This window comes from Vicia villosa, unplaced genomic scaffold (assembly GCF_029867415.1).
Source record: "Vicia villosa cultivar HV-30 ecotype Madison, WI unplaced genomic scaffold, Vvil1.0 ctg.001700F_1_1, whole genome shotgun sequence".
Lineage (NCBI taxonomy): Eukaryota > Viridiplantae > Streptophyta > Magnoliopsida > Fabales > Fabaceae > Vicia > Vicia villosa.
The window spans coordinates 109,708-181,796 of NW_026705702.1; the positions used below are offsets into that span (position 1 = coordinate 109,708).

The 72,089-nt window shown below is 36.1% G+C and overlaps 3 protein-coding genes and 1 non-coding gene across 7 annotated transcripts; 3 read left to right on the forward strand and 1 right to left on the reverse strand.

The window, feature by feature from the left end:
- The first annotated feature begins 663 nt into the window (after nt 1-663).
- Nucleotides 664-9,096, forward strand: LOC131636345 (uncharacterized). Its single transcript, XM_058906963.1, has 19 exons — nt 664-788; nt 955-1,018; nt 1,438-1,460; nt 1,590-1,774; nt 2,415-2,534; nt 2,639-2,690; nt 3,360-3,439; nt 3,675-3,776; nt 4,230-4,284; nt 4,679-4,772; nt 6,028-6,220; nt 6,646-6,805; nt 6,906-6,943; nt 7,053-7,122; nt 7,204-7,269; nt 7,364-7,389; nt 7,538-8,399; nt 8,519-8,574; nt 8,670-9,096. The coding sequence occupies exons 2-19, from the start codon at nt 977-979 to the stop codon at nt 8,876-8,878; spliced, it is 2,433 nt and encodes an 810-aa protein (XP_058762946.1). The 5' UTR covers nt 664-788; nt 955-976; the 3' UTR covers nt 8,879-9,096.
- A 10,125-nt stretch (nt 9,097-19,221) lies between these two features.
- On the forward strand, nt 19,222-25,630 carry LOC131636354 (B3 domain-containing transcription repressor VAL1-like). Of its 3 annotated transcripts, none has more exons than XM_058906973.1 (15): nt 19,222-19,425; nt 19,589-19,601; nt 19,714-19,839; nt 20,343-20,381; nt 20,569-20,650; nt 20,742-20,843; nt 20,930-21,591; nt 22,246-22,342; nt 22,506-22,680; nt 22,887-22,963; nt 23,065-23,472; nt 23,613-23,662; nt 24,332-24,445; nt 24,557-24,624; nt 24,737-25,630. In XM_058906973.1, exons 3-15 carry the CDS (start codon nt 19,736-19,738, stop codon nt 25,471-25,473), a joined length of 2,715 nt encoding a protein of 904 aa, XP_058762956.1. In that variant the 5' UTR covers nt 19,222-19,425; nt 19,589-19,601; nt 19,714-19,735; the 3' UTR covers nt 25,474-25,630. The 3 variants fall into 3 exon arrangements, with proteins under 3 accessions (XP_058762956.1, XP_058762955.1, XP_058762954.1); XM_058906971.1 differs by having other exon boundaries at nt 19,223-19,425; nt 19,512-19,601; XM_058906972.1 differs by lacking the exon at nt 19,589-19,601.
- Nucleotides 25,631-36,276: 10,646 nt separating this feature from the next.
- LOC131636343 (senescence-associated carboxylesterase 101-like) lies at nt 36,277-40,126 on the forward strand. Of its 2 annotated transcripts, none has more exons than XM_058906960.1 (4): nt 36,277-36,447; nt 36,529-36,886; nt 38,451-38,993; nt 39,059-40,126. In XM_058906960.1, the coding sequence occupies exons 1-4, from the start codon at nt 36,431-36,433 to the stop codon at nt 39,884-39,886; spliced, it is 1,746 nt and encodes a 581-aa protein (XP_058762943.1). In that variant the 5' UTR covers nt 36,277-36,430; the 3' UTR covers nt 39,887-40,126. The 2 variants fall into 2 exon arrangements, with proteins under 2 accessions (XP_058762943.1, XP_058762944.1); XM_058906961.1 differs by lacking the exon at nt 36,277-36,447 and having other exon boundaries at nt 36,529-36,664; nt 36,802-36,886.
- Nucleotides 40,127-54,589: 14,463 nt separating this feature from the next.
- On the reverse strand, nt 54,590-54,696 carry LOC131636355 (small nucleolar RNA R71). Its single transcript, XR_009294065.1, has one exon. It is a non-coding gene; the product is annotated as a small nucleolar RNA R71 (small nucleolar RNA).
- Nucleotides 54,697-72,089: the final 17,393 nt, after the last annotated feature.

Sequence of the window (72,089 nt, forward strand, 5' to 3'; positions counted from 1 at the left end):
AAAAATTTTGTGTCTCAAATAAAAAAGGAATTTTGCTGATAGTGGCCCGTTAGTAAAGTAAAAATTTTGATATTTGAAAATAATTTTTTTAATAATTATGAATATTTTTTAATAATCATAAAATAATTATATTTTCGGTTGAGTAAACTTTGACGTGTTTCTCTTATTTTATTAAAAAAAGATTCAATTTATTAATTTATTTATGTTTAAAAAAATAAAAAGAAAAAAAATTGAGGGAGAAAAAATTAAAATGAAAGTGAAAATATTGGAAAGAGAGAGAAATGCAAAAGTGAAACATGTGAAGTGAAGAGAGACAAAGAAAAATCCAATGGTCAATAATACACATGGCGGTTGGACATTTGTTTGAAAAGTTAGAATATTAGCTTGATTATGAAAAGACAAAGCAACCCTTTTGGCTTTGTAAATTTTGAATGAGTGAAGGATATTTTGGGTATAATAGTGGCATCTTTCATTAATAGCTAGACTAGATAGTAGAAGACTAGATAGTAGATAGAAGTAGATTTGAATTTAATTTAATTTAAATTTGAATTTAATTTTAAATGATTCTTTAGTATTTTATTTATTATACAGTATATAAGAATATTTTCAAAAAAAAAAAATACAGTATATAGGAAGGTTGAGCCTCTTCCCGCGGTGCCACCAGCTAAAACAATTCAGTTTTAACCACAGCAACGGCTTCTTCAGCATATCAATTTCAATTTTCAACGCGCATCTTCTATTCACTAAGCCCCGAAACAGAACGTTCAATTCTCAATTCACCATTTCAGGTTTCTTCTTCATCTTCCTTTTCTCCATTTCCTCCATGATTGCAGATTCTCTCATGCGTTCGCTTGATGATGATTTCATCGGTTCCTCCAACCACACTTTTTTCAATTGAATTTCGAAATGCGTTTGTTTGGAGATTTAATTTTCGTCGATTCGTTGCGCGTTTAGGTTTTGAATCGCATTCCACACGATGTTGCAATGGATGGGAGGATCAAGGCGGAAAGTTAACGCTGTGAGTTTATTTTTCCTTTTCGGAGAAATTTGAATTATCTTTGGTGCTTACTTAATTACTTTAACATGATTTCATCCTAATGTTATATACTGCAAAATTAGAAAAGAAGAAAAAACATAATCTGAATATTGTTTGAATGATTAACAGTGTTCTATGCCAATTATTTGCATTGAAATGATGATAAGTAAGACTTGGATTTATCCAGAAGATTATATAATTATTTTATTTTCTTAGCACAAATTGTGAACGTGATTTTCATGGTTTGCTATTAGTAGAAGAGATATTTGGTTTGTAATGTCTTTTTGAATTGCAACATGTTGTAACCGAGGACTTGACACGATGCTTGTTTTTCCTTTGCTATCCAATCATATTATCTATCGGGTGCATATCGTCACTTGAACTGAGATGGGAAATTTCAGTCAAGGATGTCTACGCAGAAGAGGTAAAATACATAGATGTTAATTGTACTTATATTAGTAGAGCCTTGTTGGTTGAGACTTGAAAGACTTATTCTTCTGAGATTTTTTGGTTGTTTGCTCATGCATTTTATACAAATACTTATTTCTACCAGGCAGAAGCAATATTTTGAGCAAAGGAGGCGTCAACAACAAAATGTTCAGATGAAGGGGTTAGATAACCATGCTGAAAGTTCAGTTATGGATGGAGAAATCCACAAAGAGCATCAGTCTCTGGACATTCGTAATTTGCTAAATTTATCAAAAAATGCCCAGGAATGCAATTATGTCGATCATAATGGTAAGTGGCTAATATTCTTTCTGCATAGCAGTTGTGTTGCTTCTTTATAGTGTTGCAAAGTGAGACTTGTTTGTTGGTTTAAACATACTATTATTTTTATGTGACATATATTGATCAGTTAACCAGTTTCCCAAATCCCAATATTGTTCTGTTTGGACCATACATGAAACATGGACGACATCAGCTAGTGGAGGGTTATTAGAAGTTGACAGCTGCGTTAAATATCACCCAAACCTATTAAGGATTGGCCTTGTTTGCTTACAAAAGAGAGATGGTTTTGTATCATGAGATTTTTGCGAAAATAAAACATGTCTGCATTGTATTATCCACTCACTTTCTTTCTCCTGATTTTCATGTTTTACTAACTAACTAAGATGGGAATGATTTCATTATATTGAAAAATGGATGCCAATATGGGTTGATAAGTCATTACATTAGGCTCAGTAAATTGAGACTCTGATCCGATAGATTTCTGTAGAGATAGCCATGTGATATGGCGGGGAAAAAGATTTATTAGGATTCCTATCCAAATTATGTTTCTAAGTGCTTTCTTGTTTCTACTGTTTTGATGACTTCGTGCTTCTTTTTTGTTTATGTTCAGTTTACTAAAATTATCAATTTCCCCAAAATTGTATAATAGTGAAAGGGAGGGACGAAGGAGACGTCTTTTCTGCGATGCCAGGAAGTGTCTCAAGAAATCAGCTAAGAATATCCGCCAAAGAGGAGACTACTGTAAATGCTTGCAGATTTGAAGAAGAAAGTATGAGCTCTAGTACATTTGCTTCTGCTGTGTAAACTGCCAAGTTTTAATGTTTCCATTTAAATGCAATTTGGAACTGAGATATGTAGCATATGGTGAATTAGTTACAGAAGCAGGAGCACGTTTATGCGGCCAGATTAAAACTTCACCAAAAAAGTAAGTGAATACTTTTATATGTTACTGTTATTGAGCCTTAAAATTTATATGACCAAAGAGAATGATTGCATTGTTTTCTTGTTTCTTCTAACTAATTGTTCTACTTAGTTAGGCATCTGTGGCAAATAAACAGATAAAAGGTGTTCTCACTTCTCAATTAATCTAGAAGCATATGTCAAATATATGTTTATTCACTTGTTGTTTGAATGGCTTTAGATGACTGCACTATGCCTTTTTCTTTCCTTATATGGGTGTGTGGTATTTGGATTGGTGAAGTTGGGATTTTTAAGACTTCATTAGTTGCTTTGGTGTCTTTGGCTCGGGAAATTTTAGAACTACCAAACTAATTTAAATATAAACCAAGTGATAGAATTTGAGGAGTGTCACTCTTTATAAACTCATCTTAGAGCTTTTCTCTAGTCAATGTGGGAATTGGATTTTTGCCCAATAGATCCTAACTTTCAATTGGTTTGTTTTGGTTCTTGCACCCCATTATTTCCTCTGCAGATCTCTCCTTTTCTTCTCTTCTTTTCTTTGGGGGTGGCAGAATGAGACAGAAATACCAGGGGATTGGTCTAAATGGATTGGCTTGGTTATTTTTAAGCTATCCTTCAACCACCATGAATTTGATCTTGCGATTCACCGTATTGATATTTTATCGCATGACAGGGTTTTATCAAGTGCTCCTGATCAACAGAGTACTGCTTTTGATGGACCACCAAGCCATCGGAAGACAGCAACTGATCCATGTAAGTAGCATACTATTGATATTCCACAAGGGTATGCTGATACTTCCACAAGTGTATGCTGCCGGTACTATGGTGTTTCTTGTCACAGTAAAGTTTAGATCATCTCAAAGATTTTTTGGTTGAGGCCATAATACTAGAAATTCTTTAACATCTAACTTTTCTTTTTATTTTTTATCACCCTATCCATCATCCTCCAAACCTTTTCCTCTCACCTATTATTTTTCGTTGTTCAAAGACCCAGAGTTATCTGTCATTGATTTGCTTTGTGATGATGAGCTTAATCCCACTGTGGAAAAGTCTCCAACCTGTGAAGATCATGTTTCTTTTTCACTTCAAGGTAAGTCATGCTTTTGACTCATTTTACTCCCTCATGTTTCATATTGCATTATTCATAGGATCACTGAGCTTATTTTATTCCCTCATGTTATATACTCATCAGCAGAATGTATGAAATATATGGATAGATAAAGCTAAACTGCTAGTGATGGTGATTAAATTTGTGATGTTCAAATTTAGCAACAAAACCAAAAGTCGTATCCGTTTCTTGTTCAGAAATTGGATATCATATTATCTTTGAAACAGTCAATTTTGGTCTTTGTCGCTCAAATTAAGTATGTTTTTCACAATTTAATATTTTCAACATATATCTTCTCTTACATGTATTATTTCTTAGATGACTGCATGATGTGCTTTAACATTCAGATAAAGTGAACTTTATTTATGTCACTGTTTATCCAATTGTTACTTACTGACATTTTTTTTTCATACAACATCAACAAAATCCTTTTAGGTTTGGGTAAAGTTGGAACAGAGACACCAGTTCATTCACCGCAACAAATGACTAGGTAACTAAATTGATAATCTTTAAGATAGATCACTTGTTAATTCCTGCTTTCTGTAAGTCTATTCTGCAAATAATAGATATTTTTAACATTCCTAGTGGGTGATTAAGGAAACTACTTGTGAAATTGCTATGAGGTATTAACTTTAGCTAGTGTTACTTTAAACAGTGCCATATACTACTTGTGAATGACTTGGACTATCATTCCTCTAGTTTCATAAAAACAGCCTCCACTTTTAAGATGTTGGTCTTGAATATAAAATTGAAATTCTCTGAGGTTGAAACAAAAGTAAACAACACAACAGAAGCGGGTTTGTAACGTTGTTGTAAAGTTCACAGGCTGCTAGCCAAGATAAACAGAATCTTTTTTAACATGTTTTGGAATTGGTGGTTGGCAGAAATCCATATAGAAACTCTCCATTTCTGAAGGATGGAAGGAAGAAAAAGTTAAAGAATCGTAGCCACGTGTTGGATGACATTGAACTTGAAGTGGTAAAGAAAATGCTTTTTGTATTATACATATGTTTTACTTTGCTTAATAATTTTATCTGCAGGTTCTGAAGCTATATGTTAGTTTTCATGCCATACCTAAACTACTATAAATATTCCATTTATGATTTTGTGCCTGAAGAATTTACATCTTTTCTTTTATTAAAATTTAAAATTCTTTCATGATTTTTACATCAGAATAATTTATCTGCTCATCCATAGTATAAAACTATAGTGTAGGTTGATCTCAAAGTTAGTCCACAATCATCAATTATAAAATGAAATGTATTCACAATATTGTAAAACACCTAGGGAGAATCTGATTTAGAAGTATTAGATTTGTATCTATAGGCAGGGCGGGTTGGACTTTCGGTATGTTTAGATAGAGGGTTTTGAATGGTACGAGAGGGAACTTATTTCTTTTAATTAAGAATTACATAGTATGATAGATATAGTAATGATCTATTTTTTTTCTTCTTTTATTTTAAGAAGTTCTTAAATTAAAGAATATATTCATTGCTTTATTTTTATCTTTTACCTTAAGAAATTCTTAAATTAAAGAATATTTGCAAAATTGAAATATTTATCTTGCTTTCATAGCCACCCCCGTAAATTGAGTTTAATGTTTTGTAAGGAAAAGTATCTGTCTCACTTAAGCTTAAGCAGGATGCTGACTTAGTAGTATTGGTAATGGTAATATCATTGAAGATATTAGGCCAAATTACACTTAACACCATGAAGCTTCTCACCTTTTCAATGAGCCCCATTTATTGTATATCACTTAACTCCCTTAATTGAAGTTGAAAAGCAAAAACATCTACTTTTAACTTTGACGTGGGTAAGGTTTAGCAAACATTTTCTCAACTTCCCACTAAAGTTATTATTTGTATTACATATGACTAAAGTTGAAAAATATTGTTTATGGACTCCGTAATGGTGGGAGTTATACACCAGGAAGTTGCCCAAAGTTAATTTTTTTCAGCTTAAACCAGAGTTGAAAAGGTTTAAGTAGCAAAATATAGTTGTGGAGGTTTTTTTTTTTTTTGAAAAGGAGTGATATCTGATTTCATGGAACAAATTGAAATTCCGTGTATGCCGACCTCTACTTAACCTTGTATCTGATTCTTTTATCCTTTGCCACTTTTAGTCCTCTGACTACGTCAAAGTCAGACCTCTTGTGCTCTCTAGTGGTTGAATTGCATCATTATATTCCACCTTTTTAATATTGAAACTATGCAATGTGGCTCATTACTTATAGGATGCAATGATGCAAGATATCGGGGTTTCACCTATCAGTTCAAGTTTCCCATCAAAAAAATTAAATCAAGGTTCAAAAGTTATTGAAGACCACGGGCATTTTTATGACCATGTTGACAAAAATCACCCTTCCATTAGTAAAGAGTTCTTCCACAAGACTGAAAATAATGAAAACAATGAAGACACGTGGAATGGTAATCTAAAGCTTCCTATTTTTTCGTTTCACTATCTTACATCTTAAGACGTAGCAGTAACCTTTATGCATTTGTTGCTTTGCTTATCTAACGTCATCTAACTTATTGGGAATACAGCAACTATATAGTTCTACAACTCCTATCCAGTACAACTGAAATGTTTATAATGCCTCTCCCCAGAAAATAAGGGAAAAAATAAAAGTAGCATTCTTATCTAACTTGTATCAGTTTAATTTCCTGGATTAATGATTCGGTTAAAACCTGCACAATTTGTCTACAATGTATAGCTTTTAAGTACACTTAATTTGTTTAAAGGCTAGGTTTAGCCTAGTTCCATGGTCACAGATTCACTCTTTCCAATTCAAGGCATACCAATTTTTATGGATATTTGAAAGATATTTAACCCCTTAGTGTTATATATATAGCATGTTCTATCTTCCTTGACGAGAAGTTTGACGAAGCGATAAGATATGATACCTCATATGAGAATACTTTTCAAATGAATCGTAAATCTCCTGAACCATTGAAAAGAGTGGCTTTCAAAAGGGAATGTTATGGTTTTGAAGACCTCCTACCGGAGAAATGGTATTTATATATTGTATTTGAGCACTCTGCATATCTTCGCTTGTTCTTACAATGATATTTTTGTCTTAAAGATGGTTGTTTGTTGTTTATGGCTCTGTAGGCCTTCAGCAACAGCAAGGAAAGATTTCAACATGGATGGTACAGCTTGCTTGCTTAAGCTATCATTTTAAATTTGTGTCATTGTTTTCAAAAGTATTCTTTAAACATCAATGGTGTTTATTGCTATGCTCCTTTTCTTTATCTTCAGAGCCATTGGCCTCATTTTCCACAGACCAATTTGATGATGATTTTAACTTCTGTGGTGCTAGTAGGACAAGGTATGAACATTATTCTTAGATGCACACTCTATTGTGGGATGAGCATTTGCTTATGTTTTTATGTGGTACTAAATGTTTTAGATCATATGGGAACAATGCGCAAAATTTATTTCCAGAAGATGTAAGAGACAGTTCGAGCTTGTTGAGGTAAAATCAGAATAATCCTGGGTTTCAAGGTGATTTCATCTGCTTCTTTGTACTGTTACTTGTGTCTGACTGTTATTTTTGAATGATATATCAGCGGAGAGTCAAGCTCAGCCACTGCTGGTATTATATTATCTTCTCTCTCTTTCAGACGCTTGTGCACACACAAACACCAATGCACATTCTTAAGAGTCATATATATGATAAACAGTTCTGTCATAAGACATTGATACCACTACCAGTCTTAGTTGGAATGTCTATTTTTTGTCAGTGAGGGGTGAGTACGTCGTGCATTCGCCGTCAAGACTAGTAACAGGAGAGAACAGAAGAAAACAAAGAAAGCTTTTTGCAAGCCCTAGTCATAAGTGCAGTAGTCACGAAGAGAAGAACAGAAGTCTTCCAAATCCATCAAAGCAAAAACCTTCTCATCACTCAAACTTTATCCTCCAGGAAGAGATTGGTGCACAAAACAGCTGGCAGTTTGAGAAAAGATATGCTTCTGTTGATAGAAGTTCTGTTACCACTTCATTCTATCAAGATTTAGAGACAAACTTTTCAGTCTTTGGCTGCAATACTCGAGCTGAAGATCCTTTCACCGTCTCTACAACCCCTGAATACAGGGCTAGTCCTTCCTTTGGTGGATTTAAAAATGCTGCAAGCATGGCCGATTCTCCTCCTTGCAGTTTCACCTTGGAAAAGTCTGCATTTGACAGTCCAACTCCATTCCCGAGTTTTCATTCCTGGCCAACCGGACCAAGTTTATCTTCAGATTTTCAGTTCAAAGAAATGCCTCAAGACAATGGTGGTTTTCATTGTGAGACTTCATCTACTGATATGTCAGGACAGGGAAGTGCGACCAAAGGAGAAAGACAAATGAAATTGAAAAAAGACAGACACGATTTTTTTGATCAAGAAGATATTTTTATGGGGGAGAATGAAATATCCTGTGAAAAGAAAATGGAAGAAGATGCTCCAACTTCCAATAATGATGCACGAAAAAGTGAATGCACGGATAACACTAATCCTAAGACAACAGAGTGTCATGAAACAGTTTATTCTCCTGTTCATGTGGAGGAGATGTCCTCGTCACTGAAGATACCTGACAAACACGAAAGTCCAGAAGATAACAGAAAGTACGAATATTCTTAAGTCCTATATTTTTTTTCTCATTCTTAGATGCTATGCTGGTGTCAACACTCTTATAATACATATTACATGAGATATATGCTTACGAAATTGAAATTTTCACCAGGAGCAGCTGTGATGCTGAAACAAAAACTCCTCTTAAATGTAAAATTACAAATGAAGGTATGCAGTTCATTGGTCTACAAATCTAATTTCTTGTATATTTTGCTCTTTGATTATTTTCAAAATGTGTCTCCTATTCTTCTTTCTTTATACAGAAAAGAAAGTTAGTCCGCCTGAAGGAAGAAACAAGGTAAACGGAAATCATTTTAATGATCAAATTTGCTTGTCGTCGGGTCAGGTGATGCTTGAAAGCTACGTCTTTCATCTGCGTGTTCAGAAGGTATTGAACGGAGCTTCTACAACATCCAGAAGGAATAACACCTTCCTTGGACCTGGTAGGAATATAATTTCTCATCAGATTTAGGGAAAAAAAAGAACATTCAACATTTTTTACTGCAATGCATTGTTAAACATTTTTCTGACTTTCTCTGGTATGTTTTGGTATAATACTCTGTACAAGTATGCATGTTGATTAAGGTAAAACTTGCATTGAAAAATAGAGTTTCATGGATACATAGTCCGGTGAGAATTCTTCATAATATTGTTATTTGCATATGTATTATTCCCTATTACGTTTATAAATAATTGCAAAATATTGATTTTTTTTATTTATTGAACATGAGTGTAAAAACATACATGCGGGCGCATTTTCTCAAAGAGATTAATTTTAGGGTGTGTTTGTTTGATAAATTAAATTTACAATTTTGGGAATATTATTCTTAGGAATGTTATTGTTGGAAAAATATCCATCCATTTGTTTGACAAGTTATTAAGGTTTTTATGAATATTTTAAAATTTTATTTTATTTATAGTTTTAAATTTTTAAAAATAAATACAAAAATGTTAAAAGTAATCTTTCAAATTATTTTTTATTCCCATAGAAATGTAGAATTTCCACCCATTAACATGGGAATAAATCTTTCAAATTCCATGAGTAAATTTTATTCCAAGAAATAAAAAATACCTAAAAATAATTTTTTAAACCTTCAAACAAACATGGGCATATGAGATTCTCAACCTCACATTCGCGAGAATCCTATTTGAATTCATCAAACAAACACCCCTTTAACGCAAGAATCTTATTTGAATCCATCAAACAAACACCCCTTTAACGCAGTGACTAAAACTTTTTATATTTTCAATTAATAATACAACATTCTTAATTTATTTGTTTTTTTTTAAATATGGACCTCTGAGAATCCGTGACACTTTAAGGGTATGTTTGGATGTAAGAAGAAATTAAGAAGAGAGAAAGACATGAGAAAGAGTGTGAAAAGAGAGAAAGAGATAAGAAGTGAAGAAGATTTGCCCTATTGTTTGGAACAAAAGGAGGAGAGAAATAAAAGAGATAGAGTTGTGTTAAATTTACAAAGACTAAAATGTCCTTATAAAAATATATAATATGTAGTTTAATATTATATTAATTTAATTTCATATATCAATTATTTTAATTTTTATTCTAATTTTAATTTATAAATTAAATTCATTATTTCAATATAAAAATATAATACTTTAATTAATTTTTTAATTTTTTTAATATACTCATTCAGTTAAATTGTTCATTGCTTAACATTGAATTATTATAGTAACTTAATTTGTTTAATTATTAGTTTTATATGAATAAATTATAATATTATTTATTAAACTTTAGAACTAATTTCATTAAAATTCTTTAGATGATACTGATATGTTTAATGGTCAAACAAGTAGTATAAAATAACTTTATGCTAAAAAATAAATTAAAATGGTCTTTGCATAAAGCTTTTGGCAGAGATATATCGGAGAAAGTCCCAAAATCATAATAGACTTGTTCATTTCTTCGCATCATAGGAGAGAAAGAAATTTAACGTAGCACCCACAAGAAATTAATCTCTCTTCTCCATTTCTCTTCTCACCAAGCAACTTTGATGGGACACTTCTCTTCATCCTCTCCCCTTTCAACTTCTCTCGTCCCTTTTTCTCTTCAAACAAACAAAGTCGTCCCTTTTTCTCTTCAAACAAATAGAGCCTAAGGGAGAATTCCTTGAAATTCTCCCAAAAAAAACATTAAGGAAGGATTCCTTGAAAATTCTCTCCAAAAAAACATGCAGAATGTTATAAAGACAACAAAAATATTGTTATCGCTCACAAAATAATCAATATTGCAATTAATAACCCAAAACTACATCAAATAAGAGCACCTAACTGAAACCCCAATACCCAAGTGTTGCGATAGGGATGCCATTTTTTAGCATTACATGTACAAACCTCATTCACCATTAGAAACCATCTTCAATTGCATTAGAAAAATTACATTCTCTCTTTGTTTTTTATTACAAGACTTCTTATAAGTTTTATGAGCATTGAAAAATAAATATATAAATTAAGTTCGATGAATGGCGGTGGAAATCCATAATATTTTCCACTTTCTCCACCGTAGTTGATATGGAAGTTCAAGATCTTTTCCTAGAAATCAGAAATGAAACCACATAAGTCCGTGTCAATCTGAAACAAACTATTCCTCTTCAACCTCCTCCTTTCGCAACGAATCCAAAACCTTAAATCTCAAAAATCCTTCGCTCATGTTTTAAAAGGAGTTTGTGACATTCCGCTTTCGCAACTCCCTAATCTGGTAATCAAGGGGGACAAACCCTTTATCACAATTCCAGAAGATGAATACGAAGCTGGTATTGTTGAATGTAAAAACAATCTCCATGGCAGAGTTCTTTGGCCAAAGGGATCTTCTCCGCTAACGGTAGTTGCACTTAAAGAAAAACTAGCTCTTCTCTGGACTGAAGTGAAGAACTGGGGAGTGTTATCTTTGGGAAAAGGCTACTACGGGTTCACTTTTGCCGGCACAGAAGATATGCGAAGAGTCCGGGCCTTTGGTGCCATCAGTTTACATCCGGGTTCCTTAAAGCTTTTCGCTTGGACAAAAGATTTCAATCCCTCTCTTCAAAGTAATACTTCGGCGCAAGTATGGGTAAGATTTTTTGGGCTATCTCAAGAATATTGGAGACTTGAATACTTTTTGATATAGCCAATTGTGTTGGTACGCCAATCTGCATTGGTGCAGCGTCATCCAAATCGAGAATTGATCGTACTTTCGGGCAGTTTGTTCGTGTTCTAATAGATATGGATCTAACTAAACCTCTGGATCATAATGTGGTGGTTAAAAGAGCATGTTTTTCTTTCTTTGCAGATATCGAATACGAAAATATTCCATAGCTTTGTGATCATTGCAGGAAGTTGGGGCATGCTATACATGAATGCAAAATTCTGCAGAAACATAGCACACCTCCTATCCCTAAGACCAAAACCACTTATGTATAGAAAGAAATCACCAAGTCTAATGAGATTGTGGCAGACACCAGCAATATTGTGGAAAGGGACATGCAACTGACGAATGGTATTTCGGTGACTCCCGCTGCTCCCATCATGGTTACTAACCCTTTAAATTTAATATCTCAACCTCCTGAAGATTTGGGATCACAACCTTCTATTTTTGTGGGACCAACTCAAGATGTAGTAAATAGTGGTAAGGATGTTCAATTGGATAATTTCCTGCATAACTCTTGGGCGGATCTAGCTGGTTTGAAGGAGGAACTTACGAATAAGGAATGGGCTTTTTCTAATGCAGTTTCCATCCTAAAAAAGAAACAAGCATCCAGAAGCAAACCGAAACACGCCATAAGATCTCAAGCAGGACCATCTCCGACGTTCTCATGAAGTGCCTCTATTGGAATGTGATAGGTATTTCTAACTCTCCCACAAAATTAACTCTAAAATGGCTTATTTTTGTAAATAAACCGGATTTTGTTTTCATTTCTGAACCGTGGATGGAGGTGACAAATTTTCCTTTTAGATGACTTCATAGATTAGGTCTTAAGCTTTTTGCTGTGAATGATAGGGATGGCTTAGATCCTAATCTCTGGTGTTGCTGCCTCATTGATCTTGATCCTCAAGTTGTTGCTATAGATAGCCAACAAATATGCTTCCTCCTTAGGGACCATGATAAGTCTTTTGGTATCTCATCCGTTTATGCTTATACTAACCTTGTGTTTCGTAGGTCCCTTTGGCAAAACCTTTCTCAGCTTCAAAATCAATTCAACCTCCCTTGGGCTTTCATTGGAGATTTCAATTGTATTATGAGAGCCCATGAACATTATGTCGCCTGGCCTCCTGCAAGACCTACCATAGAAGACTTCAACAATTGGATGAACCAAAACTCTCTTGTGCACGTTACTACTTCTAGCACTTTCTTCACCTGGAAAAATGGCAGAAAAGGAAATTTTCATAACGAAAGACGCTTAAATAAAACCATTTGCAATCAAAGTTGGCTGGATCTTTGGTCTAATACCTCCTATAGAACTTTACCTAGAAATAGATCAGATCATTATCCCATTCTTTTTTATTTCCTCATCTGTGATGCTAAAGATACATCGATTTTTAAATTCTTGCAGGCGTGGGCCTCCCACCCTAGTTGTGAAGATATGATTTTTGAGACTTGGAAAACAAGAGTGATTGGATTCCCCAGGTTCATCCTACAAATAAAGCTTCAAATTCTGAAATCTAGGCTCAAAGTTTGGAATAAATCCACTTTCGGGAATGTCCATGATAATGTAAGAATAACGGAAGATAGCCTCAGATCTATTCAAGACAAGATTGTTGAGGAGGGTCCCTCAGAATCTCTTGATATTCTGGAAAGAAACGCCCAATTACATCTAGACCTTACTCCTCAAAGGGAAGAATATTTTTGGAAGGAAAAAGCTCGCATCAAATGGAATGCCGAAGGGGATAGAAATACACGTTTTTCCCACTAAATCGGTAAGATCAAACAAACTACCAAGAGAAAATCATGTATGAGGGTGAATAGAAATATTATTACTGAAAGGGTACAGATTGCGGATAATGTGATTTCTTATTACACGAGTCTCTTTAAAACGTTTTCTGTTTTGCAAGATGAAAGTTTGATTGAAGAGGTTATTCCTCCTTTGATGACTGATGAGTATAACATGGCCCTTACCAGACTGCCTACTATAGAGGACATTTACAATGCAGTTATGAGTTTGGATAAGGAGAGTGCTTCGGGCCTGGACGGTTTTAGCTATTTCTTCTTTTAAAATACTGGAAAATTATAAACGATGATGTGTTTGGTGCAGTTTTACAGTTATTTAAGGAAGGTTGGATTATGCCTAACTATAACATTAATACCTTGGTGCTGATTCCTAAAGTTCCTAATGCAAATTCCATCGAGCAGTTCAGGCCAATTTCCCTTGCCAAATTCAAACACAAAATCATTACCAAGATAATTGCTAACAGATTACCCTTGATCTTTTATCATCTCTCCGGAACAAAGAGCTTTCATCAAAAGTAGGAGCATTAAGGACTGTATTTGCGTCACTTCCAAAGCGATCAATATTCTCCCAAAAAAATGCAAGAACGACAACCTTGCCATCAAAGTCGATATTTCCAAGGCATTCGACACGCTCAGTTGGAATTTCTTGCTTAAATTCCTCAAAGCCTTCGATTTTGATGAAAAATTCTGCAGCTAGATAAATTCCATTCTACATTCTGATGTCATTTCGGTTTCGGTCAATGGAACGCAAATTGTTTTTTTCACTTGCAAGAGTGGGGTGAGTCAAGGAGATCCATTATCTCCTCTACTGTTTTGTTTGGCAGAAGATGTGTTAAGTAGAGGAGTGATTAAACTAGTAGAGAACAATCATGTGAAACTAATTAAGGCTTCTCAGAACTCTTGTGTGCCTTCGCATGCTCTTTATGCCGACAACATAATGGTTTTTTGTAAAGGACACAAGGGTTCTATTGAGGCTCCCACTTCTCTTTTTCGAAAGTACGCTTGTGTGTCGGGTCAACATGTGAATCAGTCGAAATCAATTAGTTATGCAGGGTCGATTTCCAGCCACAGGCACAATCATATTGCTTCTTGTCTTGGATTCAGCAAGGGTCAAGTCCCCTTCACATATTTGGGCGCTCCTATTTTCCGGGGAAGGCTCAAACCTCTGCACTTTCTATCAAGTGAACTAGTATAAACATACCTTGTTCTTTCCTTCTTGTAAATCTATCTTTATTACCAAGAATCAACTTCATTTTAAAGGGAAAAGTTTTGGCGTTAAAACCCTATTCAAACCCCCTATTTCTAGTGTTTTTCACACCTTAAATACCATCTTGTTTCTTTAGAATAACCTACAAGTAAGCATTTGTCAGATTTGGGCTCAAGCTTGGTTGAAATTTGTCGTTTCCCATACACTTCACAACCCCAAATCTTCATGTAAGACATATGTGTTTTCTTACCACTCCATAACTCATATGGTTTCTTCTCAACCTTTTTGGATGGAACACATTAAGTGTGTAAGCTTTGGTCAAAAGAGCATGTCCCCAAAATGAGTTTGGAAGATTGACGTGACTCATCAAGGACCGGACCATGTCTAACAAGGTTCGATTTCTTTTATCAGATACACCATTCAATTGTGGTGTTTCTGGAGGAGTAAGTTGGGATAGAATCCCACACTCTTTTAGATGGTCATCAAACTCTAGGCTTAAATATTCAACGCCTCGATCTAATCGAAGAACTTTAATATTCTTACCTAGTTGGTTTTGTACTTCATTCTTAAATTCCTTGAAATTTTCAAAAGACTCAGATTTGTGTTTCGTTAAATACACATATCCATATCTACTGAAATCATCAATAAATGTGATGAAGTATTGAAAACCTCCTCTGGCTAGTATGTTCAGTGGTCCACATACATCAGTATGTATGAGGGCCAAAAGATCATTAGACCTTTCACCTTCTACTGTTAATGGGGATTTTCTCATCTTTCGAATTAAACAAGATCTGCATGTCTCGTATGATTCACAATCAAAAGAGTCCAGTAGTCCATCTTTATGGAGTGTGGAAATACGCTCCTCATTTTTGTGGCCTAAGCGTCAATGCCAAAGGTAACTTGCATTTAACTCATTAGTTTTTATCCTTTTAGTATTAATGTTATAAATTGGCATTTCAAGATCAAGGACATACAACCCATTGTTTATTTGTGCAATAGCATAGAATACATCATTCAAATAAATAGAGCAAAAACTATTCTTTATTATTAATGAAAAACTAAACTTTTCCAAACAAGAAACAGAAAATAATATTCTTGATAATTGCAGGTACATAATAACAGTTATCTAACTGAATCATTAAACCACTAGGTAAATTTAATACTTAAGTTCCAATGGCTAAAGCAACAACCTTTGCTCCATTGCCAACTCGTAGATTAACTTCACCTTTGACCAACTTTCTACTCCTCTTTAGCCCCGACACATTGGTACAAATGTGAGAACCGCATCCACTATCTAATACCCATGATGCATAAGTAGATAAATTTATTTCTATAACAAAAATACCTGAAGTTGAAGTCTCTACTCCATTCTTCTTATCTTCCATGTACTTTGGGCAGTTTCTCTTCCAGTGTCTGGTCTTACCACAATGGAAGCAAGTTCCCTCCTTTGTTATACCTCAATTAGGCTTCAAAGAAGCACCAGTGGGTTTGGGTTTGGTAACTTTCCTTTCCCTTTTCCACCCTGCTTGATGGGCCCTTTGTCCATCTTCTTTCCATCATTGACCATCACAATGAACTTCCCTTTTGACTTCAGATTCTGCTTAGTGGTTCTTAACATGCTTAGCAGTTCTGGAAGACTTTTGTCCATATTATTCATGTTGAAATTAAATACAAATTGACTGAAGCTATCCGGCAATAATGTAAAGATCAAACCAGTCGTCTGTTCCTTTTCGAGGGTAAACCCCAATCTTTCAAGGTTCTCCACATACCAAATCATCTTGAGTACATGTGGATTTACAGGGATTCCCTCAGCTAACTTGACTTGAAAAAAGGCTTTTGAAACTTCAAACCTCTCATGCCTCGCTTGCTCTTGATAGAGCATCTTTAGGTGTTGGATCATATCAAACGTTGCCATGTTCTCATGTTTCTTCTACAACTCTAAGTTCATGGTAGCCAGCATGAGTCAAGCAGTTTCATTGGCATCATCAACATGCTTCTTATAAGCATCTCTTTCAGCCTTAGGAAGAAAACTAGGAGGTTCCTCTTTAGGAATTGGTGTCTCCAAGACATACAACTTTTGATCATGTTTGAGGACAATCCTTAGGTTTCGGTCCCAATCCAGAAAATTTATTCCAGACAATTTTTAGTTGTCCAGGATCAATTGCAAAATGCTGTTAGAGGTATTGGTTGTCATGGTATTAGCCTCTAGAAATTACACCAATAGCTCAATACCTCTCTTGAGTTGGTGGCAATAGTTATTGTGATAACCCTTAACCTCATGGTATCTGCAGTACCTATTGGGTTTGGGCCCCATGACCTCAATCTTTGGAGTTGGAGGAGGCATGATGTCGTGACTATGGGGAACTTCACACCATATTTCTCTCGACGAATGTTGAGAGGTGTAAAGTTATTTACAGACCTCCCATTGCATTTGAAAGTTGACATGTCCCTAACGGGAAAAGTACACTGGGATCTGACATTGTTCTTGCAAATAATCAGACACATCGACGACACACTCTTTGACATCCCTGGTTTCTTTATCGCATTGCTATAGTCCTCATTGATATAAAACTTAGATCGGAACATAATTTTAGCCATGGAAATAATAAGATTATAGGAGAGAGTCTCATTAAAGTGTGCCTTTAAACCATTTTGGAATGCTCCTACGAACATTTTCTAGTTTGGATGTACCACCTTTATAGTCACCTCATCTAATAGGTCAAGATATTCTCTGAAGAACTCAGAGTTCCCCTAATGAACATTGAATAAGATAGTTGACGAAACTTTCTAGTGTTTACTTTCCAAAAATTGATGGATTAATTTTCTCGAGAAGTCTTGATATTGTCATCGAAAGGCGGGGAAGGTTCATTCACCACCTCAAAGTTGCCTCTGTGAAATTACTAGACAAAAGATTGCATTTCAAGGAGTCACATGCGCCAATTATTGTCATCTAAGTGTTGATGGCCAAAATGTTTTTGCGGGGTTTCCTTTTTGTATCAAAAGTCATCAGTGATGGCGGTTTGAAGTTTTTTTTTTGCACTAGAGTGCCTCGAGTTTCAACGGAGACAAGATGAGGATGCATGATCTCACTGTCTTTTGGCAGATTGTCTTCATGACGTTGTTGCTGAAGGGTCAAGATGTTATCTTGCAAGGTTTGGTTGGAACAATTTAATTTCTCCATAATGACTCGTATCTACACTATGGCCTTATTGTCGTTGCTGCCGCTACTATTGGTGGAGGTGATGCTTCGTCTCACCATGGTGTAAAGGTGATTAAGGTAACTGAGTATTAAGTAAAAGTGTGACGTAGGTCAGTTTTACCAAGGCCTCACAGTGGACACTAGTTGTACTTGTGATAAATACAATGATATGAGCCATGTCTGCATATGATATACTAAAAGGGATTTAGAGTGTTGAATGTTTGAAAATTTAATCCCTTACCAACTCTAGAGGTTAAGATATTTATTGCCACAATCCACGGGTCAAGTTGTAGGTGAAGAACCGATTCTAACCCCAACTACGTGGCTGAAGCGCGGGGATAAAGAGACTTATTCCTCCCTCTGTTAGATGTAGTGTTGTTTCCTCGCTAAAGTTATGGCAATTTCGGTTTTTCTCCTATGATGTGGAATGACACATTTTTATGTACCTTCAACTTGACCCATACAATATTGAGTCGCACCATCCACGCTCCAAGCAAAATGGTATGGGTCGGGCACGCTCACGTGCTTACTACGTAAGATCGCTTAGACTTTCCATGGGCCTATGCCATTCCGAGGCCAAATATGACATGAATCGATCTCTTCTAAAATGCAATCGAAGTTATCCCAATTCATAGTCCGTCAAGTACAAGCTCTGGGAAGGGCAAAATGATTTAAACTAGGTAAACACTAATTCATTTCCGAATAAAAATTGGAGAATCAAATTTTTTAGACGAAACTTGAAAAATGAGACCGTCAAAGGAGATCTGAAGAGTGAGTCCCTTGAAATATTTATCACTATGTTATGTTATTTGCTTTTAATTTATAACTTATTCTAAAAAAACTAATGCAATAGAAATTTCAAACACTCTTATATTTATAATATTTAGAATCAATCACTATTGCATATAAATATATTTTTAAAATTAATTAAATAATGACTATTTAATTTTAAATATAAATATAGATTAGATGAATCGATTACCAATAAATTTAAAAAAACTATAACAATAAAAAGTATAAGATATACATAGAGGAAGACATAAAGCTATTGTAAAAAAAAAAAGCATGAGAAGAATAGACATAACATTAACTATGATATAGATCTCACATCTAAAACCCTTCTCCTCCATTACCCATCATCAATAACCCCTTAAACCAAACAACCCAAAATAACATAAATACCCACATCATCATCAATAATTCCAAACCCTTTTTCTAGTTCTAAAAATGCCACCTCACCTACATACAACATGTGCAACACAAGCACAAACACATGTTTCACCTAATAATCCCAAAATGAACTCAATAACAAGACAACTAAAACCACTCCCCAAGTCACATTCACACCCAAAATAACCCGCAGGTAACATTATCATTATCACCCTCCTCAAATGTAAAAAAAAATTAAAAAAAACAGTTTCATGAAAATTAAACGATTTGTTACATTGTAGTATGCGTTGAGTTAATTAAGGTTAGCGGTGGGGTTTGTAATTGTATGTAGTACATGTTGAATGTTGAGTTTGTTTGTGTCTTCAATTGTTGTCGTGCATGCATTTTATGCATCTGTTGCTTTGCATGCACTCACACATACTCTTTCTCTCTCCTCTCTCTACACAGACTCCCTCATTTCCCATACCCACTTCACGTTTTCTCTCTCTAAAAACCCAGGTCAATTCCAATTCTCATTATTATTACTCTTTCACTCATTTCCATCACTTTCTTCATCTAACAGATTATACACTTTAATGCTGCAGAGATTTGAATTGAACAGATTCACATACTAAATTTGTGTTTTTTTTTTTTTTACTTCATGCGACCGACCCATTTCTAGGTTCAAGTCAAAGGTTGTTTTTTTGTTGTGCCCCTTTGTTTTTTTGATGTAAATTTTTTGCATGGATGTAAGGGTCAAAGCGATTTTGATTTGATCTTGACTTTGGTTTTATGGGTATTTGGCAGTTGAAATTTGGAATTTTGATTCATGGGTTCTGACATTGGTATCGTCAATGGTTCGTGTGTTCATGAATGGAAGAAAGGGTGGCCTTTACGATCTGGTGGATTTACTCAACTTTGCATTAAGTGCGGGTAAATAAATTTCATTCCTTTTGTTCCGATTTCATCTGTTTACTGATTTTGTGATGATTGGATTGTTAAGAGTGTTGTGTGGTTTTTTTTAGAGTAATGTTTTTGTTTTGTGTGATTCTGTTTTTTGATTTCACTGATTTTGCTTTTTTTGGGTTTTTGAGAATCTAATTGGATATGTGCGGTTCTATATCCTTTCCGGGATTTTCTGGTTTTTGTGTTTATGTGCACTTATTATAACCAACCACCTCACATTTTCCTCAATAACATGATAACAATATTGTTGTGTGTTGTGGAAGTAGGGGTAGAAATGGGAAATATCTGAATTATTGTTGTTTGATTTGATGATGAGGATCAATGTAGCTAATTTGGGAAATATTTGTAATGACCAAATTATAGAATGGTTTTTATTTGTTAGTAGTAAGATTTTGATTTGTGTTTCATTTTTTAAACTTTGAATCATATATTTAGTTAACTAACTTTTTGGATTTTTTCTGTCTTGTTAGATTTGTGGAGGAATGGAAGTGTGACATCATTGAATCATTGTAAGTGTATTTATCAATATGGTAATTTTAGATACCAATATGGAAAATGTATTTCCTTTTTGAAATAATGTTGATTTTGTATTAAATGCTTTGTTGTATGAGTATTTATAGCAAATCTTACCATGTGTTTTGATTTGATTAATAATCATTCATTTATTAATTCTTTATTTTTAATCGCGTGCGCTAGATCTGCCTATGAGAATTCAGTTTTCTGTAATAAATTCCACCGGAATCAAACGGGTTGGCGAGAGTGTAACTTTTGCAAAAAGGTAAGGTGATGTTTTTTTAGACATAAGTATTCTATTTAGATCTTCTCTTTCTCTTCTCGGTGTTTGAAGTATGTTTGACTTGGTTTGACAGCCTATCCACTGCGGATGCATAGTATCTAGATCTTTGTTCGAGTATCTTGATTTCGGTGGTATAGGTTGTGTTAGCTGCGTAAATACTTCCCAACTTAATATGGTAAGTTTAATCTCGATATTCTGTTGTTTGATAATGATTCTATGACACGACTTGATAGGTTTCTTTTATATTATATTTTTCTGCAGATGAGGAATACTGAAAATCCTAACTGGCCCGTTTCTACGGCCCAAAATAACGCAAGGGATATGCATTCTGCTCATTTTGATGGCAGAATGTTAATGAGCAATGTCGATGAAGGTAAACTCATGCAATTATGCAGAGTTGTTGAAGCTAGCGAATCCGTCCATATTAACCATGCTCCGAGAGACGGCGCGATTACCTGTAACGGAAAAAACAATCAAGAAGTTAAGCCTTCATTCAAGGAAGGGGATACTGGATTTTCTAATATGATTAAACCGTCTGCTCAGTCATTAACTTTTGCTACATTTGAAAGTAATAGACCAACATGGGAGATTAAAAACATGCATGAATCGAATGTGAAGCCGTCTTTGAATATGTGTTTGGGGAATCCTTCAGGGAGCAACTCTTTTCCACCTTCGGTAGGAGAGAATATAGAAGGAAGACTCGAGGGGAAAGTATCTCCTCCCTTTCATCAAGGGCCGAGAACTCGACCTATATTGCCCAAACTATTGAAGACTGGCCTTACCATGAAAGTAGAAACTGAAAAAGGGATGATTAATCAACCACGCATTGCCCGGCCTCCTGCTGATGGGAGGGGCAAGAATCAGTTACTTCCTAGATATTGGCCAAGGATTACAGATCAGGAGCTGGAGCGTTTGTCTGGAGAGTATCCTTTATAAGTCATTCATATACATAGTAATTTTTTGTGATAACATCAATCCTAGCATGGTTGTCGGGATCTAGCTCTAACTCCCAAAATCTTACGATCTTACGCTCCAGCAACCGGCCACCGATTTAAGTGCCACAAAGATCTTTAATTTGGCTTGAGCTTTGAACTCCTAGAGAAAGATCTTTAAATCGTGGGATCTTGAGATCCCAACGATCCATTATTTGTTTTTACCCGCTTTAGACCTGTTTCGACCAGGTCATTAAACAATTGGGATCGGCCCATAAACTGACCCATAATTAACCCCGACTATTGTGCACACATATTGTAGGGTTTTGGGACTTGCAATGTTTTAAATGACCTTCTATTATGTTTTTTTGTATAAAATATTTGCTATTAATGATTAAATGAATGAGAATTTTATTTTAAAGTAATTTTCTCTAGTTATTTTTATAATTTTGTCTATTTTTGGGATCTTACGATCCGTGTTACGATCCTACGCTTTACGCTTTTTCTATACCCTAACGATCTTTATCGAGATCCCGATTTTAACAACCATGAATCCTAGAGTTTCTACGTAGTAATTTTTTTAAACATCAGATTGTGATAAAAACATTGATTTCTCAAAAAATTTCCCTTAATGTAATATAACAGTTTGAAATCCACTGTAGTGCCTCTGTTTGAGAAGGTGTTGAGTGCCAGTGATGCAGGTCGAATTGGTCGTCTTGTTCTCCCAAAAGCCTGTGCCGAGGTTTGTTTATATTTTTATTTTCTTCAATTCCTTGTTTTCTGTTTTACCTTTTTATCTTTTTCTGCATGGGTCTAGAACTTTTTTCTGTAGTTTTTATTTTATATTTTTGAGACATCTTGACTCTCTAATTTCGACATCTTACAAAGTTGTATACAAATTGCAGGCTTATTTTCCTCATATTTCACATTCTGAAGGCCTTCCTTTGCGGGTCCAAGATGTGAAGGGGAATGAATGGACTTTTCAGTTCAGATTTTGGCCTAATAACAACAGCAGGATGTACGTATTGGAGGGTGTGACACCTTGCATACAGGCCATGGAGTTACGTGCTGGTGATACCGGTATGCACCAGTTCAGGGAACTAAACTCTCGCACACCTATTCCATTACAATTTTGCGCTAGAATTCTTATTTATATCAAGTTGTATGAGAAACGAAAGAATCCATGCTCTTATAGAATTGATCTGTTGTGTATTATTTATTGATTACTATGTAGAGAAGCTAAATTTTCTAGCCGATTTAAATGAGATATCTTTTGGCTTTTGCAGTTACATTTAGTCGGATAGATCCTGGGGGCAAACTTGTTATGGGTTTCAGAAAGTCATCAAATTCCCTAGATACACCGGTTGGTCACAATTTCCATTTTCCGGTCTATGGTCTTTTCTTCGAATTATATATCTTAATTTTGTTGTTTGTGAATATGATTAACGGTTATTGTCTAAATAGGACGTTCCTAATGGTATTTTGGCAAAGGGAGCCACCTTTTCTGGTGGAACCGAGAATCTTCCATTGGGAAGTAATTGTGCCGATCTTCTCCATTCAACGAAAGGGAATGGGGAGCCTCACTTAAATGGACATCCAAGACCTCCTCATTTGAGTCCCGGAGCTGCTGGTTTGCTTAAAACTGAAAACGGCGAGATGACAAACAATAATTCACTAGACCAAAAAATTTCATCTTTAGAAAAGAAGAGGACTCGAAATATTGGTCTTAAAAGTAAAAGATTGCTCATTGGTAATGAAGACGCTATGGAGTTGAGACTTACATGGGAAGAAGCACAAGACTTGCTTCGTCCGCCGCCTCGTGTCAAGCCAAGCATTGTCACAATTGAGGACCAAGTATTTGAAGAATATGATGTAAGTGTTACAATGTCAAATCAATCCTTATTTGATTTTGTATATCATCTATTTTATCGTGTGAATATGAACTGACATAGTTTGTGGAGTTTCATGTTCAAATTGATGTTACTTTGCTAATCGTGCTTCATTTAATTTAGGAACCCCCGGTTTTCGGAAAGAGAACAATATTCAGCGCCTCTTTATCTGGGTAAGATTCCAAACTTTTTCCATATTTGGATTGACTTATTTGAGCCTATCTATTGGTATGAATACTCTTTTGAGATTATTTGCGAGAGTTTATGGACGTAGATTATGGCAAATTCATAAGTTGTTTTCAGCTTATTTCCATAAACTCTATACAATAGCTTATGAAAGCAACCTATAGCTTACAAGAAAATAGTTTGACTTTATTTCAAGTTCTTTTTATAGAAATAGCTTATATGTAAGTGCTTATATGATAAGTGCCTAAGTAAGTTGTTAATACAAACATGAAACATGTCAGTCTTACCTAAATATTTCTTCGAAAAGATGACATCAGTTTGTTGTATAAGTGCTTATGTATGAATTGTTTCTACAATTAAAGAGACAATGGGGAGAAACTCTGGATAAGCTTTGTATATGAATAAGTTGTTTGTAAAGCTATTATATTTACAGGGAACTTTCTAAATCAATCTGAAAACAGTTAATGGGTAGGCTATTTTCGTAAGCCTTTCTAAAATAATCTGAAAACAGTTTATGGGTAGGCTACTTTCGTAAGCTTTTCTAAAAACTCTGGAAATGAGATTATCTTGTTTGATAAGTTGAAATAAGCTCTTTCAAGCATCCTTTTGATCATAGTTTTGAATTTTGGTCTGAGTATGGTAACTATTTCATCCAGGGCGAAGGAACAATGGGCTCAATGTGATGATTGCTCGAAATGGAGAAAGTTACCGGTCGATGCTCTTCTTCCTCCCAAGTGGACATGTTCTGAAAATGTTTGGGATACAACCAGGTGCTTCATTATTATCATTAATTACACTACTTTTTTGGAATTTAAACTAATCATCATATGAGATAATGATAAAATATTTTACAACTTTTTTTGTGGATATTGTTTTTTCAGATCTTCATGTTCTGCGCAAGAAGAGCTGAGTGCAAGAGAATTAGAAAATCTTTTGAAATCCAGCAAAGGTACGAACCTTCTGTTCGTGTTTTTTAGTTGCTACTTTTGGCGGTGTAAATCTGCATTTCTAGTTTGAGTGAAATTCTAAGAATCCTTCTGGCTGCATTTGGCGTTTCACAGATTTTAAGAAGCGGCGGATCATAGAAAACAGCAAGTTGATCCAAGAACACGAGCCTTCTGGCTTAGATGCGCTCGCAAGTTTAGCAGTTTTAGGAGAAAATTTCATCGACCCTACTGATTCCTCAGCTGGAGCCACTACTAAACATCCTAGACACCGACCCGGCTGCTCTTGTATTGTGTGCATTCAGCCTCCAAGTGGGAAAGGGAGACACAAGCCAACATGTACTTGTAATGTATGCATGACCGTGAAGCGTCGGTTCAAAACCCTAATGCTACGCAAGAAGAAACGCCAATCGGATCGCGAAGCAGATGCGGATGCCAAGAAAGACCATACTCGCAAGCCTGATACCGATGGAGCATCTAGAGCATCAAGAGATAACGCAAATCCTTTGGAAAAAGAGGAAGGAATAAATAGAGGTCAAACCGAAGTCGGCGATTCCAGTGCTGGACAGATAGATCTAAACTGTGATCCCAATCGCGACGACTCACAAGTGGATAATAATAATATCGCAAAACTTAGTCGGCGACTATGGGAAGATATGAACATGAATATGAACCAGAATGGTGGTGTAAAAACCATCAATACTGAAGTGCAGGAAGATCAGCATTCTTCTTTGGTCACTAAATCAAATGGTGAAGATAAGAGATACTTGCCTGATGAAATTGCATCCATTGTTAGGAACAAAGAAAAAAGAGATGAGGTACATTCAAATGAAAGTCAAAACAATCTGTCGTAAACAATTTTATTTATTTATTTTTTTGTCCCTTGTTTGAGCTGGAATTTTTTTTCTTTTTTTCTTACTTGTACTTATATAGTATATATATTTTGGTTTCTTTTTCAAAAGGGTTGTCAAAGATAGTTCTTTCTTGTCAAAAGAATGTAATTTTGTTTAATTTATCTTCATAGTGCTTTTTGTCTGAGAAATGATGCTTGCATATTTCTTTCTTCCCCATTTTTCATTATTGTCTCTGCCATTATGCATTATACACTATGAAGTACGGACACCTCTAGGAGTAGACGTGTCCCGGTGTCCCACACGTGTCAGAAATTTCAGACAAGTGTCTCCAAATAAATGATATATTTTCTTAGCTTCGACACTCTTTAAATGATACCCGATTGACACTCGTAGAACACGTGTCAAACAATCTAGACAAGTGTTTAAAAAAGAATTTGTTTTTTCTCTTTACTTCAACATACCTTATACATTTTTTAAGACAAATCTCACACATCTAAAACGGTTAAACATGTCTTGAAGCAATGTTATCAATGAAAAATTAAAGACAACAATTTTGATTAGAATATTTTTAACTATGTTAATATTAGATGGATAAATGAAGTTCAAATACTACGGTGTTGGTGTCCTATATTTTTGACATTGTCGGTGTCGGAGTGTCTGTGTCGTGCTGTATCCCGGTGACCGTGTCCGTGCTTCCTAGATTATACATGTTTACTTATGTATGATAATAATACTTACTCGTTGCCTATTGGGTAATTAGTACCCCTGAACAAAATATTCATGTCCCTGTAATTTCTTCAGAGATTTTATTTCCTCCTATTTTGAGGGATTTGAATCCTCGGCAACTAGGGTTTTCACGCATGCATTCGTGTTGTCAAGATAATAGATTTTATTTCCTCTTATTTTGAGGGATTTGAATCCTCAGCAGCAACTAGGGTTTTCACGCATGCATTCGCGTTGTCAAGGGAATATTAAACATTTGATCTTGCCTGGATAACTCACACAAAAGAGCTTTAGTTTTCTCAAAACTATTTGATTTAAATAAAAACCGTTTGTTCTTGATTGAACGGTTAGATATGCTTGAGTGCGTGAATATGTGCTTTTTTGACTGCATCAATTAAATCCTATCAAGAGATTTCAAGTATTGTTGGCAAAATGGGAGAGGGAAAACAAGAGATTTCAAGTATTGTTGGCAAAATGGGTGAGGGAAAACATAACTAAATAGTATACTGCTACTGATACAAGAACAACCAAGCCTTATCCAATTAAATGGGGTCGACTACATGGATCAACATACGCCATAGTGTTCTATTTATAATCATGTTTATATTCAAATCATTAATTTCAAGATCTTTCTTAACGACCTCTCTTATAGTCTTTCTTGGTCTTTCTCTAGTTGTTTGAGTTCTCTTCATTTGACATACTGTCCTAACCATATAATCTACATGTATTTGCTACCCCAACATTCTCTCTAAATTTTTTTTTGATCCTATCATGTCTAGTCTTACTACACATCTAACGTGATATCATCATCTCTGCTACACTTACTTTATTCTCGCGTTGATTCATAACCGTCCAAGATTTTATCTTGTACAACATCACAAGTGTTAACGAAGTATGATAAAAAAATTCCCTTCATCTTGAGTGGTACCTTTGCGTCACTAAAATCCCTTCTATTTTCCCATCATTACGGACCCAAGATATTTAAACTGTGTGACTCGATGGATGATATGGTCTTCAACTTTCACCTCTAGCTTATAAACGCTTCTTCTTTTTTTAAAATTACGTTCCATATACTCCATCTTACTCCTGCTTAGGTGAAAATCACGTGTTTCTAAAGCTCGTCTCAAAGTTTTCAACCTCTCATTTAAATCCTCTTTCAACTCTCAAAGTAAGACTATGTCATCTGCAAAAAGCATGCATCTAGGTGCTAGCTCTTGGATGTGTTCTGTGAGTACATTTAAAATTAATGTAAAAAGGTGGGGACTTAGGATTGGACCTTGATGCAAACATATTGTAATGGAGAAATCGTCTATCTCTCCACCTTGTGTTCGCACACTAGTCGATACCCCTTCATACGTATCTTGGATAACTCAAATATATGCAATTCTAACTCCTTTATTTTCTACACATTTTCATAAAATCTCTCTAGAAACTCTATCATACACCTTCTCTAAGTCAAAAAAAAAATTAAGTGCAAGTTTTGTTGGTCCTTCCGATACTGCTCCATTGCTTCCATGGTCGACCTTCCAGACATATGACCAAATTGATTCTCAGTGACTCTAGTCTCTTTACTTAGTCTTTATTCAATCTCTTTCTCATAACTTCTTGGTATGACTCATAAGTTTGATTCCCATATAATTTGAAAAAAAAACTATATCCACATTGTTCTTATATTTGAAACTAAAGTGCTTCTTCTCTATTCATCAGACATTTGCTTTGACCTTATAATTTCATGAAAGAGTTTGACGAGTCACTCAATATCTCTATCTCCAAGAATTTTCCAGACTAAAATGTATGTTTTCTGGCCCAAGTTTCTTACTGTTACTCATTCTTTTCAACGTTTCTTTTACCTCCTGTTTCTGAATCTGACGATACTAGTTATAATTTCGATCCTCTTCTTTAATGTCGAACTTGCTAAAGTCTGATGAGATATCATATCCTTCATTAAATAAATTGTAAAAATATGTCTTCCACATATCCTTTATATCTTTTTCCTAAATCAAGATTTTCTCTTCACCCTTAACACACTTCACTTGATCCAAATCTATTGTCTTTCTTTCTCTTCGCGAACCTATATATAGATCTTTCTCCGTTTTTTATTCCTAAATATTGGTATAATCCGTCAAAAGCTTGGGTTCTTGTTTCACTCACTACCTTCTTGGTATCATTCTTAGCTTTCTTATACTTTTTCTAAGTTCTAATATTTTACAACTAGACCATTCTTTAAAACAATCATTTTTTACTCTAACTTTACTCGGGGCACTTTCATTCCACCACCATGATTCTTTACCCCTAGGTACAAAACCTCTTGATTCTCCCAATAGCTCTTTATCCACTTTTCTAATCTCTTGGGTCATCTTATTCCACATATCTTTTGCACTTTTTTCTGGTTGCCAAAACCCTCTCTCCAAGATCTTCTGTGCAAAACTTCCTTATTTTTTACCCTTCAAATGCCACCACTTGATCTATTATGCTCCCTTATGACTTTTCTTCTTCTTTGCCATCCCCTTATACTAATAAAGCAATAAAAAAGAATAACATTTCATATAATTGATTTTAGTTTTGAAAGAGACAAAAGTGATTTTAGAGATATAAATTTAATTTTGACATGTTTGATTTCTTAAATTTTTTTTAAACCAACTAATCGAGGAGATCTATTCTACCAGAATTTTTAGCACTCAACGAGATTTGAATCTAAGGCTTTGAGAGTAGTACACTGTCAGATCCTAAACATTCACAAATAATTTGTAGTGTAATTTTAACATTGCAATTTTTTTTAATATCAACATTGATCAAGTCACTTAACTCAATAAATTTATTCAAATATAAATCACTTTACTATTAATTTACTTTTAATCAAAATCAAATTTACAAAATTAATTTAGTTTTTTTCACCAGATAACCAAGACATACAACTCAGTTATAAGCAGTTAAAAAGGTTGGTATATATAGGGGTGTAATCGGTTCAGTTTGGATCAATTTTTGGTCAAAAAAAGATCCAAACCTATGATATCTCCACATGTTTGGTTTGGTTTGGTTTTTAACTCTTTTTTTTCAAAAATGGAACAGAACCAAGCTAACCAGATTGGTTCGGTTGATTGGTTTACAATATTTTTTTTAAACATAATATTCATCAATGTATTCTCCACTATCACAATTTTTGGTGTATTTTATGCTATTATTCTTTAAAATAATACATTTCATATAGTTTATTTCATGCTCTATTTTTTCAAAGAAATTACACGTTCCTCTTAATCCATACGAAACAGTGACATGATTTCCATTGCATCATGAAATAAGTTCACTATCAAATATAAAAGTTGATACTTGGCATCAGAAGGTTGGAAAGGGATTTGAAAGCTTAACAAATAGAACACAACAAAACACATCAATTAACATGTTTCATGTAACATCCTAAACCCCAACTCTTAATTTAAAAAAGAAAAATTCACACTTTAGGATGCTACTCAAATAACATGCATACTTTCTTCAATTAAAATCAATAAATCGCAGCAGAATTCAAATAATCATAACATAACTTCACTTATTACTTCAAAAGTAACACCGAGTTAAACAACATAATCCAAGGATTTACTCAAAAAAAAAATGAAACATCCCGTTCATGATGTTATAGATCGGAGCATAAACCAAACTCACATCAGTAAATCACTCCTCCTGAGTATCTGTACAATAGATTACAAGCAACACAAAAACAACAAGAAATGGGTGGAATTAGAAATACACTTTAATATATTAACGGTTTAAAAGAATGCAAGGGTATATTTAAAATCACACATTCAACAACACACTTTCATTTACACAACAATTTACAAGTATGATTAATTTCACATAATCTTTATGTATGCAATGTGACTCGCAACTCGACTCGATGCATGCGGCATCAATTGTACATCAGAGGTCTGTTACTAGTTTCGTCCATTCAACAATGGTTCTGCATTCGAAGCGGATCCACACTTCTGAACCCCGAGTCCCCACTTCTGCACCCCGGGCATGTACTAGTTCCCACTTCTGAACTCATAACATGCCTATTTCACAACACTGACAAGTACGATGCATGACATATGAATAATGCAACAACAATGATTATGGTTCAACTTCTAGCCATAAACATCATAGAATTAAGCATACACAGTAGTCCTCACTTATGAACTACACACCTCAACACAAGCAATCACAATTATATACACATCGTATAATTATTTCACAACAACACATTTCATAACCTACATATTTGATTTAATTATTATTACACATTTATAATCATTTACTTTAACCAATTATTTTCACCAAATATATCCAAACAACATCCAACATTGACCGTACTCAGAAACAACACAAAAAATTGGATTGAACACCCAAAAACGGTCTCTGACAGGCATGACGACCCACTCGTTCCTGGATGACAACTGTCACCTTGCCCGTCGTGCAACCCGTCATCCCCTTGGAGACCCTGGCGGTTTCTACGTCATCACGCTGACGACTGTCATCCCTTCCCAATGCGTGACTATCAAACCGTTATGCTCATGACGACCATCATGATGTCGAAGAAATCAGAAACTGCATTTCATCCATGAGAGCTTACTCTAAGCTCCGATTTTGACCCCTAACATCCCAAATCGAACACAAATATATGGATACATATTATTCACCAATCAATAAACATCTATTCTTCAATTAACACTCAAAATCATTACTTTTTCAAGGATTTAAGGTTATGTTCAAAGCACCAATTTTACAGCAATGGTGTTCTTAAATTTCATATTCATACATACTTAATATACGTAAAATTCAGCAACATATCAGATATGAATGTACACATTAAACATCATAATTATCATAAATTAATCATAATCATACACAAGACTCATAAAACACAACAATGGTGGAAAGCAACCTAGATGAGGGTGAAGATCCCTCTCTACCCTTCAAACAATAACACCTATATTAGAGTAGTTCCCTGTTACCTGAATTTCCAGCAAAGCAACCTCAAACTCTAGCTACAGTGATCATCTTCTTCTCCTTAGGTGTGACCTTCCCCTACAAAACCACATGTCACGTCCTTTTAGGTTTGAGGCAACTTGGATCACTCACCCGTAATACTCCAATATAGTCCATATTGCTTAGAGGAAATCCCTAGATTGCATTGTAATTTCTCTCTAAAATATGCTGCACGATTCTATCCTTTTTAAAAAGGAAATTTAAGCAATATCAGCAAACGAAAGCATAACATTGAGAATAGACTTAGGGGTATCCAACGCTCTTTGGAGATAATAGATTTGGCAAACCTAGTTTATCTCCAACATAAGCTTCAACAGGAGTATGGTAGGATCCTTGCGCAAAGGAGATTCATTGGTATCAAAAATCTAGAGATGATTGGATTAAATTGGAAGAACGAAACACCAAATTTTTTCATACCAAAACGAAAAATCAGGAGGAAGAGAAATAAATTCCATGACCATCATCTTCCCAATGGTGTTTGGTGCAATGATGATACTATTCTTAGGGGAAAAATTGACTTTTTTTAAAGGTCTTTTTTGCCCTACATCTTCTATACTACGCGCTAGTATGAGTGACTTAACTATAGCTCTGATCCTTACTAAAGAAGCCCAACACTCTTTGACTATACAGGTGACGAAGGAAGAAGTTATTTAGGCGTTGAATCTAATGCACCCTTTCAAGGCGCTTGGCCCTGATGGATTTCAGGGTATTTTCTTTAAAAAAAATTGAAAAATAGTTGGAGATGACGTTGTTCAACTTATATCAGTTGCTTTTATGATATGTAGCTTTCACTCCTTTCTTTTTGAGGCTCTATCACGTTAATTACTAAGGTAGACTACCCCAAATTTTTTGAGGAATTCAGACTCATTAGCTTGTGCAACACTATTGATGGCTAAAATAACAAGTTTACTAATCTTGTCGAAGCAATCAACTAATTCGTTTCCACAGGGATTGCAAATTTAGACAAGATAATAAAAATAAACAATTGCAGGGGGTTCAATAGTGATTTGGTACAAAAACAGGAAGAGAAAATTGTCGGAGTAAAGCTCGATATGGAAAAATGATTAGATCTTTTTATATCAGCTCATTATATTTATTGATGAATTATTTATTTAATGAATTACAATTAAGCTATAATCTCAAGGAGAATCAACAAGACCACTATACTAAAATGATATTAAACAATCATATGATCCAAAAGAGTACAATTAGGTTCATTTCAGAAGACCTAATTTAAAATAACTTAGCTACTCATAGTGAAATTAACAATATCATACGCTGATAAGAAGTAATCATCGAAATCAATAGAAAATAAGATTTCCAATGGCTCCAATGCTCTCTAAAATCATGCACAAAAGCTCTTGGCCGTCACGTTCTCTCTAAAATTCGAAACCCCAAAATAAAAGTAGCAAAAAGTTCGTTTAAAAAGTTGAAAACGAGTGTAAGGGAAATGCGTCATCACGACCGCGTTAGCATTCATCGCGATCACGATATGAATTATCGCGCCCATGATATCAACATCGCGACCGAGAAAAAAACAGAGGCAAATTCTTCTTTTTTCTTTCTTTTTCTTATTATTTTGTTAAGTCCCATCTTTCTCCGCCTTTGGAGATTTTGATCACTTCTTCAACCTTTTGGTTTGCTCATAATTATACCAATTTGTCCAAAATTTCTCGCAAATATTATGTAATGGCCAAGTGTCATAAACTATTTACAAGCTTATTACGAAGATTATAGTTAATAGATTGCGTCCAAATCTAAATCAAATACTTGGACCATTCTAGAGTAGTTTTTCCTAGTAATGTCATTATTCTCTAAGAAGCAATTCATTCTATGCTAAATCTAAAAAGAAAAAATTGACACGGTGTTCAAAAGAGATCTTGAAAAGGCCTCTGATCATGTTTATTGGGATTTCTTGAAATTTTGTTTGAAGCAAAATAAATTTCCTCCCATTACTATAAAGTTGATCATGCATTGTGTAATTAGCTCCTCTATGTCTATTCTTTGGAATGAGACATGACTACCAAATTTTGTTCCGACTAGAGTATTACGACAAGATCACCCCCTTTCACTCAATCTCTTTTTATATGCATGAAATTTTTGTCTCAGACAATCTTCCGAGTAGTCTATGAAGGCCATTAGAAACATGTCAAATTATCTCGTAATGGACCCCTCTATCGCATTTATTTTTTTTGCTGATGATGTTCTTCTTTTTGCGAAGGTTTCTAACTCACAGGATTGAATGGTTTCAGACATCTTGAATCGTTTTTCCATGTTTTATGGCCTTAAAGTGAATGTTGCTAAATCAAAGGTGTTCTTCTCCACTACTACTAAGATGACTAAAATGGATTTAATTGTCTCCAACATAGGTATCCAACGAACTCTTACTCTAGAGAAGTACTTGGGTTTTCCTATGTTGCATGGTTGTCTTCTACGCGAGGACTTTGAGTTCCTAGAGGAGAAAATTAGCTAGAGGTTAGAATCTTGGCAACATAAATGGTTAAGCAATGCTGGTTGTTTGACTCTGGTTAGGTTCTTCTTGAACTCCATCCCAAATTATTATATGCAAGTGACTTGGCTACCTCAACTAACTTGTAATTTTATTGATAGGATGGCTAGAAGTTTTTTGTGGAAAGATAATTCAAACTCTAGTGGGCATCTCGTTGGATGGAATAAAATCACTAAGCCCAAAAAGCTGGGTCTTGGGATATGAAAATCAAGAGAGGCCAATACTTTCTAAGTTGGGTAATATGGTTTAGGGTCTCCACCAGGAATGTGATTTCCTATGGGTCCAAGTTTTGAAGCATAAGTACATCAGTGAGAAACATTCCTTAATATGAAAAATAAACTGCGATTAGTTACTTGGAATACAATTATGAAAACTCTCTCTACTCTTAAAGATGAATTTGAATTTATATTATTGGACGAGAACTCCTCTTTCTAGTTTTCCAATTGGTCTGGGGTAGGGAAATTATCGGAGTAAGTTCTCTATCTGGATATCCACGATTAGAAAACGCGAGTGAATAATGTTTACTTGTATAAGAATTGGAACTTCAGTTGACTATATACTAATATTCCTCCTGCGGTTTGTGACCGTCTGAAAACACTTCTCATTTGTTTGAATTCTCTGGTGCCTGATCAGTTAACTTGGAAAGGAAATTTAGACGGTATCAATACTGCTCGGGATGATTATAATTAACTCAACAAACATAACTCTTTGAAGTGGGTGTGGCATATTCCTGCTCCTAAGATGGTGAAATTTTTCCTTTGGACAAGTTTACGTAAGTCCCTTCCTAAGAGATCAATGTTGTGTCATCGTGGTATGCTCTAGACGAATCTTTGTCATAGATGAAATTAGGACGGTGAGACGATTCTTCAATGCTTGAGAGACTATGATTTTTTTACTCGTTTTAGAAGTCTATTGGCTTCTAGACTCATTATTCTTCCAAGGGGATAGTTTATACGATTGGATTAGACATGACATTGATGGTGACTATATCTTTTTGGTTGTTTGTTGGTGGTTGTGGCGCGCATGAACAAATTGTGTGTTGCAAATGAAGTGGTATCTTCCTATTCTTTGAAAATCATCATAGTAAATTATGCTAATCTGTTAGCTAAATGTTTTCTCAAGCATAATATGTCTCATTCAATGAGAACGACCACATGGAGTGCATCCAAATGTAGTATTATGATTTTGAATGTTGATGGCAGTAGCCTTGATACTCCCAATGTCACAAGTTTTAGTGGATTGATTTGAAATGCTAATGATGCCTAAGTTTATGTTTTGCGGGTAATATCGGTTATTCCAACATCATTTATGCTGAGTTGGTGGCTTTATATCGTGGTTTGTGTATGGCCTGAGAGCTTGGCATCAAAGACCTGATGTGCTATCCTAACTCCAACTCTGCTATCAAGCTTATCTTAGAGTCTGTTAATAATTGACATCACTATGCCACAATTCTTCACAACATTAAAGAATTCCTCTCTAGAGAACAACGAGTTTAAATATTTCATACTCTTAGAGTGTGTTTCGATGAAGTATTTTAACGAGGAAAAGTAATTTTTTGAGGGAATTGAAAATGACTTGACCAAAAATCATTGTTTGCATGAAAAATATGGAGAATCGTTAAAATGATGTAAATTTATGATGTATTTTATTCAAGTTAAATTTAAGAAATTTCAAATGACACCAAAAAGTAAAGAATTTGAAATTGCTCATTCATTCTATATAATACAAATGTTAAATTGTTTATTATTAATTTTTCAAAATTTGCATGATGGACCTCATATTTTATGAAAATTTCATATTCACCCTCAAAATTTTCAAAAAATTGCTAATAAGTCCTTAATATTTTTCAAATTTTCAAAAACTGTAAATTGGTCCCTAATTTTCATTTTTTAAATTTGACCCAAATTTTTTAAAATTTATGAAAATGATACGAAAAATTTAACAATGAATCATTTTAATATTTCATCCAAACAAATGAATTTGAAAATGAATGGATTTCAATTGAATCATTTGAATTGTTTAGAATTTTAAATTCTTTAAAATTTCTTAATTACCTCATCCAAACACACTCTTAGAAAGATAAATTATTGTGTTGAATATTAAGTAAAACATGAAGTTGATAATACGAGTCTTTTCTAAAAATTTCGGTTAAAATCATCACTCTCCTACTAACCGATGCTAAAGAGATTTTGTTTTCTTTTTCTTTTCCACTCTAAAAAAAATTACGGTGATTGCAACATTTTTTTTTAAAGAATGTTTGCAACATATTCTAACCAATAGTTTTTAGAGAATATCTTACCCCACCTTTTGGATCTCTCACCCACCATACAGATGTATTTCTGGAGCCTGGAGGTATCTACGAAAGTAGAGAATCATAAATAAAATTTTTGTCGGATGACTAAGAGATTTAAGGAGTGAATCGAGATATTCTATAGTTTTATTTGATAGAGAATTTACAATGACTAATATAATTTGCAAATAAAGTTTACACTCCGAAATTTACAATGAATTACTTATAATTTAAGTCGTACAAATAAAATTATACTACAATATTTTATAACAAACCAAAAGTTGACTGGTAAAGTGTGTCGTTGAATCCAATTTCAATGGCAACAACCAATTACTCAGAAAGACCATTCTATTTCTATAACTTGTTAATCAATCCCACTTCTTCTCCTTAACCACATCACACGCTATTCTATTCCAATGACAAACCCTAAATTGTATGTCACAAATGAAAATGATTTGTTCCTTTTTTGTTTACCTCATAAATGAAACTAACATGTGAATATTTTTCTTTGCAGATTTTCCAGCGGAATCGAGCTTGCATCTTTCGTAACGAGTTCTCGCATCCTTTGTAAATCATGGAATACTATCTCATCATCTGAACCTGATAATGAAGATATTGTTTCATATAATGGTGTTGGACTATCTTGGAAGGTTGAGTCGGGTTCAGATTTTACAATTACAGCGTTTAATGCCACCGTAGATTCTTCCAGTGTTCAATCTGCTGATTTAGTTTCTTCTTCTGAACTTAAGGAGGAAAATTTCCTTGATTTTGAGTTTTTGTGTTCCAGGAGTATTCCAATTTTCTCTCTTAATGAAACTGCAGTTTCACTCTTTCGTCGAAATTATCAGGAGCTTGATAGGTTGAAATCCCAGGTACACATCATCCTTGTCCTTTTTTTTTAATATTTATTATTGGAAAATTGAATTTTGAATTGAATTAGAAATTCTTTTTATCTGGCTATTAGTTATTAGGGTTTGCTTTGTCTCTTTTCAATGCAAAAGATTTGTGTTTTTCCCAATTCGCATTGCCTGTCGCGCCCAATACTATTAGGTTTGATGCGGAGATAATTTAGTGGACGGTTAAACTGGATAGACTATATGATACATATTAGGTTTTTATACTGTCTAATTCATTTGCGTTACTATTTATAATTTTTTTCCGGGTCTTATCTCTGTTAGCCTTGAGTTTTTCCCAATGATAACATTCCTTTAAGTTGAGTTGTTTAACCATACTATGGTGTTTATTACAAAATCTCATTTTAAAACTTTGTTTGGGAGTTTGGAAGGAAAGAGACGGAATGGTTTTTAAAAAGAAGAAGGATGCAGTGGAAATAATTGAGAGATTTGAGAGGGGAGGACTTTAGAGAGTTTGTTTTTCTTTAGAAGAACTCAGAAATTATATTCGAGGAAGATTTATGGAGGTTTTGACAGATTTAGATAAAATTTCCAAATCTAATATATGTTGTTATAATAATCTAAGAGGTTAAAAGTAGTGCACTGATAGTGTAAAATAATTTTACACTGTCATCCAATTAGGCTTCATCAATCAGCCATGTCACATAACTTTTTTTAAAAATAACAGTGTGACTTGGCACTTAACATGGTCGTGATTGGTTGACAGTTTAAAATTATTTTATACTGTCAGTGTATATCCTTTTTTCTCATAATCTAAATATTAAAAATATATTAATAATAAGTCTAAGGGTGGGGTGAATATAGACATGGTTTGAAATATTCATATGCCAGTGCCTTATATGTTAAGAGTGGTGTTTGAGATGAAGTCAAGGAAAAGTTTATTTTTTTTAACTTAAACTTGTGGGAATAGTGGGATAAATTTCGTTTTAAAAATAATGTACATCATCATCTTCTTGTTAGCTATGAATACTACATACATAAAAAATGGAAAGGGCTTGTAATCATTCGCACTGCTGGAGCCATTTTTACTTTTGTTGCTTTGTGTGTCCTGTGTTGCTGAGTTGCTGTTGTATTTGGATTATTTTGTTTTACTGTTCTGCTTGGCACATTTATGCAATTCTGTTTTCTTATTTTTCCACCCAAGCTCTTTTCTAGCTCTTTCGACCAACTACAGAGTTTCTCTAGTTGTGGAGTTGTGTAGCTTTTTCTCATGATTTTCTACGTTTCTGCTGTTCTTGCTGCTGAATTCTGTGCGTCTGCTATATTGCTTTGATTTTGCATAGTTTTAGAGTCCACTGTTCTTATTTTCTACACATCTCTTTACATATATTCTGTATTGTGTAATACATGTTTTTATTTAGAGATTTCTGATAGCTTATATAGGCCTTATTGTATCTTGATGATTTAAACATGTTGTGTATCCCTACATGTTGCCATACTATTATCATACTGTGTATCTAGACTCATTTTTCTAGGCATGTCGCCTTTCCTTTCAATCCCTTATGTAACAATCTTAATGCAGATTAATAGTTCCAATCCACGGACTTCGATGATTGTTACTGGACATGGTCTCGGAGGATCAATCGCTTCTCTCTTTGTTATATCACTATTACATAGCATTGGTTCAGGAAAGAATCGTCCACTCTGTGTAACCTTTGGTTCACCCCTTGTTGGTGATAGGAGATTGAATAAAGCCATATCTCGTAGTTCTATTTGGAATTCTTGCTTCATACACGTTGTATCACACAAAGACCCACTTCCAAGGCTCTTCATTACAAATCAAACCAGTTCCTACATGCCTTTTGGAACATTTATCATGTGTTCTGATGCAACCTCTTTTGAGAACCCTGATTCTATCTTGGAAATATTCGTGGCATTGGGCTCAGTCCATGATAAAAATCAAGGAGTTGAATCTGTTGATTATGGAAATATAGTAAAAAATCTCTATCTTAAAGCAACATGCATAGGTTTTCCGACTCAGGCTGAAAACACGACTGAATCAGACTCTCTAGCAACTGGTATTAGTTTGCAGTTGCGGGCACTAGGATTGACACCGCATATGCAGGTAGGTGAATATCTTCTATTTTTTCTTGATAAACTAGAATCATATAATAATATAATACTTAATAGGTGGGGCAACAAGAGAACATTGATATCAATGCTCTGGAAAGAAATTTGACAAAACTAGAAGAAAAATTCATCCTGCAGAAGAAGATATTGTTTGAGCCATCCAAGAAATTGAACGACATTAAGATACAAATGGCCTATCTTGAATGGTATAAAAAGGAAACTAAGAATCAACAAATAGGGTACTATGACAGCTACAAAAACATGAACACACCATTTGACCATGATGTTGTTGAGTTCCATAGAAAGCTCACTAGTTACTGGGAAAAGATGGTTGAAGAAGTTGAAATGAAGCCTCAAAAAGAAGGTGCAGCTTTTCGTACCCGTTGGCTATATGGTGGGACTACTTACAGGAGAATGGTTGAGCCTCTAGCTATTGCTGACTTCTATAGAGAAGGCGGTAAGGACTATGTTAATAATAAAAGGTCCAAGCATTTCAAACAGTTGGATGAGTGGTTGAAGGAAGAGTCAAAAACTGCCAAAAGCGATATAAACAGTACGAGTAGAAAGAATGTAGAAGCTATTTTGACTATAGATTCTTGCTTTTGGGCGCATGTTGAAGAGGCTCTCCTTTTATGCAGAGAGTTGAAGGTTGTCAAAGAGAAAGAAGAGATACTAAAGAAATTGTTTGAATTTGAGGAGTATGTATATCAGTTGCTCAAAGATTATGCAGTATCTCCTGATATTTTTCTGCCACAAAGCAGTTATATTCGATGGTGGAATGAGTATAAAGCAATTAAGGGATCTTCATACACTTCAACGCTCGCGAACTTCATGAACGATGGTACAAAGATTAAGCAGTATGCTATTGGTGCTAATGATTTCCCTTGAAATGTATTAACCATGTACTACATCAGTCTCATTTTATAACTCTTCTGTGAGTTAAAATGGTGCTTTTAATAGGGGACAGAGTTAGCAATAAATAGTGTGTATGATATGTGTGTATTAGATTATGTTTTTAATAGCTTGTGTATTAGGGATGAGTGACAGATACACCTACAAATATTTCTGATTCTGTAATGTTGTACAGTAGACCTTTTACTTTTTTTGGGTGCAGAAACATATGATAAACTATGGTGCATGTATAGTAGAAGTTTATTTTTAGAAAGAACAATATTTCAATTGTGTACTAAAGTATATTTGAAAACAATATTTCTATTGGACAAGTGAGAAAGTGAAAGAACTAGATAATTCGGGATTTAAATTTTGGTGAACTGGAAAAATTAGATAGAGAAATGAGGTGGAGATTATTGTGGACAAGGAGGGGAAGAAGATTATTATGGATGCAAAAAGAGTAGGAGATCAAATTATATTGTTGAAATTTGTAGTAGAACAAGACACTTTAATGTTATTAGTGTTTACGTGCATGTTGAGTTAGCATAACACTTTAAGATAAATTTTTGGGAGGATTTAGAAGACTTATTTCAGCCCATATCTCAAGGAGAGAATCTTTTTTTAGGAAGGGATCTAAATTGACATGTAGAGAGCGTAGCAAGAGGTTTTGAGAACATGCATGAGAGACATGGTCTACGGGAGGTGAATGCGAAGGAAAAAATCATCTTGAAGTTTTTGCCGACTTTGAGAAAATACTTGATTTAGGAAAAGAGATGGGCATCTTTGAAGGATAGAAAAACACTTAGAAAGGGGGGGTTTGAATAAGTGTAGCTTTAAAACTTGTAAGATAAAAACAATTTGAACAATGATTTTTATCCTGGTTCGTTGTTAACTAAACTACTTCAGTCCACCCCCTTGCAGTGATTTACCTCACCTGAGGATTTAATCCACTAATCACACTTGATTACAATGGTTTTCCACTTAGACAACTGCTAAGTCTTCTAGAGTATCCTGATCACAATCTGATCACTCTAGGAACAAACTGCTTAGACAACTTCTAAGACTTGCTAGAGTATACTGATCAACAACCTGATCACTCTAGTTCTTACAACTTAATGTAAATAAATTCTTTTAAGAGTTACAATGCTTCTTATAAAGCTATTATCACAACTGTGATTTTCTCTTAAGTTTAAGCTTAAATCTCACTAAGATATTACAACAGCAATGTAGTGAGCTTGATGATGAAGTTTGAGAGCTTTTGAATTTGACAGCGATTCTGGATAGTGCGCAAGTGTTGTATTTAGCTTCTCAACAGAACTTCATATTTATAGGCACTTTGAGAAGATGACCGTTGGGAGCATTTAATGCTTTGCGTATTCCGTACAGCATTGCATTTAATGTTTCACTCTTTTGTCAACTACCTCGAGCCTTGTTTCCGCTGTGTCTACTGACATTGCCTTTAATAGCTTCTAACGTTCCTTTTGTCAGTCAGCGTAGCCTGCCAGTCTAGTACTTGCTTCTGATCTGATGTTTGTGTAAACAACGTTTGAATGTCATCAGAGTCAAACAGCTTGGTGCAGAGCATCTTCTTGTCTTCTGACCTTGAAGTGCTTCTGAGCGTGATACCATGAGAACTTCAGTGCTTCTGCTTCTGATCTCAAGTTCTTCTGATGCTTCCATAGACCCATGTTCTGATTCTGCTTGACCATATTCTGATGTCTTGCCAGACCATGTTCTGATGTTGCATGCTGAACCTTCTGAGTCAGTGCTTCTTGCGCTAATTTTGTGCATACTCTTTATATAATTCCTGAAATGGAAATTGCATAGTATTAGAGTACCACATTATCTCATACAAAATTCATATGCTTGTTATCATCAAAACTAAGAATATTGATCAGAACAAATCTTGTTCTAACAATCTCCCCCTTTTTGATGATGACAAAAACATACATAAATGATATGAATTTGCGATCAGAATATCAGACGGCTAAAGACAATTACACAGCTATAGCATAAGCATATAAACATAGTGTGTGAATATGTCTCCCCCTGAGATTAACAATCTCCCCCTGAGATAAATAATCTCCCCCTGATATAAATACTAGAAGAATTTTATAAATAAAAGACTTCCCTGAGTATTTCAGTTGAGACGTTCACATATGCTTAGATCTTCGGAACATTCACATCTTCTGATTCTTGCTTCCATAGGACAGCTTCAGAACTTGAATTTCCTAGATCTTCAGAATATTCATAGCTTCTAATTCTTGCTTCCATTGGACAGCTTTAGAGCTTGAATTTCTTCTTGAGTCATTGCATGCTAGATTGTATCAGAACATTGTTGAATGTACCAGAGCATCATCAGAGCATCTTTACATCCTGAAATGTTACAGAACAAACTAAACGACAAAAGTCAGCATGAATGATTCAGAAAATAAAATATGTATCAGAACATATAATTATGTATCAGAGCACACAAACATAATGTTGCAGAGCAAATTTTGTAACTAAAAACATGCATCAAAACATATAAGGAATAAGAACGAAAGCATATTCTATCATCAGAATATCAGAACATTCTTCCTTCTTGCTTCTGATTCTTGAAGCTTTATAGCACTCAGCTTGCTTCAATTTCCATGAGCTTGATTCTTTATAGAATTGCTTTTCCCCATGTCTTTGCTTCTCATGTTGAGCTTTAAAGAGGATCTTCAATTCCTGCAAAACAACACTCAAAGACATAGAACTTTGCAAGTTCTGTTAGAAATGTGGAGCCTTTCTCCCAGCAACTGATAAAATAAATCAGATCATTTATCACATTTTTCTCCCCCTTTTTTGTCATAACATCAAAAACATAAAAGATTCAGATGAAAAACAAAAAGACAAACATTCGAAGAAAAGGATAATTTTCATTAAGCACGGAGAAAAGGTTCAGAAGTACAAGAGGGCAAGGGAAGATGCATAGAAAAACAGATGCAGCAAAACAAAAGAAAACAATCTAAGACTCAATGACTAAGATGACCCTAGTTTTGACATGATCTTGGCCAGCATATCATGAATCCCATTGTTGCTCTCATTCTGCCTCTCCATGAAAGCACGAAACTCAGCGTTGATCGATCTCTGCTCATCCTGGTTCTTCTGAATCACTTCTAGAGTCCTTGCGAGATGAGAAGGTTCATCAGAAGAAGCTTCACAACTTCTTTCCAGAGGGATGGCATTCTGATCCGTAGCTTCCATAGTCAGATCATTTGCAGGATTTTCCTCAACAGGAATGGTTTCAGCAACATGATCTTCAGCATCCGCTTCTTCCATAGAAGCATCTCCATACTCTGCAGCAGGAACCTCAAAATCTCCATTCTCAAGAGCCTGAAGAATGGCAGCCAGATTCCATGGAGCAGAAGGACCTTCAACTTCTGGTGGGTCAACAACTTCTGGAATGACCAAGCTTGGATCTTCCTCAGAAGGATTTTCCCTCAGAAATTCAAAGAGAGTAATGAAGTCTCCAATCAGAACAAGATATTGAGGTCTCCATACCACAATCTCCCTGCAAGGGTTAGCTTCCATTACAGCAGCAATTCTTGCTTCTTCCAGCTCATCCACAAATCGCTTCTCTTCTACAGCAACCCTGTTTCTGAGGGGATGAGAGTAAATACCATTATCACCCTCCAGAAGATAACCAGCATAACCAGGGGCAGCAGCCACTAGTCTCTTCTGAACTCCCATAGCTCCTACTTGAAAATCCTGGCGAAAGCTTCTCCAGAGGTTTCTTGTAGAAACATCATCAAGACCATTGAGGAAAGCATCCTTCAAGAGGTCCAGCCTACTGATCACTTCACTTCTGAACAACTCCAGGCAAATGATAGGTTCAGGTTCAGGAGGGTTGAAGGTGAATTTGTAGTCTGGGTAGAGAAGGCAGTAAGGGTTGGATTTTCTGGTAGTTAGGGGATGGGATAGAGAAGATGGAGGTGCAGTGTTTGAAGAGGATGGAATATCAGTGAAGGGGGTTGATGAGGAAGGTATATCTGTGGGTGTGGGAAGGATGGTAGTTATGGGGGTAGGGTTGAGAACTTGAGAAGATGATGGTGTTTGCAAGCTATTAGGTAAAGGTGATATGGGGGTAGGAGTTTGTGCAGAAGGAGGTGATTGAGGGATATTTGCAGAGGTAAGGGTGTTTTGAGGTTCATAAGGAGAGGGTTGGATAGGTGGAGGTTGGTACACTTGCCTAGAGAAGTTACCTGTTCTGATTGCCTCGAAGGAATCAACCTTAAGAGGGTCATAAGTGACCTTCTGCCTTGTTTCTCTCTTGGCAGCTTCTTCTGCAGCCTTTCTCTTTAGCCTTTTCTCTCGCTTCTTCTTATCCTCCTTCTTGAGGTCAGCTTGAGAAGGAAGCACTCTTCCACGAATCCATGCAGGATCAATAGAAGATTGATTTCTCACAGAAGCTTCCAAATAGAACTTAACCGCCTGGCAAAGTTCTGCTTGGAACAAAGTAGAGAAACATGCAACGGGAATTCTTCTGGGTTGAATGTCAAAGGGAACAACAGTTATTTCCTTGACAAGTTCCATTCTCAGCAAGTCAAGACCATTGAAGATAGAACCCCGAGTGACTCTAAAGAAGTTAGGTGTTCCAATAGTCCTTAGGGAGTCCATCAGGTCACTTTCAATCAGAATGTCTGAGATCATTCTGGCGAAAGGAACAACATTTCTTTGGAGATGAGGATACTTTGCACGTTCGTCATCTCTTGACTCTTCAATAGCCAACTTCAGATTCTCAAAAATGATGTTGGAGATGTTGATTTCAATTCTTCTTTCGACGCAGAAGAGAGTGTACTTGTGGTCAGGACTGATGTAAGATGAAGAGAAGGATCTATTTCTGTGATGAAGAGAGCCCAGAATAATCTCAGCCCAAACTTGATAAAACGGCTTCAAGGTACTAGTTTGACTTGAATCAACACCGGTAACACACGAAATCAGCTTCTCAACCTAGAACCAATCAACTCTGCCAGGAAGAGGACCAATGACTCCTTCTTCATCGTCCAAGTTGTACAGCTTCCTGATTAACTTCTCAGTTATCACAACTTCATGCCCTAGCACGAAGGAGATAATGGCGGTTGGAGTGACGGTTGCATGAACCCAGAAATCTTTCACAAGGGCTGGATAACTTGGTCCAACCAATCTAGCCAGATAGTTTGACCATCCCTGTGCCATGATCTTAGCATCAGGTTTGAAACCATATGCTTTCAAATTTTCAAAGTCCACTGAGGACTCACAGAGAACTTCCAGTTCTGATTGAGGAATGGAGCAAGTCTTCAGAGGAGCGTATCTGTGCTTGTTGTATACCAGTTGAGAGGAGGACATTTCTTATGCTGGGTTTGATGTGCTTGATGAAGGATTCATGAAGATGTTGCTTGGTTTCAGATCACAAACTAGAGTTTGAAAGAACGAATGCAGAGAAAGAGATGCACAGATGGAGAGAGAGTGAAAAAGATGAAATGAAGATGAAGCGGGTTATTTAAACGGTTTGAAAAGAAATAAAATAAAATAAAAAGAAAACTGTTTAAATGAAATGATTACAGAAAAACATGACATTTAATGAGAAATGACGTTAGGAGAGATAAAGTGACAAAATGAAATGATTTGCACAGTTACCTAGGGCGGCGTCTCCTCAACTGCACGCATGCTTGTCCAAAAATAGTGAACACGTGTTCATTTTCTGGAAAGACTGGTGACAACTGTTTTACTATAAAAGAGCTTCTGAATCAACTTAGATAATGAAACGTTAGTAATAACAGAATCAGAACTTCTAATTGATCATTATCAGAACTTCTTATAGCTGCCTAGTCCTAACACATTTCAGAAGTTATTCATACACAGATCTTCTCATCTTCTCATTCTGGGCATAAGTCCATACTGATATTCTTCAGAATGAACTTAAACCTATCTTCAGCAAGGGGTTTTGTAAAGATATCAGCCCATTGATGGTCTGTATCCACAAAGTTCAAAGAAAGAACACCCTTCTGAACATAGTCCCTCATAAAATGATGTTTAATCTCAATATGTTTAGCTTTGGAATGTAAGATAGGATTCTTAGATAAACATATAGTAGAAGTATTATCACAGAAAATAGGAGTGTTACTCTCATATATCTGATAATCTTCTAGCTGACTCTTCATCCAGAGCATTTGTGTGCTACACCCAGCAGCAACAACATATTCTGCTTCTGTTATTGAGAGCGCTATGGTAGCTTGCTTCTTGTTGTACCAGGAGATCAGATGACTTCCAAGAAATTGACAACTTCCAGAAGTACTCTTCCTTTCAATTCTATCTCCAGCATAGTCAGCGTCACAGAATCCTACTAAGTTGTATTCTTTAGATCTTTTGTAGACTAAACCAACGTTAGTAGTACCTTTCAGATACCTCAGAATTCTCTTAACAGCAGTTAAGTGAGATTCTCTAGGATCTGATTGGAATCTAGCACACAAACAATCACTGAATAGAATGTCAGATCTAGAAGTAGTTAAGTATAGAAGAGATCCAATCATACCTCTGTGCAACTTCTGATCTACCTTCTTACTTACCTCATCCTTACCTAGAACACATGTTGGATGCATAGGAGTTTTGGCTTCTTTGCTTTCAGAGAGATTAAACTTCTTCAGAAGTTCTTTCACATACTTCGTTTGATGAACATAAGTTCCATCAGAAGTTTGGTTGATTTGAATCCCAAGGAAATACTTAAGTTCACCCATCATACTCATTTCAAATTCAGCCTGCATAGACTTAGCAAACTCCTTTCCAAGTGAAGCATTAGATGTTCCAAAGATAATATCATCAACATAAATTTGACAAATTAAGATATCCTTCTTAGATGTTTTACACAAAAGAGTCGTGTCCACTTGTCCTCTAGTGAAACCATTGTCCAAAAGGAAAGAACTTAATCTTTCATACCAAGCTCTGGGAGCTTGCTTCAACCCATACAATGATTTCTTAAGTTTGAAAACCTGTTCTAGAGACTTAGAGTCTTCAAAACCAGGAGGTTAGTGGACATAGACTTCCTCATCTATATAGCCATTTAAGAAAGCACTCTTAACATCCATCTGATACAGAGTGATGTTATGTTGAGTGGCAAAAGAAATCAATAAGCGAATAGATTCTAACCTGGCCACTGGTGCAAAGGTTTCTGTATAGTCAATCCCTTCTTGCTGACTATATCCCTGAGCCACCAGTCTGGCTTTGTTTCTTACCACATCTCCCTTCTCACTGAGCTTGTTTCTGAACACCCACTTTGTACCAATGATGTTGAATCCTTTAGGTCTAGGAACCAAATCCCATACATCATTCCTTGTAAACTGATTTAGTTCTTCTTGCATGGCAATTGTCCAGTCTGGATCTTCTAGAGCATGATCAACAGAAGTTGGCTCGATCAAAGAGACAAGACCTAATTGACATTCTGCATTGTTCTTAAGGAATGCTCTTGTTCTGATGGGATCATCTTTCTTTCCAAGGATCACATCTTCTGAGTGAGCAGAGGTGAGTCTAGAAGATCTTCTGACTGTTGGCTCTTCAGAAATTCTGAGATTCTCTAAAGATGCAGCAACTTGATCTTCTGATTCTTTGCTTCTGAGACTTTCAGCTTCTGGAGCTTTGCTTCTTGGTTCTACAACTTCTGATATGTCAATATCTATATCTGCAAAATTCTCAAACTGCTTTGGCTTTTCAAGACCAAGCTTATCATCAAACCTGATATTGATTGATTCTTCTACAACCAATGTCTCAGTATTGTATACTCTGTAGCCTTTAGAGCGTTCAGAATATCCAAGAAGAAAACATTTTTGTGCCTTAGAATCAAACTTACCAAGATGATCTTTAGTATTCAGAATAAAACACACACATCCAAACGGATGAAAATAAGAAATGTTGGGCTTTCTGTTCTTTCACAATTCATAAGGAGTCTTATTTAGAATAGGTCTTATAGAGATTCTATTCTGAATATAACATGCAGTGTTTATTGCTTCTGCCCAGAAGTGCTTAGCCATATTGGTCTCATTGATCATGGTTCTGGCCATTTCTTGCACAGTTCTATTCTTTCGCTCTACAACTCCATTTTGCTGTGGAGTTCCAGGGCAAGAGAAATCATGGGCAATACCATTTTCTTTGAAGAACTCCTCAAAGAATCTGTTCTCAAATTCGCCACCATGATCACTTCTGACCTTTATGATTTTGCACTCCTTCTCAGATTGGATCTGAGTGCAGAATTCAAAGAACACTGAATGAGACTCATCCTTGTGTTTTAAGAACTTTACCCATGTCCAGCGGCTATAATCATCTACGATGACTAATCCATATTTTTTCCCCTCTGACAGATGCTGTTTTGACTGGTCCAAACAGATCAATGTGCAGAAGTTCTAACGGCCTTGAGGAAGAGACAACATTCTTAGATTTGAATGCAGGTTTGGAGAACTTGCCCTTCTGACATGCTTCACAAAGAGCATCTGATTTATATTTCAGATTTGGGAGACCTCTGACCAGATTTAGTTTGTTAATCTGAGAAATCTTTCTCAAACTAGCATGTCCTAATTTTCTGTGCCAGACCCATTGCTCTTCAGAAACAGACATAAGGCAAGTCACCTTCTGCTTCTCAAGATCAGAAAGATCAATCTTATAAATGTTGTTCTTTCTCTTGCCTGTAAATAGGATTGAGCCATCCTTCTGACTTACAGCCTTGCAAGACTTTTGATTGAAGATTATGTCATAACCATTGTCACTTAATTGACTTATGGACAATAAGTTATGCGCTAATCCTTCTACAAGAAGTACATTAGTTATGGAAGGAGAGTTACCAATACTTATGGTTCCAGAGCCAATAATCTTGCCCTTCTGATCTCCTCCAAACTTGACTTCTCCACCAGACTTAAGCACCAGGTCTTGGAACATAGACCTTCTTCCCGTCATGTGTCGCGAGCACCCAGAGTCCAGGTACCATGACATTTTGTGCTTTGCCTTCTTTGCTGCTAAGGATATCTGCAACAGAAATTATCTTCTCCTTAGGTACCCACAATTTCTTGGGTCCTTTCTTGTTAGTTTTCCTTAAGTTCTGATTGAACTTGGGTTTAGCATGATAAGTAACAGGAGGAACAGCATGATATTCTTTGGGTTTGTCAGCATGATATCTTTTAGGTTGTGTCACATGCTTCTTGGTGTGTGTTGTGTTAAAACTCTGTGCATGTGATGTGAGCTTGATATCATGTGAGTGGCCATATTTGAACTGATCATACAATGGCTTGTATGTGATTTTCAAATCATCAACCAGTTCAAATTTATGTGAGGTATCACCCTCATAGCCAAAACCAAACCTTTTGTTTCCAGAAACACCATATATCATAGAAGCAAGATGACTTCTGCCAATACTTCTAGATAGGAACTTTCTGAAGCTCGAGTCATATTCTTTCAGAATATGATTGAGACTAGGAATGGATTTTTCTGAATCAGAAGGAGATCCACTATCTTTGGATAATTTTAAAACTTTTTCCTTCAGTTCAGAATTTTCCACTTCCAGCTTCTTAGTTTCAAATTCAAATTGCTTTTTCAGCTTTTTGTATTTGATACTAAGATGAGCCTTGAGTTCCAGAAGTTCAGTTAAACTGGAAACTAACTCTTCTCTAGATAGTTCAGAAAATACCTCTTCAGAATCTGATTCTGATGTAGATTCTGATCCATCATCCACTGTAGCCATCAGTGCAAAGTTGGCTTGCTCTCCTTCGGAGTCTGATTCTAATTCTGATTCAGAATCATCCCATGTTGCCATAAGACCTTTCTTCTTATGAAACTTCTTCTTGGGATTCTCCTTCTGAAGTTTTGGACATTCATTCTTGAAGTATCCAGGCTCATTACACTCATAGCAGACGACCTTCTTCTTGTCAGATCTTCTGCCACCAGAAGATTCTCCTCGTTCAAACTTCTTTGAACTTATGAAGCTTTTGAACTTCCTTTGTTTGCTCTTCCAGAGTTGGTTTACCCTTCTGGAGATCATGGACAGTTCATCTTCTTCTTCTGATTCTGATTCTTCAGAATCTACTTCTTCAGCCTGAAAAGCGTTAGTGCATTTTTTAATATTAGATTTTAATGCAATAGACTTACCTTTCTTCTGAGGCTCATTTGCATCCAGCTCTATCTCATGGCTTCTCAAGGCACTGATTAGCTCTTCCAAAGAAACCTCATTCAGATTCTTTGCAATCTTGAATGCAGTCACCATTGGACCCCATCTTCTGGGTAAGCTTCTGACGATCTTCTTTACATGATCAGCCTTGGTGTAACCTTTGTCCAGAACTCTTAATCCAGCAGTTAGCGTTTGAAATCTTGAGAACATCTTCTCAATATCTTCATCGTCCTCCATCTTGAAGGCTTCATATTTCTGGATTAGAGCAAGAGCTTTGGTCTCCTTGACTTGAGCATTTCCTTCATGGGTCATTTTAAATGACTCATATATATCATGGGCAGTTTCCCTGTTAGATATCTTCTCATACTCAGCATGAGAGATAGCATTCAGCAAAATAGTCCTACATTTATGATGATTTTTGAAAAGCTTCTTATGATCATCATTCATTTCTTGTCTTGTAAGCCTTACGCCAGTAGCGTTCACTGGATGTTTGTAACCATCCACCAGAAGATCCCATAAGTCACAATCTAGACCAAGGAAGTAACTTTCCAGTTTATCTTTCCAGTATTCAAAGTTTTCACCATCAAATACTGGTGGTCTAGTATAACCATTGTTACCATTTCCATTGTATTGCTCAGCAGAGCCAGATGTAGATGTAGGTGTGTTTGTTGGAATTTCACCAGCCATCTTTTGCTGAAGCGTTTTTCTCTTCCTGAATCTTTTCTAAACACGGTTAAGTGCTTGCACCTTAGAACCGGCGCTCTGATACCAATTGAAGGATAGAAAAACACTTAGAAAGGGGGGGGGGGTTGAATAAGTGTAGCTTTAAAACTTGTAAGATAAAAACAATTTGAACAATGATTTTTATCCTGGTTCGTTGTTAACTAAACTACTCCAGTCCACCCCCTTGGAGTGATTTACCTCACCTGAGGATTTAATCCAATAATCACACTTGATTACAATGGTTTTCCACTTAGACAACTGCTAAGTCTTCTAGAGTATCCTGATCACAACCTGATCACTCTAGGAACAAACTGCTTAGACAACTTCTAAGACTTGCTAGAGTATACTAATCAACAACCTGATCACTCTAGTTCTTACAACTTAATGTAAATAAATTCTTTTAAGAGTTACAATGCTTCTTATAAAGCTATTATCACAACTGTGATTTTCTCTTAAGTTTAAGCTTAAATCTCACTAAGATATTACAACAGCAATGTAGTGAGCTTGATGATGAAGTTTGAGAGCTTTTGAATTTGACAGCGATTCTGGATAGTGCGCAAGTGTTGTATTTAGCTTCTCATCAGAACCTCATATTTATAGGCACTTTGAGAAGATGACCGTTGGGAGCATTTAATGCTTTGCATATTCCGTACAGCATTGCATTTAATGTTTCACTCTTTTGTCAACTACCTCGAGCCTTGTTTCCGCTGTGTCTACTGACATTGCCTTTAATAGCTTCTAACGTTCCTTTTGTCAGTCAGCGTAGCCTGCCAGTCTAGTACTTGCTTCTGATCTGATGTTTGTGTAAACAACGTTTGAATGTCATCAGAGTCAAACAGCTTGGTGCAGAGCATCTTCTTGTCTTCTGACCTTGAAGTGCTTCTGAGCGTGATACCATGAGAACTTCAGTGCTTCTGCTTCTGATCTCAAGTTCTTCTGATGCTTCCATAGACCCATGTTCTGATTCTGCTTGACCATATTCTGATGTCTTGCCAGACCATGTTCTGATGTTGCATGCTGAACCTTCTGAGTCAGTGCTTCTTGCGCTGATTTTGTGCATACTCTTTATATAATTCCTGAAATGGAAATTGCATAGTATTAGAGTACCACACTATCTCATACAAAATTCATATGCTTGTTATCATCAAAACTAAGAATATTGATCAGAACAAATCTTGTTCTAACAATCTTATCACAGATAAAAATAGTGTGACATGTTCTTAGATAGATTTCTTTCTTATTAGGAAGTTAGATAGAAAGATTTGTTTGGACTATAAAGTTGTTCTGAGGGAGAGCTTGACTACCCAACATAGAGTATTGGTTATGGATGTAAGAATCAATGGATGTAAAGAGAAGAAATCATGTGGGAGTGCCACGAATCATGTGGGAGTGCCACGATTCAAGTGGTCACATTTAAGGATTAGAAACTGATAACACGATTTTATATCGTATATTTAGCCTGAAACCCATAGATATTTATAGCATTTTCCGTTTATTATATTGATTTATTATGATATTATGCGAGTTTTTGCTTTGTTTCAGGTTTTGCACTCTTATTATGACTAATTGTGAAAAAGAGAAGAAATGGAGCTAAAACGACCCATATCTATGCCTAAAAGACGGAAAATAGGTGCTGAAGTAAAAAGGGAGTGCAAATAAGGCCCAAGTGTGCTGAAAGAGACCCAAAGACCCAATGAAGCAATCCATCCCACGAAGGAAAGCAACCCAATCCACACAAGTAAGCGGAGACGCACGTCTCCAACGTCTCTATGCCACATCAGCAAAAGGGAGACGCACGTCTCCATTTCCCTAAAGTTTCTCCACTTGAGACGCACGTCTCAAGTCACGCGCCCAGTCTTCCTGAAGAATCGGAGACGCACGTCTCCAAGCCAGTCTGAAGAGTTCCCTCTTTTCACGCAACGTCACTGCAAAGCATCCCCTATAAATAGAAGCAGTCACTTCAGTCCAAAGTGTCCGATTTCCTGCTAACGAAGTGCTGCCGAAATTGTACCGCGAATCATATTTTTCATTCTGCTTTCATTCAAACACTTATTTTCTCACAACGATTTCTACACCGGAAATTGTTGTGAACTTTTTATAAATCTAGCCTTACGTTAGATTTATCGTTTTTATTTCCTTGTTTTATTTTCTGTCCGTTTAAATTCCGAAGAACGATCCAGCCAACTTGTGGTGGAGGTTCGATACTTGAAGATTTACTTGCCATTTATTTAATTCAGGTTTAATATTTACCGCCTTATTTATATATTTATTTGCATGATATATTGTATGCCTATTACCATGCCTATTATTATAAACCGAATCTATTTATGCATGCTTAACCATATTAATATGTCTGGCTAAATTACTAAGGTGTCGGTATGTAGAGTAAGTTAACCAAGGGATCCGAAATAAATTGGCTTAATTATGTTTTATTAAATATCACTTATTTTTGGTTTATATGTCTAATTTAATTAGTAAGTCTTAAAACCAATAGAGCGAAAGTTTGAGGGGTTAAGACGGTCAAAGGTTAAAATCAATAGAGCGAAAGTTTGAGATCTTTAACCAGATAGTAGACATAGGACATTAATTTTAAGGATGGCGAAAGCGTATTAAAACTAATTGGGACTTATTTATTTTCAAAAATTGTTTTTACACCCGAGCGGGATGGCGAAAGCGTACGTTAGGGATATTAGCATGTTCCGAGTCAACAGAGCGAAAGTTTGAGATTAGGAGATTTAAATAGATAACAACTTCATAAAATAGGCATTTTATTAATTACGTTGTTTCCAAAAAGCTCTTCTAAAATCTAATGGGATGGCGAAAGCGTACATTAGGATTAGGATAGTAATCTGAATCAACAGAGCGAAAGTTTGAGACGAGGATTTTTAATCAATTGAATTAGTAAAGATTTTTAATTAAATTATGCAAAAGCCAATGGACCTTCGGATTACCTTAAGTTAAACGAAATACATACTGATACCTGTCTTTTATTATATTCTTTATTTCTCACTATCACTCTCCCTTAGGAACAATCAAAATTTTAGTAGCCCTAGTTTTACATAGTAACTTTAGATAACGGTAGATCGATTCATAGTCCCTATGGATTCGATATCTTTTAAAACTACACGACACGACTGTGCACTTGCAGTCATCAGATTCATAGACACGTAAAGTCGCGATCAAGTTTTTGGCGCCGTTGCCGGGGACTATTTAAGTCGATATCGTAACTCACTGTTACACCGTAGAGACTAGGACAATTCTTCCCTTTCTTTCTGAACGATTGTATGCCAAATACTCTATCACAAGGAGGAGATTTAATACAACGAATTAACGAGATCGAACGTTTCATTAACGTCAAACGTCGAGCTCGCAATCTTCCCGAAGTAGCACCAATTCCTATTAATCAGGAATTGACTTTTACTGATCAAATTAATCAAATCACCCCAAAGTTAGAGATGGCTGCTATTCGTCCTCTTAGAGACTATGCCGCTCCTTCGCGCGCTGAACCGCACTCAAGTATCGCACCACCTGCGATTGAGGCAAACAATTTCGAACTGAAACCTTCGTTGGTCCAAGCTGTTCAACAGAATCAATTCTCTGGAAGCCCTGTAGACGACCCTAACCTTCATTTATCTGTGTTCGTGCAATACGCCGACACTGTCAAAGCTAACAACGTTAGTCCCGAAGCTATTCGATTACGTCTCTTTCCTTTCTCCTTGAGAGATAGAGCTAGAGCGTGGCTTCAATCCCTGCCTTCTAATTCCATAACTACATGGGATGAATTGAAGAGAGTATTCTTAGCAAGATACTTTCCGCCTAGCAAAACTGCTATGCTTAGAGGTCAAATCAACGGATTTACCCAGAAAGATAACGAATCACTCTTCGAAGCTTGGGAACGTTACAAGGACATGCTTAGAATATGCCCTCATCATGGACTCAAACCATGGCTGATCATCCATACTTTCTATGGTGGTCTCTTATATAACACTAAAATGACTATAGATGCCGCTGCTGGCGGAGCATTAATGGACAAACCCCATGATGAAGCGTACAAACTCATAGAGAACATGGCACAAAACCATTACCAATGGGGTGGAGAACGATCCGCTCTAGAGAAAACCCAAACCAAAGGAGGAATGTACGAAGTAAGTGGTATAGACCGCGTTAACGCTAAAGTAGACGCTTTAACTCAAAAGATCGAGAACTTAACCATCACTCCTTCAGCCACCGCTGCTGCTGTAACACCTAACTGCGAGATCTGTGGATTGACTAGACATGTAGTTGCCGAATGTCAACTCTTGACTGGAGTCCCGTCTGATCAAGTAAACTATGCTCAAGGAAACCCTTATTCTAACACGTACAACCCTGGATGGAAAAACCACTCGAACTTTTCTTATAAGAACAACAATGCGTTGTACGCACCTGGACAAGCACCTGCTGTACCACCTGGCTACCAAAAAGCGCCTGTAGCTGCTCAAAATACCCCTAGGAAGTCGAATCTAGAAATCATGATGGAAAACTTTATAGCTTCCCAACAACAAACCAATAAAGACTTCCTGAACCAAAACATCCACAACAGCGAGCAACTTAAACAACTATCGAACAAAGTAGATGCTTTAGCTACTCATAACAAAATGCTAGAAACTCAAATCTCACAAGTAGCCCAACAACAAGCACCTACTGCTGCCCCTGCTGGCACGTTTCCTGCTCAACCACAACCTAATCCTAAAGGACATGCGAACGCAATAACACTACGAAGTGGAACGAATTATGATGGACCCATTGATCCTAGAACTCAAAACGTACCCATGTCACAACAAGAGCCAAAGGAAACCCAAAAACATCAACTGATGACCAAACTGCTAAGACTAAAGAGAACAATAACGAAGTGGAACCTGAAAAAGAGAAACCTTATGTTCCACCACCACCCTATAAGCCACCAATTCCTTATCCTTAGAGATTAGCTAAATCAAAAACCGAAGCGCAATTTAAAAGATTTGTAGAACTTCTGAAACAATTAAACATAACCATACCATTCACAGAAGACATAACTAAAATGCCTTCGTACGCTAAATTCCTAAAAGAAATCTTATCAAACAAAAAGAAACTCGAGGATAACGAAACCGTAACGCTTACCGCTGAATGTAGCGCTATCATCCAAAATAACATGCCTCCAAAACTGAAAGACCCTGGTAGTTTCTCTATACCCTGCGTAATAGGTAAAACCATTATAGAGAAGGCCTTGTGCGATTTAGGAGCTAGTGTTAGTTTGATGCCTCTTTCAACCTGTAAGAAACTAAATCTAGGTGAGCTTAAAGCAACGAGAATGTCTCTTCAACTAGCTGACCGTTCAGTAAAATACCCTGTAGGAATGTTAGAAAATATCCCTGTTTGTGTAGGTCAATTCTACATCCCAACTGACTTCATCATAATGGATATCCAAGAAGATTCTAACATCCCGATCATATTAGGAAGACCGTTCTTAGAAACCGCTGGTGCAATTATAGATGTAAAGCGAGGAAAGCTTACTTTCGAAGTAGGAGAAGAGAAAATAGAATTTATCCTTTCCCAATTCCTAAAAGCACCTTCTATAATTGACACATGCTGTTCTGCTGACATAATCGACGAGTGTGTCAAAGAAATAAAATCCGAACCAAATAAGGAAACCGAGATCCTAAGAACTCCTATGTCGCCAATTCTTGAAGATGACAACTGGCGTGAGGAATATCAAGATGACCACCTGAGTGAATGCTTAGATTTAACTCCCGATCCTATACCTGTACCTAAGAAACCTGCTATAGAGCTGAAAACACTTCCTACCGATCTTAGATACGAATTTCTAGACGAAGAACTAAACCGACCGATTATAGTGAACGCCAATTTAGGACGAACCGAGACTGAAAAACTACTTAATGTCCTAAGAAAATACCCGACCGCTTTAGGATATAACATATCAGATTTGAAAGGTATAAGCCCTTCTCTGTGTATGCACCGCATTATGCTCGAAGACGATAGTAAAACCTCTAGGGAACATCAAAGGCGGATAAATCCTATTATGAGCGATGTGGTTAAAAAGGAAATCCAAAAGCTGCTAGAAGCCGGAATAATATATCCTATATCCGATAGTAAATGGGTTAGCCCTGTTCACGTCGTACCAAAGAAAGGAGGAGTTACTGTAATCACTAACGCTAAAGGCGAATCTGTAGCACAACGTACCCAAACTGGATGGAGAATGTGCATTGACTATAGGAAGCTAAACAAAGCCACCCGAAAAGACCATTTCCCTTTACCTTTCATAGATCAAATGCTCGAACGCCTAGCTAAACACTCGCATTTCTATTATCTGGATGGATACTCCGGATTTTTCCAAATTCCTATCCACCCTGACGACCAAGAGAAGACCACGTTTACCTGTCCTTATGGTACATTCGCTTATAGACGAATGCCTTTTGGACTATGCAATGCACCCGCGACCTTCCAAAGATGCATGATGGCAATATTTGCCGACTTCCTAGATGGAATAATGGAGGTCTTTATGGACGACTTCTCTGTCTGTGGAGGAAGTTTCGAAACATGTTTAGAGAACCTTGAACTGGTACTTAAACGATGCGTAAGCGTTAACCTAGTCCTTAATTGGGAAAAATGCCATTTCATGGTTCGACAAGGAATTGTACTTGGACACATCGTATCCGATAGAGGGATCGAAGTGGATAAAGCTAAAATCGAAATTATCGAAAACCTTCAACCTCCCAAAACCGTTAGAGAAATAAGAAGTTTTCTGGGACACGCTGGTTTTTACCGACGTTTCATTAAGGATTTCTCTAAAATTACAAAACCCTTAACTGAACTACTAATGAAAGACACCGAATTCATTTTTACCGATAAATGCACCGAAGCATTTCATACGCTTAAACGAGCATTAATCTCTACGCCAATTATGCAACCTCCCGACTGGAATGAGCCTTTCGAAATAATGTGTGACGCGAGTGATTATGCTGTAGGAGCCGTTCTAGGGCAAAGAAAAGATAAGAAACTACATGTCATATACTATGCGAGTAGAACCCTAGACGAAGCTCAAATGAATTATGCCACGACAGAAAAAGAATTATTAGCTGTCGTATTTGCATTAGACAAGTTCCGTTCTTACCTGGTAGGAGCCAAAATAATCATATACACTGACCATGCTGCCATTAGGTACCTCCTAACCAAAAAGGACGCCAAACCAAGACTTTTGAGATGGATCTTGTTATTACAAGAGTTCGACCTGGAAATTAAAGATAAAAAGGGTACTGAAAATGTCGTAGCAGATCACCTCTCTCGACTAGAAAATCTAAAACCCGAACAAGTACTAATTGACGACGATTTCCCTTATGAAAGACTCATCGCTCAATTAGAAGCAAATGAATTCGAACCATACCATCCAAACGCTGAAACCAACAACTTAGCTGAAATAGTTTTAGCCCGCTCTGACACACCTTGGTATGCAGATTTCGTAAACTACCTAGCTGCTGGTGTGCTTCCTCCTGATCTAAGTTACCAACAGAAGAAGAAATTCTTCCATGACCTAAAACATTACTATTGGGACGACCCACTCCTGTTCAAAAGAGGCTCCGATGGAATCTTTAGACGTTGTGTACCCGAGGAAGAAATAGGAAGCATAATAACACACTGCCATTCTGCACCGTGTGGAGGACACCATAGCACATTTAGAACCTGCGCCAAAATCCTTCAATCTGGACTTTTCTGGCCCAACCTGTGGAAAGACGTTTATTTTGCTGTAATAAACTGTGATAGATGCCAACGAACCGGAAACATTTCGAGACGTGATGAAATGCCTCAAAAAGGCATTCTTGAAGTAGAAATATTTGACGTCTGGGGAATAGACTTTATGGGTCCGTTTCCGTCGTCGTTTGGAAATCAATATATACTCGTAGCTGTCGATTACGTTTCAAAATGGATAGAGGCTATCGCTTCTCCTACAAACGATACACGAGTAGTTATCAAACTCTTCAAAAATGTCATCTTTCCTAGGTTCGGTGTGCCAAGATTGGTAATTAGCGATGGTGGTTCCCATTTCATTTCAAGAATACTCGAGAAACTCCTTCGAAAATATGGAGTAAATCACCGAATAGCTACACCATACCACCCACAAACAAGCGGACAAGTAGAAGTATCTAACCGCGAAATAAAACAAATATTGGAGAAAACTGTTGCTATATCTAGGAAAGATTGGTCAACCAAGCTAAATGAAGCTTTATGGGCTTATAGAACAGCTTTCAAAACTCCAATAGGAACTACCCCATTCAAACTAGTTTATGGAAAATCATGCCACCTACCGGTAGAGTTAGAACATAAAGCCTATTGGGCCATTAAGAACTTAAACCTAAACTACACTGCCGCTGGTGAGAGACGACTTCTAGACATAAACGAATTGGAAGAACTTAGACAAGACGCTTACGAAAACGCCAAAATCTATAAAGAGAGAACGAAAAAATGGCACGACAAGCGTATATCTAGGAAAAATTTTAGCATAGGCGATAAAGTACTTTTATTTAATTCTAGACTAAAATTATTTCCTGGTAAGTTACGATCTAGATGGTCTGGCCCTTTCGAAATAACTAACATATTTCCGAGTGGAGCGATAGAAATCAAAGGAGAAACCGTCAAACCTTTTGTCGTAAATGGGCAACGTCTTAAGTATTACCATCTTCTCGAACACGATGAAAACATCGAAGTTTTTAAACTTGACGAGCTGCCCGCTCTTTCGAAAAAATAGTTTTCTATTTTTAAAATCGTCGAGCTTACGACATAAAACAAAGCGCTTGGTGGGAGACAACCCACATTTATTTATTCTTTTATTTTATTTTATTTTTATTTTTAACCTTTTAATTTTCATTTAAATAATCTATTCTATTTTTTTTAATTATTTTAATTTTAATCATTTTTTATTTTTTTTCATACATCTTATAATAATTATTATAATTATAACTGCTATCTTAATTCGAAAAAATATTTCCTTTTACAATTATATTTATTATTATAACTTGTTACTTAATTTTATTTTTATTTTTAATTTTAAATAAACACTAGCCTAGTTCTAACTTAATCTTAATATTTTCAACTTCTAGGTTTTTCTTAACTACTAACTAAGATGCAAGAAGTCGATAATATGGAAGTTGTGTTCCGTGGTAGAGGACAAGAAGCAAGATTTGATAAGCTGGCTGAAAGACAAATGGATTTGACTTGCTACCCTCACCAACCGACTATGGTACGACTTGGTATCGAAGAAAGCATTTTGCACCTGCTAAACCAAATTGGTTGGACTGGTTGTCACCTGTTCCGCAAGTTTAGTACCTACCGGAAACTCACTCTGGAATTCTTGAGCTCCCTGACCTATCTTCCTAACTGTGGACAAGGACTGAGAAAAGGAGTCATTCTCTTTAGACTCTTTGGTATGGAATTTAACTTTTGCATCCGAGATTTTGCTGAAATGCTAGAGCTACCTCATGGATCAGATGCATACACCAAAGTAGCTGAAGACAGTCTTGCTTACTGGGAGTTGGAAAGATACTGGGGCAAGATCACTGGAAACGACAACCCTGAAGAGAACGAATTCCAATCTGAGAACATCCATAACCCCGCTTTCAGATACTTCCATAAGATCATTGCTCACTACATCTTTGGAAAACCTGATAATATCACTGAAGTTTCTAGAGAAGAGTTATTCATCATGTTCTGCTCCTCTCAGAATCGCCCGGTCAATGCCATCGCATTCATGCTAACAAACTTCGAGCGCATCACGCAAGACGAAGTTTCACCTATTAGGATCGACAGATTTGTCACTATGATTGCTAATGCCATAGGAATGAGAGTACCTTTGCTTAGATTGACACCTCTTGGTTCCCACAATTCTATGGACATTCATTTCTGCTTTAACCGAGGTATCATCGGTAACCTTGGACCTGATCAGTTTGATTTACTCATTGATAACAAAGTATTGGATCAGTTCACTTTACCGAGTCCAAGGATGAGTGTGCACAACCCTGCTAACTGGCTTTACTATGGTCAGATTCCTGAGAGAGAACCCTCACCTGAAACCCCTCAAGCTTATGAACATTTTGATGAGGAAATGCACGTATCAGAATCTGAGCCTGACACTCCTCCTGGATACTATGACCCTAATCCTGAAGATGAACTCATTCCTGATTATAAACCTCTTTCTGAAGATGAACCTATACCTGAGTATGAGCCTGAAACTCCCTCTGAAGATTCTGTTGATGATTACACTGTTGATATGACTAATGTCGAGCTCGAGCAACAACAACCCGCTGCATCCACCGCATCAGTAAATCAAAGAATGCCTAATCTGAACACGCACGAGCAAGCCATCACTGCACTACAACAAGATGTACAACATGTGCGCAACGAGCTTCACACTTTGCAAATGCATTTCTTCGATTTCATCGACACCGTCAATGCTCAGTTCGACGAAGTTTTCAAGCACATTTATTCTAATGTGCACAACAATAGACGTGGCTAGATGTCACCGTTTAGATTATTAGATTTTATTTCTAGTTTTAGTAATTTCAAATTCCTAGTTTAGAATTTAATTTTCTGCACTTTTGCATTCTTCTCCTGTTAACACTCAGTACCGGTTTAATTTTAAATGCAATTTTCTATTTATTACTGCTACTGTGTTTTACTACATCACTATTAAACTGCTATGCATTCCTGTATACCATATTTTTGCCGTTTATAGTATGATACAATGACACTGTACTGAGCTGGTATTCTGTATTAATGCTACTGTCAGAATTGGTCCACACCTGCACGCGTGGAAACCACTTACCTGAGCTAGGAGACGCACGTCTCCATTCATGTGGGACCAGCAGTCTGCATGCATAGGACAGGAGACGCACGTCTCCATGCCTGTCCCCCAGCAGACTGGCTGCCTGAGACGCGCGCCTTCCCAAGGCCAGCAGTCTGTGCTGCCTTTTTGACCACGCAGAAGACCACATTTATCCCATTTTTGAATTTTGAATTTGAATTTCAAAATTCATTCTTCCTCATTCTTCCCCTATTTATTCCATTTAAACACCATAAACATCATTCATCCTCCATCATTCACCTCTTAATTCTTTATCACTTCCCAATCTTCTATTCCATTCAAACTTCAAACACCACCATAATTCCATTTTAATTCTACATTAACCACACCATTCTAAAACCTCACTATAAAACCACACCACCACCACTCTTACTTTTCACAACCTTCATTCCATTTTCTACCATTCTACTCTCATTTCTATTTTCCATTTTCAAACTCACCATGCCTCCACGTTCAATCATCCGTAGTGTGCGTCCTGAGAGACCACCTCCCGACCTTTCAAATATTATTTTCCGAGAAGACGACAATGATGCTCAACGAACAAAATACACCGCTTTCTATGAACGTTCGGTTGTTCCCACAAAATTTGTGAACACCGAATGTCTAGAAACTTTGGGTCTCATTGATGGTGTCACCCGTTTACTCACCAAATCTAGCCTACACCATCTTTGTACCGAACCCGTACCAACTTATGAGCCGCTCGTCTTAGAGTTCTTGAGTTCTTTCAACTACGACACTCCTTCTAATCAACCGCTCTCAACCGGTAGCATCCAATTTCGGATGTTCAACCGTGAATATACTTTGGATCAAGAAGTAGTGGCTACGTACTTGCACTTTAATACGTCACCAAATGCTCTCTGCACTATCTTTCAAGAACTCAATGGTCGTTCATGGGAGCAACATGCTTTCGAACTGTGGTTTAATCTCACTGGCGAAGTTCCTACTGGTTGGAGGGCTCTACATGCTTCTCACATTCAAAACCCCGCTATACGTTATTTTCAGCGTGTTTTGGGGCATACTATTTTTGCGTGCTCAACAACCATAAGGTAAATCAACATGAACTATTTTTCCTTTACTGTGCGCTAAACAATCACCGTTTCAACGCCGCACCTTTTATGCTCCAACATATCCAAGGCTGTGTCAACGCCCCCGCTACAAACCCCTTTTTGTTTGGCGGACTTATTACCACCTTGGCATGTGCTCTAGGCCTTGGTGATGATCTCCTCTCCCTCTCTCATCTCATGCTACCTGCTCAATCACTCGACCTCACTTATTGCCGTGACTCCCACTTGGTTTCACCCCGCCATGATGGCCGATATACTTTGGTCGTCAACAAAGTTCTTATTCCTTATGTCATCCTTCCGTGCCCCGAAAGAATCAACATCCGTTATGTTCAGCGTTGGAGGCTCATTGAAGACATTCCTCAAGATAACCAACCTGAACATCCTAATGAACCTATGGATGCAAATGAAGAAGAACTCAACCAAGGACAAGCTGATGTCAACCAACCTCCTCAAAACAACCCTCCGCCTATCACTCTTGAAGCCATGTATGCTGCAATTCAACGACAAGACCACCTATTTCAAGCTATGCAGACTAATAAAAATGAAACACTGAGGCTTATTCGAGAGATGCAACAGGAACACCGTAACTATGCTATTAGGAACGAAGGCCAATACACTATAATTGCTACACAATTGCATGATCTTAACATTCGTATGAATGGCTCTCCTACTGATAGACGTCGCCGTGTTCGTACAAGAGGCGCAAGCAGTTCACGCAACCGCAACACTGAGGAGTAGTTCTCATGCACTGAGGACATTGCATCATCTAAGTCTGGGGGAGTCGTATTACTTGCTTTAGTTTTATTTCCTTTTAGTTTATTTCCTTTTAGTTTATTTCCCTTCCTTGTAATGTTTTTTCTAATTCAATAAAGAATATTTATGGAATTTCAAGTCTTATCTTTATAATTCCGTAGTTATTTCAATTTCTTCCATTTTCTTGAGCCATAACAAAAATTCTGCTCTTAAACGATAAACGCAAACCCCACACGTTTGAGAAATACGAAGCTACTCAAACACTCAACGCATAGAAATTGATTCAAGTCAATATCCTTATTGTCCCGACACTCTAAAACCCCCAAGTATGCGTAACCAATTTGAATACCCGTTATACCAAAACCATCGACTTTAATTTTTGAAGTAACCCTTAGTAGTTTATTCTAGCAGTCGGCACCGTCTTAGATACAAACTACGCAGAGAGTCGATGAATATAAGTGTATGATCCTCATAATAATAATTATGTGCTTAACCATAATAAGAAATGTGCCTACTAAGTAAGGTGATCCTCACAAGATCATTTAACCTAACGGTCGCAAATTTCAAATACAAGAAAAATTTAAAAACTCATTGTTGATTGGTTCAGAAGTCATCTGGTACTGAACTTGGTAGGAAGGACTATTGTCCGATTCCCCACAATCTACAAGTGAATGCTAAGGAGTATACCACATATTGTGCCAGAACTCCATGAGAAGGATCATAGTCACTAACCGACTACTCTGCTATGTGCGTGTCAAGATAATGGGCTTAATGTGATTGCGCGCGAATGAAAAGGGTAAAACATGATGACAAGTCAAAAAGTTCGAGCTATAATGGCATGATTCGGATTGGTATGCATACTGGGAGTTGTCTAGTGTCGCTACTATAAGTTTATTGTTTGGATCTGCAACATTATTTTCAAACAAGAACACAATGTAGCTGAGTATGACCGAACGACGTGGTGGAAGCGTGTTTCATTTCGCTGTCCTCCCATTTCTATCTTGTTATTTTGCTTGAGGACAAGCAAAGGTTAAAGTCTGGGGGAATTTGATAACACGATTTTATATCGTATATTTAGCCTGAAACCCATAGATATTTATAGCATTTTCCGTTTATTATATTGATTTATTATGATATTACGCGAGTTTTTGCTTTGTTTCAGGTTTTGCACTCTTATTATGACTAATTGTGAAAAAGAGAAGAAATGGAGCTAAAACGACCCATATCTATGCCTAAAAGACGGAAAATAGGTGCTGAAGTAAAAAGGGAGTGCAAATAAGGCCCAAGTGTGCTGAAAGAGACCCAAAGACCCAATGAAGCAATCCAGCCCACGAAGGAAAGCAACCCAATCCACACAAGTAAGCGGAGACGCACGTCTCCAACGTCTCTATGCCACATCAGCAAAAGGGAGACGCACGTCTCCATTTCCCTAAAGTTTCTCCACTTGAGACGCACGTCTCAAGTCACGCGCCCAGTCTTCCTGAAGAATCGGAGACGCACGTCTCCAAGCCAGTCTGAAGAGTTCCCTCTTTTCACGCAACGTCACTGCAAAGCATCCCCTATAAATAGAAGCAGTCACTTCAGTCCAAAGTGTCCGATTTCCTGCTAACGAAGTGCTGCCGAAATTGTACCGCGAATCATATTTTTCATTCTGCTTTCATTCAAACACTTATTTTCTCACAACGATTTCTACACCGGAAATTGTTGTGAACTTTTTATAAATCTAGCCTTACGTTAGATTTATCGTTTTTATTTCCTTGTTTTATTTTCTGTCCGTTTAAATTCCGAAGAACGATCCAGCCAACTTGTGGTGGAGGTTCGATACTTGAAGATTTACTTGCCATTTATTTAATTCAGGTTTAATATTTACCGCCTTATTTATATATTTATTTGCATGATATATTGTATGCCTATTACCATGCCTATTATTATAAACCGAATCTATTTATGCATGCTTAACCATATTAATATGTCTGGCTAAATTACTAAGGTGTCGGTATGTAGAGTAAGTTAACCAAGGGATCCGAAATAAATTGGCTTAATTATGTTTTATTAAATATCACTTATTTTTGGTTTATATGTCTAATTTAATTAGTAAGTCTTAAAACCAATAGAGCGAAAGTTTGAGGGGTTAAGACGGTCAAAGGTTAAAATCAATAGAGCGAAAGTTTGAGATCTTTAACCAGATAGTAGACATAGGACATTAGTTTTAAGGATGGCGAAAGCGTATTAAAACTAATTGGGACTTATTTATTTTCAAAAATTGTTTTTACACCCGAGCGGGATGGCGAAAGCGTACGTTAGGGATATTAGCATGTTCCGAGTCAACAGAGCGAAAGTTTGAGATTAGGAGATTTAAATAGATAACAACTTCATAAAATAGGCATTTTATTAATTATGTTGTTTCCAAAAAGCTCTTCTAAAATCTAATGGGATGGCGAAAGCGTACATTAGGATTAGGATAGTAATCTGAATCAACAGAGCGAAAGTTTGAGACGAGGATTTTTAATCAATTGAATTAGTAAAGATTTTTAATTAAATTATGCAAAAGCCAATGGACCTTCGGATTACCTTAAGTTAAACGAAATACATACTGATACCTGTCTTTTATTATATTCTTTATTTCTCACTATCACTCTCCCTTAGGAACAATCAAAATTTTAGTAGCCCTAGCTTTACATAGTAACTTTAGATAACGGTAGATAGATTCATAGTCCCTGTGGATTCGATATCTTTTAAAACTACACGACACGACTGTGCACTTGCAGTCATCAGATTCATAGACACGTAAAGTCGCGATCAGAAACAAGGAAGTTTCCAACATCAGATCTTGGAGGGAGGGTTTGAATAAACACAAGGAAGTGCAAATAATATGTGGAATAAGATGACCAAAGAGATTAGAAAAGTGGCTAAATAGATGTTGAGAGAATCAAGAGGTTTTGCACATAGGAGTAAAGAATCGTGATGATAGGATGAAAGTCTACAAAATAAAGTTAGAGTAAAAAAGTGTTTGTTTTAAAGAATGGTTCGTGTATAAAATTGCCGAAACTTGATAAAAGTATAAGAAAGGTAAGAAGGAGACCAAGAAGGCGGCGAGTGAAGAAAAAAACTCAAACTTTTGACAGATTATACAAATCTTTAGTAACTAAAAAAAGACAGACACACATACACACAGACACACATGCGCGCACGCACACACACATAAGAATGTATATATTATTGGATGCAAATCGAGGGTCAACACGAGAGAGCATTTTACACTTGGGACACACCTTTGTGAGAGACACACCACATATTCTCCAAAAACCTTAAGGTGATAGGTGTGTAGATTCTCTTATAAAGTGATCAATCTCCCTTTTTCAAATCAATATGGAACTTCTTCCTCACACTTGATTTTCAACACTCCCCCTCAAGTGTGAGTCTATACAAAATACTCCCCCTCAAGTGGAAGCTCTTTCTTCCACATACTATTGAACCTCCGTTAACTATCCACCACTTGTAGGGAGTACTTTCTATACAAGTAAGTCGGTCCCTTCATTCGAAACTAAAGGCTCATGATACCACTATTGGAGGTAAATAGGGGGTTAACACGGGAGAACATTTTACACTTGGAACACACCTTTGCGAGAGACTCACCACATATTCACCCAAAACCTAAAGGTGATAGGTGTGTGGGTTCTCTCACTTATGAAGTGTTGAATCTTCCTTTTTTCTAGTCAATGTGGGATTTATTCCTCACACTTGATTCTCAACATATACATATATATGGAAGACGTATTTCTTACAACTCATTTAATGAAGGATAAGATATCTCATCAGATTCTAGTAGGCTCAAGATTAAAGAAGAAGATTGAAATTATAATTACTATCGTCGGATTAGAAACAAGAGGTAAATAAAATGTTGAAAAGGATGAGTAATAGTATGGTGGTTGGACCTTACGAAATACCTATTGAAGTGTGCAAAATTCTTGGAAATAGAGGTATTTAGTGGCTCACCAAACTCTTTAGTGTAATTACGATGTCAAAGCAAATGCCAGATGAATGGAGAAAAAGAACTCTAGCTCCAATCTATAAGAACAAAGGGGATATACAAAATTGTGAAAATCCTAGAGGATTAAACTTATGAGTTATACCATGAAACTATGAGAAAATGTTAAGACAAGAGGCTCTAGTCATTAATAATCAATTTGGTTTTATGTCTGGAAGGTCGACCATGAAAGCGATCTATCTACTACGACGTGTGATAAAGCACTATCGAATGAATCAACAAAACTTATACCTAATTTTTATTAACTTAGAGAAGACGTATGATAGAGTGCCTAGAGAGATTTTGTGGAAAATTCTAGACAATAAATGGATTAGGAATGCATATATTCGAGGTATCAAAGATATGTATGAAGGAGTATCGACTAGTGTGCAGACACAAGGTGGAAAGACAGACGATTTTCTCATTACAATAGGTTTGAACCAAAGTTTAACCATAAGCCCTTATCTTTTCATGTTAATTTTGGATGTATCAATGGAACACATCTAAGAGCTAGCATCGAGTTGCATACATAGTGTCCTACTTGAAAAGTAGAAAGAAGATTTAAATGAGAGGTTAAAGACTTGGAGACAATCTTTAGAAACACATGGTTTTCGATTAAACAGAAGTAAGACGGAGTATATGAAATCTAAGTTCAATAACAAAAGAAGCGTTTCTAACCTAGAGGTGAAAGTTGGAAACAATATCACCCCTCAAGTCACACGGTTTAAAGATCTTGGGTCTGTAATACAAAATGATGGATAAATAGAAGCAGATGTAAACCATCGAATTCAAGTTGAAGGAAAATTTTTATCGGTCTACGGTAAGACCTGAGATATTATACGGGACATAATGTGGGCGGGTAAGGAATGGGTGAAAGAGTGAATAAAACCCACAGATGTTTTTAAAATCAAAACTAATAAACTTATCAGAGTTCTGGCTACGGAGGGTTTGTTATACAAGGGGAAGGTTTTAAGCACCCCTCATATCCATGGTACTCCATGAGAACCTTTTTGTTTTTGTGTTATTATCTTCTGTTTATAAATACCTTTTTTTGTGAAAAACCTATGTGAAAAACTTGTTTGAAATAGAGGGTGGGGATGGGAAGGGAAGTTTTTGAAAGTGAGCTCGATAAGATATCGCATCTTAGGCTTACATACCCCTTAGGTGCAATAGGGAAGTCAGAGCTTCTGTAGTTCCTCTTTTAAAAAAGGAAAAAGGGGGGGGACCAAAGTGGCCAAAATCTTTTTGGGTGTGAGCTTTAAAATACTAACAAGTTTTTATAAGAGGGTTAAGCTTTAAAATACTTAACAAGTTTAAAAGAAGATTAGGATTTAAAATACCTAATAAGTTTAAAAAGTTAAGCTTTAAAATACTTAACAATTTTGGAAGGTTTAAAAGAAGTTTCACCGGGAATAATTTATCTCTTAACACCAAGGTTTAAAAACTAGATCAATGGATCAAGAATAGTTTCACCAGGAATAATTTTATTCTTAATACCAAGGTTTCAAAACAAAAGGGTTTTGGTTAAGCTTTAACAATTCTAAACCATAAACAAGTGAAAAGCTTTAAAATACTTAACACAAAAGTAAAAGAGATTGGCAAAGAATTTAAGTACCTTGACAATTTAGTCAATATCATTCCCATCCTTTGGATAAAACATCAAGCTTAAACAATTAACAATAAATACCTCATGCATGTACAAGAACAAACAAGTGAGTGTTAACAAGCAAGAGGTGGATGTATCTAAACCCTTGGATTCAAATCATGTATGAATGATGAATGATTAATGTGATGATTAAACATTGGGTTAGAGAAAATAATAACAAGTACAAATCACATGGATTCAAAATCAACAAGTATATGTACAAGACAAGGTTTAACATTTAGGTACAAAGCATGGATTAGAAAATCAACAAGTATGTACAAGCACAACTAAACATGGATAAACATGGTGCAAAATTTTTGGTTAGGGTTTTAAACCTAAGGTTTTTTAAATTAGGGTTTTGATTTAGGGTTTCTAAAGAAATACCTAGACCTAATTGATTTTAATTGTTAAATACCAAATTCTTTAAGAGAATTGGTCTATGGCTACATGGGAAAGTCAATGATTCTAACCTAACCCTAAACAAGTATTTACAAGAATATACTAAGTCACTGTTGAAAGCAGGCATAACGGCAAGCAATAAAAGATTTGGAAATATTTATCCGGGAATTATCGTGTCCACAGAGATGGTGAGAATGCCATTCAACAGTTTCTACGGTTTAGAACTTAGGTTTGAATGGCAAAAGTATAAGAACGGAAAAGTAAAATATATGAACAGAAAAGAATTCATTCTTCGGAAAGATAAGACTTATCAAGCTTTGCATATGATCTACTTCTTACAAACTTAAACTTGTCGACCAGTTATACTCAACCTACGATACTCGTCTATGTTATCACGTATCTCTCACATAAGTGTCCATCTTTGGAGCACCTACGAGATTAACTTACAACCAAGGTTATCTCTAACGCAAAGCTGCGAGAACATCCGTATCCTCGCGTCGGCGATCTCTCGCGCGCCGTTCAAACACGAAAGCATTAAGTACAAATACAAATAGTGAATGTTAGCTCTAAATCTATATCTAGAGTTCAAAAACTAACAGATAATCATCATAGATAAGGATTCAAGAAGTTTATCTCTAAAGCAACCCAAATCCCGAGCACAGAGTAAAAATCTAAGACAACAATCAACATAGATTTGTAAAGCAAGTTTTATATAACGTCATGATCAACAAATATACATGAGTTCAAAGTAAAATCATATAAAAAACCCAACCAAAGAGAAATACACAAAGAAGAAGAGAAATGAACCGAAAATCTCCCGGTTTGTCAGCTCCGTTCGACGCTCAATCCACCCCCAATCATCCAAATGCAACCTCCGAAGTTGTTTTCTAAGCTAATCTATCCAAAAAATGCAGGTTGATGGAGTTGAGAACAAATACCCCAAAACCATAACCTAAAAATTTGATTTTTACCCCTATTTAACGAGCTGCTATCTGTCATGGCCGCTCGGCGAGTGTACTCCCGCTTAGCGGCTGACAGCAAAAGTGAAATCTTGTTTTCGCCATAAGTTGAGAACCGTAACTCCGAATTGCGCCCGGTTCGAAGCGTTGGAAATCTTATTCAATGCTCTATCCAATAATGAATGAATGTAAACCAAAATGATGATTTTGGTCATCCTTATTTTGAGCCTATGGAAGTCCGCTGGACGGTGGCTAAGCAGGCTTGCACCAAAACTGCAAAATCGAAGCCTTGACTTTGATACTTTATTCCTCAAGGCTCCAATATGCATAACTACCTACAAAACACAGGAAAAAAATATCAAATGATATAAAAGTATATGAAAATACAACTATTCACAAAGTATACGTATTTATACACAAAATGGGAAATTATTCAAACGGTATTAACAAAAGTATCGATAAGTGCCATTATTTACATACACAAAATAAGTATATTTTGGCACTTATCAGTCACTTTAGAAAAATATTCAAAAGGAAACATATTTTTGTAGATTTTTCATATATTAAAAGACTTGTTTTGATTAATTTTAAAATGATGATAAAATAAATATTTTTGTGATTTTTTAACATGGTATGAAAATACTCAAAGTAAATAAAAGAAACAAAAAAGAAGGAATTAAAAATAATAATTCTACTATTTTTTATGGATTTTTTGAAGTTTATAGAAAACTAATAAAATTAGTGATAAAAAATAAGGAAATGTGGACAATGGGGCTTGAACCCATGACCTTCAGTTTGCCACTCAAAACACTAACCAACCCTGCTGCACGCGTGTGGCGACATGATTATGCAAACAGTTCAACAAATACCAAACTTACTTAACATGGAAAAATACCAAAATAAAACAAAAGTCTGGGGCGAGGGGGATTCGAACCCCAAACTTTGTGGGCAAGAGGACTAAGGGCGCATGTGTTACCAAGTGTACTAGAACAATGTAGTCATACAACACACGCTTCCAATTTATTTTATTTTAAACTTGCTTTTCAAAACAGAGAGATGGCGCCAAGCCATCTTCGTCTTCCTCACGAAGACAAACAACAACATCACCATGGCTGAAACTCCAACTTTCTCACTACTCAATCTTTTTTAACATTTTAAAACCCTAAAATGATCAGTTTCTTACCACGAATCTGTTTACGGTGATTTCCGGTAAACAACCGCTAGTCCTCCAAACTGTAAAATATACTTTGGTTACTCGCAGGATCGACTAGATTGATCCTAGGACATAGTCACACAATTATCTTTCGATATGATTTGGTTCATATTTGTTTGTTCTGACTTCAAGAAAACTTGTTTGTGATATGATCGTATGACTATTCACTTGAAACAACACTTGTTATACATGCTAATATGACTTTCGACAAAGAAAACATAAATAAAAGCGTGTAGATTGCAGAAATGTAAAGTGCAAGAATATAACGTGCTAGAATGTTAAATGCAGAAACGTAAAGTTGCTTCGAAATGAAAGTTAAACGAAGAAAATAAAGGAATTGAAAAGATACTTGAATAAAGAAAGATACAAATGTATTTAAAAT

What these genes read in the sequence shown, in the direction of transcription:
- LOC131636343 (XM_058906960.1), top strand. An exon ending in TTGATAGGTTGAAATCCCAG is followed by an intron (nt 36,887 to 38,450) that starts GTACACATCATC and finishes ATCTTAATGCAG; the next exon opens with ATTAATAGTTCCAATCCACG. An exon ending in GATTGACACCGCATATGCAG is followed by an intron (nt 38,994 to 39,058) that starts GTAGGTGAATAT and finishes AATACTTAATAG; the next exon opens with GTGGGGCAACAAGAGAACAT.
- LOC131636345 (XM_058906963.1), top strand. Translation starts at nt 977, where the DNA reads ATGTTGCAATGGATGGGAGGATCAAGGCGGAAAGTTAACGCT. An exon ending in ATTAAAACTTCACCAAAAAA is followed by an intron (nt 2,691 to 3,359) that starts GTAAGTGAATAC and finishes ATCGCATGACAG; the next exon opens with GGTTTTATCAAGTGCTCCTG. An exon ending in GACAGTTCGAGCTTGTTGAG is followed by an intron (nt 7,270 to 7,363) that starts GTAAAATCAGAA and finishes ATGATATATCAG; the next exon opens with CGGAGAGTCAAGCTCAGCCA.
- LOC131636354 (XM_058906973.1), top strand. Translation starts at nt 19,736, where the DNA reads ATGGGTTCTGACATTGGTATCGTCAATGGTTCGTGTGTTCATGAATGG. An exon ending in AAGTATTTGAAGAATATGAT is followed by an intron (nt 23,473 to 23,612) that starts GTAAGTGTTACA and finishes CATTTAATTTAG; the next exon opens with GAACCCCCGGTTTTCGGAAA. An exon ending in TCTTTTGAAATCCAGCAAAG is followed by an intron (nt 24,625 to 24,736) that starts GTACGAACCTTC and finishes GGCGTTTCACAG; the next exon opens with ATTTTAAGAAGCGGCGGATC.